Genomic DNA, 72,089 nt, shown 5'->3' with positions numbered 1-72,089 from the left:
ACAGCGGCCAGGTAGTTACCTCCGCCGGTTTACCAAACAGTCCGGTTCGAAAACGCCGCTCCGAGGTCTCCGACCTTTTTATTAATTTATGTCCTAAAGCGGGTTTCATCCGTCAACCTCTTAATCCGTCCAACTCCGATTATCAGGTTACTTCCCATTCTTCCTCTGGTGAATCGTCGGCCACTCAGCTGCCACCACTGAAAACGGTTCTTGGGTAAGCTATACTGAACATATGCTTCTGGTATACCACGTTATAACTTATGCTGTTCCTTGACTCTTTGTTTCTCTTTCAGGGCTAAACCTAAACCGAGCAAGAAAGCCCGCCTGGATAAAGCGGCCGAGGAAGATGTCGCCCCTGAACAGGATAAAACACCAGATCTTGAAATGTTCGTTTATGAGGATATTCCCAATGATCCTCCATTGCAAGATGATGCTATTCCTGAGAAAAGGCCTATCAATACCTCAGTCCCTATTGACCAGACTGCCAGCTCCGTCCGGATTGATAGATCCCGCAGTCCTTCAAAGCCTGCCGATAAACCGACCGTGCCAACGCAAACCGGCGAGTCCAAGGATGATGACGTTGTAATTACCGGCGTAGGTCACTTTGAACCAAGGAATCCTGTCGCTTTGGCCAAGCATACTGTGAAAGAAGATTTTTCTGCCATGAACAAAGGCAAATGGGATGTTGATCTGGAAACATATGCTGCTCTGAGTGCCCAAGATGTTCATTTTGGTTACTTGAACCGGCTATATACTAGTCGTGACTATGAAGCTGGCCTGGTAAAGATAATGAGAGATAAATTTGAGGTAACTTCCTTGTGCTTCTTCTTTCTTTAATTACTGCCACTGTATTAATCCTCCTAGCCCCCAAGGGCCCGTTCAACTTAGTATAGTTAAACCGGGACTCCAATAAAGATTCTAACATCAGAACATAACTGAGCAAATAGCCATTAGCCCCCAAGTGCCAAGTTGAATACCTGTATTGAGCTTGGGACTTTGCGATTTAGTAATAGATGAAAATTGAAGGTGCATTAGCCCCCAAGTATCAAGCGTATAACTTGTTATGTGGTTGGTACTTCAAATTCTTGTACCATTTGTTGAAAGCCGAGCACTGTCTTTATGCAGGCTGAAGTGAGGATCAAAGAGGACCGGATTACTGATCTGCAGGAAATTTTGAAAACCCAACAAGCTGAAACCGACAAGGCAAGGGAAGAAATAACGAGCGCTTTAAGCATCACAGAACAGCTGAAGGAGGACTTCAAGAAGGAGCGGACTGATTGGGCCACTGAGAGGGCCGCTTTAATAAAAAGAGCTGAAAACGCTGAAGCTGCCCTTAAACCGGTGGTAGATGAGCTGACCGCCGTAAAGCGGCAAGTACATTCCATGACCGCTGCTATCTTTGGTAAGCTCCTTTTGGTTTCCTGGACAACTCTGGCCTGCTTATAATAGATCCGGTTTGTGATCTTTCCTGTATTGTTGCAGGTACACGCATTGGTCACTTAGGGTTAGATGTTCGGAAGAAGTTGAAGGCTGCCTACACTTTAATTGAACAGCTGTATACCGGAGCGCAGCGGATCATCACCACTGCATCTCATAACAATCCGGCACCCACTTTAATCCAAGACACTCTTAATAGGTTGTCAATGCTTCCTGCTCGGATTGAAGAACTGAAAAAATTTGCTGCTCGAACCGGAGCCATTAATGCTTTGATCCGGGCAAAAGCATGGGTGCCGGATTTCGATCTTGTTGAGGCAGCTCAAGGCTATCCCAGCTTGAAGGAAGACGGCTCAGAGTTCACTGAAGATGATTTGAGGGCGATAAATCGTGCAGTACGCCCTCTGGCTTGTCAATTGGCTGAAGAGGCAGACTTGTCGCATTATCAAGCTCAGTACAATGATCAGAACAAACGAGTGCCTGCACCAACTCCTGAAGTGGAGAATCTGATTCCTCCAATCCGTAAGCATACTTACGCTCCTGATATTGAACCGTCTTCTCTGATCCACGAAGAGGCTGTCTTTCAAACTTTAATGGGAATCGACTGGACCACTGTTGATTTCTAGCCAATGGATAGAGATGAGGAAGCTGAAACGGTGCGGGCCGACCGACAATCATCAGACCGGGGCGATGAACAGGCTTGAACCGGAAGCCAGTTTAAATAGCTGCTTTATTATGATCCGCCGGAACAACAATGATCTTATTTGGGCACCACGTTGCCTTGTAATAGGATAGTCAATACTTCTGCCTTGAATATGCCTTCGTGCATAAGTACTGATGCTTTTGCTTGAAATCCTCAATTTATATTTCCTGCAATCAGAAAATCTTGAACTTCTGTGGTGGTTATACCGCCAACCGGTTTATGACCTTTATATATATATCATCAATGTATTTAAGACGTATAATCAAATATGTGATACAAAATACCTGCCATCGCTGGGCATGAAGTTGGCTTAGCCAGGCTTGAAACGGAGTATTTATAAACCGTTACCATCAAAGGTGAGAAAACAACTCCCATGTAAACCGTGCTGGGTCATTATGAGCCCCCTGCTACTTCATGATGTTAACAGGAAAGTTAAACTGGGCATATTTCTCCGGAGTACAAATGAACCGATTTCCGTCAGCTGAACCGGTAAAAAAGTGTTGTTGGTTTAAAGGAAACACAACAGAAATTGAAGAATAGTCATAAAAGAAATATGGAAGCAAAGGCAATGATAAAAACCGTTTGCAAAAACATGCTTTACTGAGCTGATCAGATGGTGTTACCACGGTCGGACAGGACCAAGCCCCCAATAGGAGTGACAATGGTTCAAGTCAGCCTGGTCCCCAAATGAAACCGTGGCATTTATGCCGATCAAAAGGCGTGGCAATGGTTCGGGTTCGACCAAGCCCCCAAGTGATTTTGTGGCCTTAGGCCGATCAAGAGGTGTGACTGGTTCAGACTTGACCATGTCCCCAAGTGATCTGGTGGCTTTCACCTATCAAAAGGTGTCGCATTGGTTCAGACAAGACCAAGGCCCCAAGTGATATCACAAAGCTTTTTTGAAAAGAAAATTTCAAGGGGTAAACCGGAGGCCGCTTTAAAACAGAACCACTCCATGTAACCACACATGATATGAAAGGACAGAGACCCCGCTTTAGCTGAGGCTCCAGTTTTATTATATCAATGATAATATATACACTGCCATAATATGTACATAGATAGAGCCGATGGCTCAAGTGTAGTAAGGCCGAAGATGAGCTATATTCCACGGCCTGTTGGTCTCCTCCTCTGATGTGCGTGAGTCTTTATGCTCTCGAATATCAATCATATAATACGACCCGTTGTGCAGATTCTTGCTGACCACGAAAGGTCCCTCCCAAGGTGGGCATAACTTGTGCATATCTGTCTGATCTTGGATGAGCTGAAGCACCAAATCTCCTTCTTGAAAAGTTCTGGTTCTGACCCGGCGACTGTGATAGCGACGAAGATCTTGTTGATAAATCGCCGAGCGGACAGCCGCTATGTCACGCTCCTCATCTAATAGGTCCAAAGCAGCTTGCCGTGCTGTCTCATTGTCCACTTCAACATAAGCCGCCACACGAGGCGAATCCTGCCAGATATCACTAGGGAGAACCGCCTCTGCTCCGTAGACCATAAAAAACGGTGTGTATCCTGTAGATCGGTTGGGCGTAGTGTTGACACTCCATAGCATAGATGGTAGCTCTTCAACCCAACATCCCGGTGTTCTTTGCAATGGAACCATAAGCCAGGGTTTGATGCCTCGCAAGATCTCTTGATTAGCTCGTTCTGCCTGCCCATTGGACTGGGGGTGAGCCACTGATGATACGTCAAGTCTGATGTGCTCATGTTCACAGAATTCCTTCATAGCACCCTTGGATAAATTGGTACCATTGTCCGTAATGATACTGTGTGGAAAGCCAAACCAGAAAATCACCTTTTTAATGAACTGCATCGCTGTAGCTGCATCACACTTGCTGACAGGCTCCGCTTCAACCCACTTGGTAAACTTGTCAACTGCCACCAAAAGGTGGGTTTTCTTATCCTTGGATCTTTTAAAAGGTCCGACCATATCCAGCCCCCATGTTGCAAACGGCCAAGTAATTGGAATCATCCTCAATTCTTGAGCCGGCACATGAGCACGCCTTGAAAATTTCTGACAGCCATCACACCGTTTAACCAAGTCCTCCGCATTAGCATGAGCTGTCAACCAGTAAAACCCGTGACGAAACGCCTTAGCCACCAGAGACTTTGAACCGGCATGGTGACCACAATCCCCTTCATGGATTTCGCATAAAATTTCACAACCTTCCTCAGGAGAGACGCAGCGTTGAAACGCCCCTGATACACTGCAATGATGCAATTCGCCATTGATAATTGTCATAGATTTGGATCGCCGGACTATCTGCCTGGCTAGAGTCTCATCCTCTGGCAACTCTCCCCGGTTCATGTACGCAAGATAAGGAACTGTCCAATCCGGTATAATATGCAGGGCTGCCACCTATTGAGCCTCCGGATCAGGAATAGCCAAATCCGCTTCACCCGGGAGCTTGACTGACGGGTTGTGCAACACATCGAGAAAGACATTAGGCGGGACCGGTTTACGCTGAGAGCCCAACCGGCTTAAAGCATCTGCCGCTTCATTTTTTCGACGATCCACGTGCTCCACCTTATAACCCTTGAAGTGACCCGCAACAATATCCACCTCACGACGATATGCAGCCATAAGAGGGTCCTTAGAATCCCAAGTGCCCGATACCTGTTGAGCCACGAGGTCCGAGTCACCGAAGCACTTAACCCGACTTAGATTCTTCTCTTTAGCCATCCGGGGACCATGGAGCAAAGCTTCATACTCAGCTGCATTATTAGTACAAGGGAACATTAAGCGGAGAACATAACAAAACTTATCACCCCGTGGGGAAGTTAATACGACTCCAGCCCCCGAGCCTTCCAATTGCCTGGATCCATCAAAATGGATAGTCCAATATGTGTGATCCGGCTTTTCCTCTGGTGCTTGCAACTCCGACCAATCATTGATGAAATCAACAAGTACTTGAGACTTCACCGCCGTCCGAGGCACGTACTTCAATCAGTGCGGCCCAAGTTCTATGGCCCACTTGGCAATCCGGCCAGTCGCCTCCCGATTCTGTATGATATCGCCCAAGGGAGCTAAACTGACCACTGTGATGGGGTGCCCTTGGAAATACTGCTTCAACTTCCGGCTTGCCATGAAAACTCCATATACCAGCTTCTGCCAATGCGGATACCTTTGCTTGGATTCAATAAGCACCTCACTGATATAATAAACCGGCCGCTGAACCGAATACTCCTTGCCTGCCTCCTTGCGTTCTACCACAATAGCCACGCTAACTGCACGAGCATTGGCCGCTACGTATAACAATAACGGCTCCTTGTCGACCGGTGCTGCAAGAACGGGTGGATTGGCTAATTGCCGCTTCAAGTCCTCCAACGCTTCATCAGCAGCTGGACTCCAGATGAACTGATCTGTCTTTCTCAACATCTGGTATAAAGGGATGGCCTTCTCTCCGAGGCGGCTGATAAACCGGCTCAGTGCGGCGATCCGACCCGCCAAACGCTGAACATCGTTGATACACTTCGGTTTAGCCAGGGAGGTGATAGCCGTAATCTTCTCCGGATTAGCCTCAATTCCTCTGTTGGACACAAGAAAGCCCAGTAACTTGCCTGCCGGAACACCAAAGACACATTTGGCAGGGTTAAGCATCATCATATAAACCCGCAAGTTGTCAAAGGTTTCCTTCAAATCATCAACCAGCGTCTCCTTCTGCCTTGACTTGACTACAATATCATCCACATAGGTGTGCACATTGCGGCCGATCTGTTTATGCAGGCAATTCTGTACACACCGTTGATAAGTGGCTTGGGCGCTCTTGAGCCCAAAAGGCATAGATACATAGCAGAAGGCTCCAAAGGGAGTAATAAACGTCGTCTTCTCCTGGTCCTTAACCGCCATTTTGATCTGATGATACCCAGAATACGCATCCAAAAAACTCAACAGCTCAGAACCCGCCGTGGCGTCAATAATCTGGTCAATGCGAGGGAGGGCAAAAGGATCCGCTGGACAAGCCTTGTTAAGATCCGTGTAATCCACACACATACGCCAAGTGCCATTTTTCTTAAGTACCAGCACCGGATTAGCGAGCCATTCTGGATGGAACACTTCAATGATAAAACCAGCTGCTAAGAGCCTGGCCACTTCTTCTCCAATAGCTTTGCGCCTTTCTTCATTAAACCGGCGGATAAACTGTTTTACCGGTTTATACTTGGGATCAACATTAAGAGTGTGCTCAGCAAGTTCCCTCGGTACACCTGGCATGTCAGAAGGCTTCCATGCAAAAATGTCCCGATTCTCGCGGATGAACTCGATGAGCGCGCTTTCCTATTTAGGGTCCAAGTTGGCACTGACAGTGAACTGCTTGGATGAATCGTCAGGCACGAAGTCAACAAGCTTGGTCTCAGCCGCCGATTTGAACTTAAGATCTGAATCATGCTCCGTAGTCGGCCACTTCAAAGGGGTCATGTCTGCCGGATCAACATTGTCCCTATAATATTTCAACTCCTCCGTGGCACAAACCGACTCTACATAGGCTGCATCACCTTCCTCACATTCCAAAGAAATCTTGCGACTCCCATGAACCGTTATTGTCCCTTTGTAACCCGGCATCTTGAGCTGCAAATAGATATAACAAGGCTGTGCCATGAATTTGGCATAAGCCGGCCGCCCAAACAAGGCGTGATACGGGCTCCGAATTTTCACTACCTCAAAGGTTAGTGTTTCAGATCGGGAATCATGCTCGTCCCCAAAAGCCACCTCCAAGGTTACCTTACCAACAGGATACGCTGATTTGCCAGGCACCACACCATGGAACACCGTATTAGACGGTCTGAAATCCTTGTCTGTTAGCCCCATGCGGCGGAATGTCTCATAGTACAGGATGTTAATATTGCTCCCTCCATCCATGAGTACCTTGGTGAATTTATAACCTCCCACCTAAGGGTCTACCACTAATGCTAACTGGCCCGGATTGTCAACCCGGGGGGGGGGGGGGATCCTCCCTGCTCCACACGATAGGCTGCTCCGACCAGCGTAAATAACGCGGTACGGCTGGTTCAACAGAGTTCACTGCTCGCTTGTGAAGTTTCCGGTCGCGCTTATCCAAGCTAGTTGTGAAAACGTGATACTGCCCATTGTTCAACTGTTTTGGCTGGCTCTGATAACCCGACCACTGCTGCTGCTGCTGTTGGTTGTAACCCCCTTGACCGCTCTGATTATCCTGGTTATTATTACCGCCCTGATTGAAACCTGAACCGGAAGCTCCACCGTGACCTGGCCCATGGAAACCGGATCCTGAGCCACCACCTGACCCACGGTCATACCGGAAGGCATTAGAGTTTTTAAATTCCTGCATAATGTAACAATCCTTCCAAAGGTGGTTAGCCAGGGCCTCCTTCGTCCCGTGTTTCGGGCAAGGCTGATTCAGCAAATAGTTTAAGCGATCCGGGTTAGGATTTGGAGCCCCATTACGATTCGCCGCTTTACCTCTGCGCTGCTGACCCTTGTCCTGCGCATTAGTGTTAGCCACAAAGTCCATGCTGCCATCCGCTTTACGCTTGCCTCCGTTTCCATGGCCCGCCGCTTTGTATTGATGCCCCTTAGAGTTGCTATTTTTTTTCCTTCCCTGCTTCATCATCGTCGGTCTCGGGATCCTTGGTACTATCAGAATCAGCATACTTCACTAAAGCGGCCATGAGAGTTCCCATGTCATTACAGAACCGCTTCATACACCCCAACTTCAACTTTAGAGGCTTAAACCGGCAGTTGCCCTCCAGGGTTAAGATCGCACAGTCAGCATTGATCCTGTCAGACGAGTGCAAGACTTCAGAAACGCTGCGTACCCAATGGGTTGTTGACTCTCCGTCCTCTTGAACACAAGCCGCCAAGTCTACTATGGATTTAGGCTGCTTACACGTATCTTTGAAATTCTGGATAAACCGGGTCCGCAACTAGGCCCATGAATTGATAGAATTAGGGGGCAGGCTCTTCAACCAAGTACGGGCTGTGCCTTCAAGCATCATGGTGAAGTACTTTGCACACGCGGTCTCATCCACATCCAGCATCTCCATTGCCATCTCATAACTCTCTACCCACGCTTCTGGAGATAAATCAGTGGTGTAATTTGGCACCTTGCGCGGTCCCTTGAAGTCTTTGGGCAGGCGTACATTGCGTAAAGCGGGGACTAAACAGGGCACTCCCAAACTAGATGTGACCCCTAGTCCGGCAGAGGTGGTAGGACGAACCGGTGTAAGCTGATCCGCCTCGTTCTGTGCTGCTAACTCGGCCTCCCTTCGTGCCCGGGCCCGGTCCACTACATCCTGAGCATCGTGAACACCACCGGCCGGGTTATTGCCACGGGCCGCTTCACGGCCCCGCGCATTGCTTGATATGGCCGGTTCATCCAGGCACCTACTATAGCTCCGGCTTGGATGAGGTGTGGAATGAATCCGATCGCGGCTGTATGAATATGCCTCCTGTTGAATCAAAGCGGTCCGGAGAAGTTCCTTAACCCAGCGCGTCTCTATTGCTTGTGGAGAGTCTCCTTCGACCGGGATAGCTTCTAATCGCGCAGCAGCTGCGACAAGATTGCCCATAGGATTAGAATAATGACCCCGAGGTGTATGGACCGGCGGAGGAATCACAATGTTCTGCCGAGGAGGTTCCATCAGGCGGGGTTGGACCGTCGCTCCGGGCCCTGGTGCCTCGACCCGGTTTACCTCCAGGTGCCCCGGCGGATTACTGGTTCCATCTCCCGGAGTGTGAAAGAGATTTCGAGGGTCGAACCCTAACGGCAGGCGTGATCTGTGCTTCTGCTTCAAGACCTCCTGTGATGCGTTCTGGTCGAGCATGAGCTTATAGGCCTGGGCGTCCAAAGCGGCCCGCTCTGCAGCCATCCTGTCCTTCTCTGCTGCCAGCTCGGTTTTGGCCTGTACGATCTGCTCTCTCACCTTTGCAATCTCCGCATCATGGGCCTCCTGATCCGCCGGATTGGCCTCTGCCATAAGTACTGCTACTGCATCAAACCGGTCAGACAGAACTTGCACCGGTGGGGGCACAAGGCCTCCTACCCTTGCTGACGCTGCCGCTGCTGATCTGGAGAGCATTGCTGCCGTGGTCGAAGAGTGATTCGCCGCCTGCATGCCGGCCATGAATATTCCAACCCGGTTGATCTGATATGGGGGGGGGGGTCCGGAACACTGTCGCCATCAGAACAGCCCCTAATCCGGTCGTCTTGCAACTGGTACAATGATTCGGTCTCTCCGGTTGAGGACTCGTCGCCGGAATAGACGACGGTCTCGCTACCGTATTCTGACTCGTCCTCATGCTCTCCTCCGTGGATGACTCCCACGAAGGCACGCCTCACGGCCGGTTTAACCTGGGTAGATCTCGCACGCTAAGCCGTCTCGATGAGGTCGGTGCGGATGTCCGGCTCAGGCCCAGGCTCACCAATCTTGCCGATAAAAACGTGTATGCCACCAAAGGGGACCCGGTACCCGTACTCGATCGAGCCGGCTTCGGGACCCCATCCTGCATCGTCGATGTAGAGCTTGCCGCGACGACTCTTGGTCATCCGGCCCACAGCATAGCCTTCGAGTCCTTTGAGCTTGCCCTCCAAGATCATCAAACCGTCGTGCGATAGCCCCACGATGGGCGCCAACTGTCGTGAATTTGTCACGACAGATGTCCTTGTGAAAGGACTTAGTCGTGGAGCCATCGCTACGGGGTTAACTTGAAGGGGTTAAAGCGGACACAAAGACACAAGGGTTTATACTAGTTCGGCCCCTTCGATGAAGGTAAAAGCCTACGTCTAGTTGTGATGGAATTGATGTGGTTTCGATGGCTAGGGAGCAAACAAGCTTCGCCTAGGCTCGAGTTGTTGTTGTCTGTCCTTGAACCGCCGCCGGGTCGTCCCCTTATATACACGGGTGACGCCCGTCGGTCCACAGAGTCCCACACCGGTTCATACTCGTATCCCGGTTGGTCTCTCTCTATTCCTAACTTACAATGCAAGTTTACATATCAAACCGGTTTACGGCTACAGGTTCTAAACCGACTATAGGCCTTGGGCCTTCATCTGCTTAATCACCTTTAAACTACTAATGAAGCTAACCCGGCCCAGGTAGGCCGGTTCACGCCCAGTGGTAATATCCCCAACACCTAGCTCCCTGTAAACCGGAGGGTTTATTCCGTAGGACAACAACAATCATACCATAGGCTAGCTTCTAGGGTTTAGCCTCTCTGATCTCGTGGTGGATCAACTCTTGTAATACTCATATCATCAAGATCAATCAAGCAGGAAGTAGGGTATTACCTCCATCAAGAGGGCCCGAACCTGGGTAAACATCGTGTCCCCAGCCTCCTGTTACCATTAGCCTTAGACGCACAGTTTGGGACCCCCTACCCGAGATCCGCCGGTTTTGACACCGACATTGGTGCTTTCATTGAGAGTTCCTCTGTGTCGTCGCTGTAAGTCTAGATGGCTTCTCCAACCTTCAACAACACCGTCATGGGTAAGATTTTTCTTCCCGGACAGATCTTCGTGTTCGGAAGCTTCGCACTGCGGGCCAACTCGCTCGGCCATCTGGAGCAGATCGATAGCTACGCCCCTGGCCATCAGGTCAGATTTGGAAACCTAAACTACACTACTGATATCTGCGGAGACTTGATCTTCGACGGATTCGGGCCCGTGGCAGGAGCGCCGAACGATCACGACGTGCATGACCTAGATCTGCAGCCGGATAGTATTCGGAACATCGCACCTACTACAGCTCCGGACTTTGTTCCAGAGTAGGTCGTGCCTTCCGAGGACGGGTGGATGGACCGCGCCCCGGAGGCCGCACACTCCTCGGTGTTGGAGCCGAACATAGACTCCTCACCTAAAGGGATCTGTGTCTCCGGACCCCCGGACTCATCTCTGGTCATGTGTTCCGGACCGCATGCATCCGTACACATCGAATCTAACTGGGCTCCGGTTATGGAATTCACCGCCGCAGATATCTTTCAGCACTCACCCTTCGGAGACGTGCTAGATTCATTAAAGTCTCTCTCTCTGTTAGGAGACTCCTGGCCGAACTATGTCTAGCTCGAGTGGGAAGCTGGTGACGAAGAAATTCGTTACCCACCCACCACCCACTTAATAGCCAGGGTTGACAACTTGACTGACGTGCTTAACTTCGATTCCGAAGACATCGACAGTATAGACGACGATAAGGGAGAAGAACAGGAACCACCGCCCACAGGGCGCTGGACTGCCACCTCTTCATATGATATATATATGGTGGATACTCCCAAGGAAACCAACGGCGATGAGGCAACGGGAGATAATCCCTCGGGAAAAAAATCAAAACATGGGCATCATCGGCGCCGCTCCAAGCCCCGCCACAACAACACCGACACTGGAGAAGAAAATCCAAATGGTGCCGAAGAGGAATACGATCCTGATCAACCCACCTTCGAGCAAGCCGAACAAGAACACGGGCAGGCTAACCCAGACGAACAGGCGACAGACGGATACTTGGAGGACGATAACTATATGCCTCCCTCCGAAGATGAGGTGAGCCTCGGTGACGACGAATTCGGCATACCAGAGGATCCCATAGAGAAGGAGCGCTTCAAGCGTAGGCTTATAGCCACTTTATGAAGCCTTAAAAATAAGCAGCAGCAGCTCCAAGCTGACCAAGATCTGCTCGCTGACAGATGGACCGAAGTCCTGGTTGCCGAGGAATACGGACTCGAGCCCCCAAGCAGGGGATACCCAAAGCACAAACCGCTAGAATAAGAGGCCGAAGAGCCTGAACTTCAAGCACAAGATGAGGCTGACCGGCCACCCCGTGGCCGAGATAAAACGACATACCAGGCCGGACACCAGCACGCACCCTCACGCCGGTTCAATACGGCGTGGGGCAATATGCAGGATCTGCGAGACATATTGGAAAACAACGCAAGACAACCAAGATCGATCTATGGATCACGGGGGCGCGCCACAACTCATGACACCGATTGTCATGCAGGATACAATACTGATAAATCCGTCCGAGCCGGATATAACCGACCAGACCTAATCGGACTACGCTGCTACATAGCCCGGCACAGAGGCGCCGCACACCCCTCTGCTTCACTGATGAAGTAATGGAACATGAATTCCCAGAAGGGTTTAAACCCGTCAACATCCAGTCATACGATGGCACAACAGACCCCGCGGTGTGCATCAAAGATTTTCTTCTCCACATTAACATGGCCCGCAGTGGTGACCTACATGCCATCAAATATCTCCCACTCAATCTTAAAGGGCCAGCTAGACACTGGCTGAATAGCCTGCCAGCAAACTCCATTGGCAGTTGGGAAAATCTTGAGGATGCATTCCTTGATAACTTCTAGGGCACCTATGTGCGACCACCGGATGCTGATGACTTAAGTCACATTACCCAACAACCCGGAGAGTCAGCCAGGAAATTCTAGACTCGGTTCCTAACTAAAAAGAACCAAATTGTCGACTATCTGGACGCCGAGGCCCTGGCGGCCTTTAATCATAATATTTGTGACGAGTGGCTTGCACGACACCTCGGCCAAGAAAAACCGAAGACCATGGCGGCCCTCACGACACTAATGACCCGCTTTTGCGCAGGTGAGGACAGCTGGCTGGCTCGCAGTAACTCCGCGCCAGGAAACCCTGGCACTTCAGATATCCGTGACATTAGCGGAAAGCCACGGCGCAACAGACACAAACGTCAAAACAATGGCGACAATGCAGAGGATACGGCAGTCAATGCCGGATTCAGCAATTCCAAATCCGGTCAACGGAAGAAGCCATTCAAAAGAAACCATCCGGGATCGTCCAGTCTGTACCGCATACTCAACCGCTCGTGCCAGATTCACGGCACCCCCAATAAACCAGCCAACCACACTAACAAAGATTGTTGGGTGTTCAAATAGGCCAGCAAGATAAATGCCGAGAACAAGGACAAGGGGCTGCACATCGATGATCACAAGGAGCCCCGGTGTCCGAACACTGGAGGACAGAAGAAATTTCCCCCAGGTAAAAACGGTGAACATGATCTATGCCACTCATATCCCCAAACGGGAGTGAAAGCGTGCACTTAGGGACGTCTATGCGATGGAGCTCGTCGCCCCAAAGTTCAACCCATAGTCATCCTGCCCGATAACCTTTGATCGTAGGGACCATCCCACCAGCATCCGTCACGCGGCTCACCGCATTGGTCCTTGACCCAATCATCGACGGATTCCACCTCACGCGAGTCCTCATGGACGATGGCATCATCCTGAACCTGCTTTATCAGGACATAGTGTGCAAAATGGGCATCAGTCTGTCACGGATCAAACCCACCAAAACCACCTTCAAAGGTGTAATTCCGGGGGTAGAGGCCCGTTGCACGGGCTCAGTAACACTGGAAGTGGTCTTCGGATCTCCGGATAACTTCCGATGCGAGGAGTTAATCTTTGATATCATCCCTTTCTGTAGTGGGTACCATGCACTACTTGGACGAACCGCGTTTGCTCGATTCAAGGCGGTACCATACTATGCATACCTCAAGCTCAAGATGCCAGGAACTCGCGGGGTCATAACAGTCAATGGAAATACAGACAGCTCCCTCCATATGGAAGAGCACACTACGGCCCTCGCGGCAGAAGTACAAAGCAGCCTCCTCTGACAAACAGCCAATTCGGCAACGACATCCTCGAACACCGTCAAGCGAGTCCGGAGTACCCCGCAACAGGACCGTGAGGCATGCCAGGAGCTCGATTAGCAACCCGGCCTCCACCCCAGCCCCATTCAAGCGGCGTTCGTGCCACGCATACACAACTACGTGCTCAAAATACGATGGGCATAGGTGGAGGCCCGCATACTATTTTTTCTTTTTTCAGAACCCCACTTTCGGGCAGCCCCTTCAGAGAGATCGGATAACCAGACTCATCACAGAAGGCACACCAAGGAGGCAAGAGGCATTGCACACAAGGGAATACTCAGGTGGTCTTCTTCAATGATCGTTATACCTGTCCTTACATACCCGCATGTAGCCTGCCCTTTGATAGGACATGTCAAATAGTCCTATTTCTTTTTGCTTAATGCATTAATTGTACACCTACGCCTTGCCGTATTGTCCAAATAAAATGGAAGTAGTACACAACGTCAGCTTCTTATTACTATCTTCATATTTTTTGTTGAATATTTATTCAATATTGCATCCGTACATCTTGGTATGCTCAGTTTGCTAGGGGCTTCTTATCGAGCCCCATAATATGGCAAGAAAAGTCCGAACACTTTCGACAGTGCGGCAGCCCAAGCTTATAGCATTATATGCATCAGCTCTGAATCATGTCTTGGGTCAATAGTTGGGTTAGCCCGGCTCCCTTGTTTTGGTAACTTACGTTCCGTTATATCGGCTAAGGTAGCACAGGGAGAACTACTGCGATTGTGACCCGGTTCTTCCGGACGAGCACCTCAGTAGAGAAAGCCGAAAACTGACCGTCATGATGCGGCGAGAGCTGGTCACAGTTCGTGAGGAACTAAATTCCTAAAGATTTTTTCTGCTTAAGGCGAGGAATCGGCCTTGCCCAATTTAGGCGTGTATAACGCCCCAGTTCGGGCTTCCGAATACTAGGGGCTTCGCCGGAATTTAAAATTATAGACATCTATGGCCAAGTGAGAGTTATAAAGCCGAATAGTCTGATTGCCTTGTTCGCTGCGCCAAACACCTCCATAAAGGACCAAGAATTTGGAAAAAGAGTGTTTGGGTTTTCCACGAACACCCCAGTACTTGTTACAAGGGGGCGGAAGCCGACGACTGGCCTACTTTCAGATTTTGATAAACGGCCGCAGAGAAGGTAATATTTTAAATCAAACAAAGCATTATATAGCGCAATCAAACTCGTCCTCATATTACACAGATGACATGAGTGTATTTACTCGAAAATAATGTTCTTAGGACATTCATTCACCACAAGCCGAGCGCCTTTCATAACGCCATTATAATACTTTTCGGGGTAGCGATACTCCTTGCCCTTCGGGGGTCCATCCTTCACGAGCTTCTCAACATCCAGTTTGGCCCAATGCATCTTCGCATGGGCAAAGGACCGTCGGGCACCCTCAATACATACAGACTGCTTGATAACTTCTAGCAGTGGACAGGCATGCACCATCCGCTTCACCAGACCAAAGTAGCTGCCGGGCAGGGGCTCGCCAGGCCACATCCGGACAATGAGGTCCTTCATGGCCTATTCAGCCGCATTGTGGAGTTTGACCAGCTGCTTCACTTGGTCACTCAGAGGCATCGGGTGTTCGGCCCCAGTATATTGGGACCAGAACAACTTCTCCGTAGGGCTCCCCTCGTCAGCGCGATAGAACTCCGTGGCATGTAAGTAAAAGAAATGACTCATCCACATGCTTGCTTTGCATACAGAATGCCTTACCCTCTGCTATCTTCTTGGCTACCTGGATTTCCTGGAGGGCCTTTTGGGCTTCGGCCTTGGCGTCGGCCACACTCTGGAGGGCCTTCGCAAGCTCAGACGCTTGCGTCTTGTAGTCATGCTCCAGGGAGTCAAACTTCTTGCCGAGCTCCTGGAGCTCTTGCTGTACTTCTCCCACTCGAGCATCTTGCTTCTCGCGCTTGGTGCGCTCTGTATCCGCCTAGGCTTTGGCTACGGACAGCGCTTCCTTCAGGGCCACCACTTCGGTCGCGGTCCCTATCAAAAGCCATGATGCTTTTTGTTAGCATCACCAACTTTTTATCCTCTGTACGATATATGGACAGGGTTTCACTTACCTTTGTTTTCCTCGAGATGCTTCTTCACGAGGCCGAGCTCTTCTTCGGCCTGCCCCAGTTTGCGCTTGAGTCCGGCAACCTCAGCCGTGCGTGCAGTAGCGGTCAGCAGCAGTGCTTGTTTGTTCATACAGACAAATATTATTAGGTTCCTGCGGTTTTTTTGTTGACCCTCCGTTTGGCTTTTCTTTCCGAACACCAACCAGAGTATCAGGGGCTATTGTCTATCGGGTGATATTTCCTCACACTTTTTTACCTCAAAGCCTGTTAGCAGGCTGGTGCAGGCTTCAGTCAATCCGCTTTTGGCGAACTGAACCTTCTCAATCATCGTACCCATAAGCATATGGTGTTTATCGTCGATGGAAGCACCTCAAAGCACTTCCAACAAATTATCTGATGCCTCCAGCTGGGCGGAGGTCATCGGCACGGCCGGCTCGCCCTCTTTCGCGAGGGACTGCTTACTGGAGCCCAGAATCTTTGTAGGCTCCGGAGCAGTAACCGGCTAAGAGCCAGACTTGTTGTGGCTCCCGTCAGCATAACCCATGGGGGTATCACCCCCCATGTGTCCGGCGCCCGGGATTGTGCCTTGGGGCATCTTCGGAACCATCACCTATTGCTCTGGTATCCTTCGGGACAACACCTTGGTGTCATCCGCAGGTCGCAGGGAGGTGGCTGTCGGGAGTGAATTCATCTCCGACTCTTCCAGAGACTCGTCCGAAGAGGACTCCTCGAGATCGGACCCGGCCAGGCTGCATATAGGTGTTCGGCGTCATTACAAACCATGAGGTCAAAGTTGCACGGAAAATATTATAGAATGCGGATACATACGACGGTAGTGCTTTACCCCTGGGCAGCCACTCCTCGTCGCTGAAAGCGGCGGTAGTGGAGTGATCTGGAAAGGACGCCTTTCCCTTCTTCAGTGTCCTGGCCTCCCCCGACGGGGTGGCCTTACTTTTCTTCTCCTCCCTAGCACGGGGAGGAGGCATCTCTTCATGTTTTCCCCCATCTTCGGGGGGGGGGGGGGATCTTCCTTGTCATCTTCGGATGACGATTCTATCACGGCCTTGCGTCGGAGACCTTTTCTGGTCCCCGCGGCCACCTTCTTGGACCCTTCGGCCCCCTCAGTTGAGGCGGCCTTCCTCTTTCTCTCGTCCCCTTCGTGGGAGGAGTGCGCCTCTTCATCTTCTGGTGGGGCATCTGGTGCGGCCTCGCTCTGGAGACCCTTCCGTGTCCCTGCGGCCTTCTTTTCGGCCTTTTTTCTTCGACACCTTGTAAGGTGCCAGAACCAGAATCTCCGCTAGGAGTGCGCCTACTAGGTCCTCAGGCAATGGAGCCGGATAGTCAATCTGCTCCACTGTCTCTAACCAATCCTGTTCGGTCAGCATGGTGGCTTAAGAATCCTCCCACGAATGTACTAGGAAGGGAACATCTTGTAATAACCAGAGGATTTACCGGACTGGCGAGGCGCCTTGCGCTGAGCCCCCAGTCCTCGAAAAGGGGAGGAGGAACTTTGCCGGTCTTGAACAACACCTTCCCGATTTCTTTGTGCATTGTGTCGAAGAGCTCTAGCAACATCTGGTGTTCCGCCGGGTCGAACTCCCACATATCAAATGCCCGTCTTTGACACGGGAGAATCCGGCGAATGAGCATGACCTGGACAATGTTGACAAGCTTGATCTTCTTGTCCCTCATACTCTTGATGCAGGTCTCGAGTCTGGTCAGTTCCGTGGGTTCGCCCCAGGCTAGGCCCTTCTTTCCCAAGAAGTGAGCCGCATGGGGATTCCAGATCTGAATTTGGGGGCCGCCACCTAGTTGGCGTCACACGGCTCGGTGATGTAGACCCACCCTGATTGCCATCCTTTTATGGTCTCCACGAAGGAGCCATCTAGCCATGTAACATTGGGCATTTTGCCCATCATGGCACCTCCGCACTCCGCCTATTGGCCGCTCATGATCTTCGGCTTCACGCAGAAGGTTTTCAGCCACAAGCCGAAGTGATGATTGATGCGGAGGAAGGCCTCGCACACGACAATGAACACGGAGATGTTGAGGACGCAATTCGGGGCAGGATCGTGAAAATCTAGCCCGTAGTAGTACATGAGCTCGCGGACAAACGGGTGGAGTGGAAATCCTAGTCCTCAGACAAAATGGTGGAGAAATACTACTCTCTCCCGAGACTTCGGAGTGGGGGTAATCTGTCCCTCTGTCGAAAGCCTGTGTGCGATGCTCTCGACCAGGTATCCGGCCACCCGAAGCTTGGTAATGTCCTCCTCTGTGACACAGGAGGCCATCCACTTGCCTCCCGCTCCGGACATGCTGCGGTCCTACGGAGAAGGTGAGAACTTTGGCACAGGAGATCGAGGGTGCGAGAACAAATGAGCAAAGGAGGAAGAAGGCGTGGGTGAAAATGAGAGATCTCTACCCCCTTTATAAAGGCGATGTAGAATGTGCGCCTCCCCACTTGCCTCTCGAAATCTCTTATTTTTCCAAGCGCTTCGATTAAGGGCGCTGGTTGGGTTACCCATACCCGTATTGATGGAGATCCCGTGATAAGGGGACACGATCTCTGCTTTGACAAGAGTGACAAAGAAACCGCCTCGCGATGTGTGCGGAAGTAGGTTGTAGAAAACGGTTTGAATAATTACTGAGCCGTGGCATGATGTCACACTATGAAGGGTTGTCAGCAGATCAGATTCATGGATTATTATTCTCTCTACGGTGGTATATGGAATTTGTCTTGCAGAGCCGGACACGGTCCTTGTGTTCGGAACTTATCTTGGAGTATTCGGACATGGAACCCGCATCGCAATGCTGAAGACAATCTACGTGCCGGACTCATCGTCATTGAAGCCTGGTTCAGGGGCTACTGAGGGAGTCCTGGATAAGGGGGTATCCGGATAGCTGGACTATATACTTTGGTCGGACTGTTGGACTATGAAGATACAAGATAGAAGACTTCGTCCCGTGTCCGGATGGGACTCTCCTTGGCATGGAAGGCAAGCTTGGCAATTCAGATGTAGATCTCCTTCTCTGTAAACCGACCCCGTGTAACCCTAGCCCCCTCCGATGTCTATATAAACCAGAGGGTTTGGTCCGTAGGACAACAACAATCATACCATAGGCTAGCTTCTAGGGTTTAGCCTCTCTGATCTCGTGGTAGATCAACTCTTGTAATACTCATATCATCAAGATCAATCAAGTAGGTAGTAGGGTATTACCTCCATCGAGAGGGCCCGAACCTGGGTAAACATCGTGTCCCCAGCATCCCGTTACCATTAGCCTTAGACGCACAATTCGGGACCCCCTACCCGAGATCCGCTGGTTTTGACACCGACACTAGTCCTTAATCACGAGGCGGTCGCAGGCGGGTTCATGAGGGTGCACGACATTCGTGATGGCGAAGCACGAGACAGGCATGTGATAATATATAGCAGCTCATAAAAGGGCGGAATCAGTTTTGATAGATGCGCAAAATGATACACACTGCGGGACGGACCCCTACAACTTGAGGATAATGCAGCCCGAGGGGTGCCCTCAACTGAGTGAACTAAAAATTCACCTGGCACCATTGGGGTAGAAGTGTTGGAGTAGCTAAAGATGCATGCCGCAGAAGTTACTCCTCATGATCCAGCAGGGTCTTGAGCCTCGGAGGGCTCCGGAGGCTCCGGCTCCTCCTCCGTTAGGACTGCTTGGCGCCTGGCTTCACGAGATGCCATGACGCCACGCATGCATCGCTGGTGTGAGGCTACCGCGTCCGGCAGGCTGAAAGGCATGCAGACATAGCTATGGGGGCGGCCTCCACACCGACCGATGCTGGACGGCTAGAAGAGCTCCTGAGAAGCATCTTTGTTGAGGCCCGAGATGTTGACGCATACATGCAACTCTCCGCTCGTGTCCTGAGCAGCAGCTGCGTTTAGTGGTCCGAACCGTCACTTGCTTCGCATGGCCCGCGCCTCCTGAAGATCTTTGATTGCCATGGTGATGAATTCATGTGCACTTGGTGCTTTGTGCCCTGTGCCTTGCTCCTGGAAGTGTGCGTTGAAGCATGCCTCCACATGGTGCCCGAACGCCTCCCTCACGATGTTGGCCAGGTCAAAGGTCTTCCAGAGGAGAGCCCTCGAGCCCAACCTGAGGGGGGCACCGGGCGCGCCTACCTATGGAGAGGGAAAGGCGCCCTGGCAGAGGGTGTGGGGCCCGAGTCATGACCATCAGGCTTGCCAGCTTCCTGAGTGCCCTTGAGGAGGGCTGCTTCTTCTTCTTGGGGGCAGCCTCAGGGGGAAGGGCGACACCCTCGCCATCCGACTCTTCGACAGCTGAAGCCTGGTAGGCGCGCTCGAGGGAGCACACCGCATCTTTCTCATCTTAGGGGACCGTGATGATGCCGCCGCTTCCTGGCATCTTGAGGATGTTGTAGCTGTGGTGCGTTGCCGCCATGAACTTGGCGACAGCTGGGTACCCGAGGATGGCGTTCTACGGCAGGCGAATGTGAGCGATGTCGAAGTCGATGAGCTTGGTGAGGTAGTTGTTGCGCTTGTCAAAGGTGACGGGGAGGCGAATCTGCCCGATGGGGTGCATGGAGCCGTCAGTCACCCCTGAGAATGGCTTGGTGGGCTGAAGCTGGTCATATGGCACTTGGAGCCTGTCGAATGTCTCAACGGAGAGGACATTGAGCCCAGCGCTGCCACCGACGAGTGTCTTGGTGACGAGAATGTTGCTGATGGTAGGTGAGCTGAGCATGGGGAACGTGCCTAAATTGGCCGCACACTTGAGCTTGTCCAAAGAGTCAAAAGTGATGGCATACTTGGACCACCTGAGCGGACGCGATGCCTCGAGCTTGGGGAGGGTCGTGTTCACCTCATGAGCGAACTGCTTAAAGATGCGATGGAAGGCTGGGGCCTGAGCACCTCCTAGGATGCAGGCGATAGCATGAGGCTCTTGGAAGCCCTCGCCCCGTCGTCCAGGCGGTGGTTGTCGTTCCTTCTTGGTGGCGGCGGCAATAAAGGGCGGCCAGCATTGCCCTGAGGACGGTCCAAGCGAGGCTGATCCCGCCATGGACCGTCGCAAGGTTGGTCCTGCCAGTGGTCCTGGTTGTTGCTTGATGCGTCGCAGGTCGCCAGCTACAACAGCGCGGTCGTGGGTGCCTTGGAAGTTGGCGATGAAGCGCTCGCCTAGCTCGTCCCAGGAGGAGATCTACCCACTGGGATGTTTAGGATCCACGAGCGTGCACCATCGTTCAGAGCCATGGGGAACCAGTTCTCCATGACCTTCTCATCACCACTTGCTGCCTCGATGCTCAGCTCGTAGAGCTGAAGGAACTTGGCCGGGTCGGGGGTGTCGTCGTAGTGCGAAGACAGATCCGGCTTGAACTTGCTGGGCCAGACGATGCGGCGAAGCTCTGGAGTGAACGCTCGGCATACCGTCGTGGCCACGGGGGGTCGCATCGAAGGGAAAGCCAGGTCTTCATGCCCGCGCGCAACCACCTCTGGCTGCATGCGGTCTTAACGCGGAGGTGCAGGGGGAGCTTGGAGCGCACGCGCCTCTCCTTGAGGCCGCTGCACGACCCGATAGCTTTCTTCATTGCGTGCATGCGCCCTGTATGGTGGGTCATGCTGGGGGGCCTCGTGCCTTGGCTCGGGGACGACGTCTTGCCGGAGAGGAGGAGGAGGTGCACCGTGAGCTACATCGCCCGCCTGGGGCTGCGGGGGAGGCAGCGAATGGGTGAAAGAGCAACTAATCCCCGGGTGATTTTAGTAATTCCTAACAACATATAGCTCATTGAACTAATATCCATTCAAGATTAATGTTTCAGAAAGTTCAATGATTGGTATGGCATGGAACTAGAGATGTGGACCCCTCAAAATGCTAAGGACACATATTGGAAAAAGATCAAGACTCTTCATTTTCATTTTAGTGATCCAAGATCACATTGAGTCCATAGGAAAATCCAATACTATTAAAAGGGGATGAGGTGTTACTTAATGGCTTGCTTGCTCAAAATGCTTAGAGATATGCTCCAAAATCCCTCAACCACTTTCTCATTTCCACATATGTCCTAAACCTAAAGTCAAACTCGGCCCCACCAATTTGATCTATCCGGCGCCACCGAGTTAACTTGACATAGCCATAGCCAGAAACCCTAATCAGTTTGGTCTCACCGATAGGGATGAAGGTCTCACTGAGATGGGATTGCAAACTCTCCGTTTCCCTTTGTAACATTTCGATCTAACTGAGATGAGCGATCGGTCCCACCGAGTTGGCAATACAAACTCTTTGTTTCCTTTTCATAACATTTCGGTCTCACCGAAATGAGTAATCGGTCCCATCGAGTTTGCCTGACCAAGTCTCTGTCTTCTTATTACTGAAATCGGTTTCACCGAGTTCATGTGATCGATCTCACCAAGATGAGGTTTTTCCCTAACCCTAATGCATCAGTCTCACCGAGTTGATATTGCCGGTCCCACCGAAAAGCCTAACGTTCACATTTTGAACTAGGTCGGTCTCACCGAGTTTCACTATTCTGTCCCACCGAGTTTGGTTAATTGTGTGTAACGGTTAGATTTTGTGTGGAGGCTATATATACCCCTCCACCCCTTCTCCATTTGTGAGAGAGGCATCAGAATGTGCCTACACTTCCACTACTCATTTTCTGAGAGAGAACCACCTACTCATGTGTTGAGACTAAGACATTCCAATCCAACCACAAGAATCTTGATCTCTAGCCTTCCCCAAGTTGCTTTCCACTCAAATCATCTTTCCACCATATCCAAATCTGTGAGAGAGTGTTGAGAGTTGGGGAGACTATCATTTGAAACACAAGAGCGAGGAGTTCATCATCAACACACCATCTATTACCTTTTGGAGAGTGGTGTCTCCTAGATTGGTTAGGTGTCACTTGGGAGCCTCTGTCAAGATTGTGGAGTTGAAACAAGGAGTTTGTAAGGGCAAGGAGATCGTCTACTTAATGAAGATCTACCCAAGTGAGGCAAGTCCTTCGTGGGCGATGGCCATTGTGGGATAGACAAGTTTGCTTCTTCATGGACCCTTCATGGGTGGAGCCCTCTATGGACTCAGGCAACCGTTACCATTCATGGGTTGAAGTCTCCATCAACGTGTATGTACGATAGCACCACCTATCGGAACAACGCCAAAAATCTCCGTGTCTACATTGTGTTTGCTCCCTCCAAACTCCTCCCCTTTACCTTCATATGCAATGATTTACTTTCATCTGCTATACTCTTAGAATTGCATGCGTAGGTTGATTGCTTGACTTGTGTTAAGTTGCTAAAATCTGCCAAGACTTGAAATTGGGAAAATGCTAGATTTCTATTTGGTCAAGTAGTCTAATCACCCCCCCTCTAGACATACTTTCGATCCTACAAGTGGTATCAGAGTGTTGGTCTCCATTTTCCTTGATTTCCCTAGCTTTGGTGATCATAGCCTTGGTTTCACAACCTAGGAGAGTATGGCGTCTAGCGAGGGAAATTACCACCATAGAGGTCCTTACTTTGATGGTACTAATTTTGCTAGTTGGAAGCATAAGATGAAAATGCATATTCTTGGACATAACCCTGCCGTTTGGGTTATTGTGTGTATTGGTTTGCAACGTGAAATCTTCAATGGGAGAGAACCAAATCACGAAGCAATTGCGGAAGAGTTGAAAATGTTGCAATACAACACTCAAGGTTGCGATATCCTCTTCAATGGATTGTGCCCCAAAGAATTCAACAAAATCATCCGTCTTGAGAATGCAAAGGAAATTTGGGATACCTTGATTGAGATGTGCGAAGGTACCGAGTCCGTCAAAGAATCCAAGTTGTATGTGCTTCAAAGTCAGCTTGACAAGTTCAAAATGAAGGATGGTGAAGGTGTCGCTGAAATGTACTCTAGGCTTACTCTCATCACAAATGAGATTGCCAGCTTAGGAAGTGAAGAGATGACTGACAGAGTCATCATCAAGAAGATCCTAAGAGCTTTGGATGGAAAATATGATATCGTGTGCACATTGATCCAAATGATGCCAAATTACAAAGTTCCCAAGCCAACAGAAGTCATTGGAAGAATTGTTGCTCATGAGATGCCACTCAAGGAGAAAGAAGAGCTTCACAAACGGTCTAGTGGTGCTTCCTCATGCGATGCTCCTGCCACATCAAGTGAAAAACAAGTCTTCAATGAGGAATTGAGCTTAATGGTGAGCATTGGGTGTAGCTAATATTCGAGTGTGTTTCATGAATGGATCAATAATTGAGCATAATGGGCTAGGGATAACTTGATTTAGTGTTGATATTTTGAAAGACATGGTTGCTTGTTGATATGCTTGAGTATTAAAGTCTTCATGTCAAAACTAGACTATTGCTTTGAATCATATAAAAGTCCATATGTCCATGCTATAAAGAAAAGAAATGTGATGAACATGTTGGGTAGCATTCCACATCAAAAAATTTGTTTTTATCATTTACCTACTCGAAGACAAGCAGGAATTAAGCTTGGGGATGTGGATATGTCTACAACGTATCTACAATTTTTGAATGTTCCATGTTGTTATATTATCATTCTTGGATGTTTTGCAATCATTTTATAGTCATTTTCTATAATTGTTTGGTACTAACCTATTGACATAGTGGCTAGTGCCAGTTGCTATTTTCTGCATGTTTTTATATCACGGGAAATCAATATCAAACGGAGTCCAAACGCAGCGAAACTTCTTGAGGATTCTTTTTTGGGCCAGAAGACATCTAGTGGGCCAGGAAAGCACCTGGGGGGTGCTCCGAGGGGAGCACAACCCACCATGACGCGCCTGTGGGCCCAGCCGCGCCCAGGTTGGTTGTGCCCACCTCGGGTGCCCCCTGAACAACCACTTTGCTCTATAAATACCCCAATATTCCAGAAACCCTAGGGGAGTCGGTGAAAATCAATTCCATTCACTGCAGAGTCTAGAACCACCAGATCCAATCTAGACACCATCATGGAGGGGTTCACCACTTCCATTGGTGCCTCTTCGGAGATGCGTGAGTAGTTCTTTGTAGACCTACGGGTCCGTATCTAGTAGCTAGATGGATTCCTCTCTCTCTCTTGATTATCAATACAATGGTCTCTTGGAGATCCATATGATGTAAGTCTTTTTTGTCATGTGTTTGTTGGTATCCTATGTACTTTGAGTTTATGATCAGATCTTTGTTTTTATCCATGAAAGTTATTTGAGTCTTCTTTGATATCTTGTATGTGTGATTGCTTATAGCCTCGTATTTCTTCTCCGATATTTGACTTTTGTTTGGCCAACCTGATCTATTTATCTTGCAATGGGAAGAGGTGCTTTGTGATGGGTTCAATCTTACGGTGCTTGATCCCAGTGACAAAAAGGGAAATGACACATATGTATCGTTGCTATTAAGGATAAAAAGATGGGGTCTATTTCTTCATAAATAGATCTTTTCTACATCATATCTTCATTCTTATTGCATTACTCCGTTTCTCCATGAACTTAATATACTAGATGCATGCTGGATAGCAGTCGATGTGTGGAGTAATAGTAGTAGATGCAGGCAGGAGTTGGTCTACTAATCTTGGACGTGATGCCTATATAATGATCATTTCCTGGATATCATCATGATTATTTGAAGTTCTATCAATTGCCTAACAGTAATTGTTTTCCCACGTTTGCTATATTTCTCGAGAGAAGCCACTAGTGAAACCTAAGGCCCCCAGGTCTCTTTTCATCAGATTTGCCTTTGAGATCTATTTTCCTTTGCATTTATTTCCAGATCTATTAAACCAAAAATACAAAAATACCTTGCTGCAATTTATTTGTTCAACGATCTATATATCCTATCTACCACTTTTACCTCACGTTATTAGCCTATCTTCAGGCGCCGTACCCGAAAGGGATTGACAACCCCTTTAACACGTTGGGTTGCAAGTATTTGTTATTTGTGTGCGGGTACTGTTTACGTGGTGTGAGGAGGTTATCCTACTGGTTCGATAACCTTGGTCTCATCATTGAGGGAAATAGCTACCGTCGCTATACTGCATCATCCCTTCCTCTTTGGGGAAATACTGACGTAGTTCTAGCAGACATCAAAAGGAATTTCTGGCGCCGTTGCCGGGGACGATCTTCAACATCAACCAGGTTCCTACTCACTAATATCATCTCCTTGCAATTTACATATTTTCCATTTGCTTCTTGTTTTCCTCTTCCCCACTTCACAAAAAATTGCCGTTTTATCCGTCCTCTTTCTCGTTCGCCGTTTTCTCGTCAAATCTTTTATTTGGTTGAACATGTCACCATGAGTGACTTTGCTATGGTAGAAACAGATGATGGCCTAACTCCTAAAATGGAGCATACGGATAATCTAGATGCTAAAACTTTTGTCTTGGGGCAAGGGAATTTTATGGGAAAAGAACATATCCAAGATTTTTTCAATTGTGTTGGAAAATTAAGTCTCGATGATATACCTATACTTAAAATGACTAAATCTTATGCGGAAGCTATTTCGGCACTTGTTTTGAAACTTGAAACTAGATTTATTCATACTCATCCTACCTTGCAAAGATTATTCTATGAGTTGCCCGTTATAAAGGATCCTAAAGCTAAAAATTTAGCCACACTTGTTTTGATGAATGAATTTGACTACAAAATACGGGAAGCTAGGGAAATCTTTGAATTATGGCATGAATAGTGAAAACCCCGTGATTGATGAAATTCTTTATAATAGTGATTATGCTTTAAGACATTTTCTAGGAGATAACCAAATATTTTATGAGAATCTTAAAATCAAGTCCCCGTTTTAGATATGATCCAACAAGTTTTTAACGATGTTAATCAACACTATTCTTGGATCACTGCCGGAAATCAAAGGGGTTATGATAAAAAACAACTTGATAGTGCTAAGGTTTCCATGGATAATGTGTTTTATTTATTACTTACAAAACCTCCCGACACAAATACCTCCAAGGAAAACAAGGATAAGGATGACAAAACTTAGATCCTACGCGTTATGCCTAGCCAGGGGCGTAAAACGATAGCGCTTGTTGGCAGGCAACCCAATAAATAAAATTTATTTTTGCTTTTTCTCTTTGTGATCCTGTGTGTTAGCACAATTATGCTACTGTATGATTGTGTTTTTTTATGTTTTAATTAGTGTTTGTGCCATGCAAGGCCTTTGGGATGATTTGGGTGAAAGTTGATTTGATCTTGCTAAAAAACAGAAACTTTTGCACTCACGAGATTATTTTTCATTTTGAACAGAAGAGTGATTTTGAGTTGATTAATTTTGCAGAAGATTAACATACAAATATCTCACGTCAAACAATGTTTTTCAGAATTTTCGGAGTTACAGAAGTATTCGAAATATTCAGATTGCTACAGACTGTTCTGTTTTTGATAGATTCTGTTTTCTTTGCATTGTGTGCTAGTTTTGAAGATTCTATGGTTTTATTTGATGAGTTTTTGCCATAGAAAAGTTGGAATACAATAGATATAATGCAAAAACAAAATAAGAATAGGTTTGCAATAGTACTTATAGTAGTGGTTTGCTTTCTTATACTAACGGAACTCATGAAGGTTTTGTTGAGTTTTGTGTGATTGAAGTTTTCAAGTTTTGGGTGATCTTACGATGGATGAAGGAATAAGGATTAGCAAAAGGCTAAGCTTGGGGATGCCCTAGGCACCCCAAGATAATATTGAAGAAGTAGCAAGCAACTAAGCTTGGGGATGCCCCAAGTAGCATTCCCGCTTTCTTCTAACAACCATCGGTATTTTATTTGAAGCTATATTTTTATTCGTCACATATTATGAGTTTTGCTTGGAGAATCTTGTATGATATGAGTCTTTTCTTGTTTTCCTTTGTGTTTTAAGTGTTGAATACTTGATGAACACACCGTTTTGAGAGAGCCAAAAAATTTGCTATGCTTGCTCCTATGCTTCACATAAATTTTTAGAGCCATGGATTTGCTCTAATGCTTCACTTATATCTTTTTGAGCAAGGTGTTCTTTGTTATTTTTGAAGAAATGCTCTGATGCTTCACTTAAATTTATTTGGGAGTTAGTAAATTTTTTAATGAAAATTCACTCTTGCTTCACTTAGATTATTTTGAGAGAAGAAAATTATGCTCATGTTCTTCACTTATATTTGTTTGAGATTATCAAAAGCAACATATGAAAATAGTCCCAAAGTGATAGATATCCAAGGAGGATATAATAAAAACTTTCATGAAGATCATTGGACAAAATAAACTTGATTCTTAGTAGTGGTTTTGAGATATGATTATATGATATGTGAGTCATGTTGATGAGTAATTGTGCTTTAGTAAGAATATTGATGTTAAGGTTTGTGATTCCCTATGCAAGCACGAAAGGCAATAGTTATGCAATGAAATTTATATCCTACTTATGGTGCATTATTCGGTGTTACTTATGCTTAATGCTTGGGTACGATATTTTTCGCTTTTTGATTGGTCGCTTCTCACTTTTTGCTAGCCTTCATAATGCACTAAGTATGATCACTACTTGTGAATCCAAAACCCTTTAAACCAGTTTTGCCATATGAGTCCATTATATCTACCTATATGCGGTATTTCCATGCTGTTCTATGCAAATTTGCATGTGCCATCTCTAGTTTTCAAAACTTCTCTTTTGTGTGCTCTACCGCTCGCGAGGTTGTGAAGGGTGGCCAATATTTTCATGCTAGATGTGTTATTCTCATGATGAGTGTTTATTAACTTGATATTGCACGAGAGTACGACAAAATTATTCGGGATGCCCAGTCCTGAAATGAAAAATGAATTTACTTTATGTTGTCAAATAATAAATTCCTTGGAAAGTGTTGGTATGGAGGGTAACCGTGGATTCGACTAGCCATGGAAAGTGAAAGTAATGGTGGAAAAAGGAATAAACCTTATTTTTTTTATTTGGGAACCGCCTCTAATGTATCTAGCATGGAAAGTGTTGGGAGCTCTAAGTCATTTTCGTTGGAGGGAAAAGTAGGCCTCTCAAAAATATTTGTTTATACCTTAGTTTAAGCCTTGAGCTCTGGCACCTCTACAAATCCCTACTTCCCTCCGCGAAGGGCCTTCCTTTTACTTATACAATTTTTATTTTGAATTTGAGTCTCCATCTTCTCTTATAAAGCTCCAACTAAGGGGCACTATGATCATATTTGAGCATTGGGTGTAGCTAATATTCGAGTGTGCTTCATGAATGGATCAGTGATTGAGCATAATGGGCTAGGGATAACTTGCTTTAGTGTTGATATTTTGAAAGACATGGTTGCTTCTTGATATGCTTGAGTATTAAAGTCTGCATGTCAAAACTAGACTATTGCTTTGAATCATATAAAAGTCCATATGTCCATGCTATAAAGAAAAGAAATGTGATGAACATGTTAGGCAAAATTCCACATCAAAAATTCTATTTTTATCATTTACCTACTCGAGGATGATCGGGAATTAAGCTTGGGGATGCTGATACGTGTCCAATGTATATATAATTTTTTATTGTTCCATGTTGTTATATTATCATTCTTGGATGTTTTACAACCATTTTATAGTCATTTTATATAATTTTTTGGTACTAACCTATTGACATAGTGTCCAGTGCCAATTGCTATTTTCTGCATGTTTTTATATCACGGGAAATCAATATCAAACGGAGTCCAAACGCAACGAAACTTCTTGAGGATTTTTTTTGGGCCAGAAGACATCGAGTTGGCCAGGAAAGCACCTGGGGGTGCTTTGAGGGGAGCACAACCCACCAGGGCATGCCTGGGGTCCCAGGCGTGCCCAGGTGGGTTGTGCACACCTCGGGTGCCCCCTGAACCTCCTATTTGCTCTATAAATACCCCAATGTTCGAGAAACCCTAGGGGAGTCGACAAAAAATCAATTCCAGCCACCGTAGAGTCCAGAACCACCAGATCCAATCTAGACACCATCACGAAGGGGTTCACCACTTCCATTGGTGCCTCTCCGATGATGTGTGAATAGTTCTTTGTAGATCCACATGTCCGTAATTAGTACCTACATGGCTTTCTCTCTCTCTCTTGATTATCAATACAATGGTCTCGTGGATATCCATATGATGTAAGTCTTTTTGCGGTGTGTTTATTGGGATCCGATGAACTTTGAGTTTATGATCAGATCTATGTTTTTATCCATGAAAGTTATTTGCGTCTTCTTTGATCTCTTATATGTGTGATTGCTTATAGCCTCATATTTCTTCTCCGATATTTGGGTTTTGTTTGGCCAAATTGATCTATTTATCTTGCAATGGGAAGAGGTGCTTTGTGATGGGTTCGATCTTACAGTGCTTGATCCCAGTGACAGAAAGGGAAACGACATGTATGTATTGTTTCTATTAACAATAACAAGATGGATTTCTACATAAATAGATTTTGTCTACATCATGTCATCGTTCTTATTGCATTACTCCATTTCTCCATGAACTTAATACACTAGATGCATGCTGGATAGTGGTTGATATGTGGAGTAATAGTAGTAGATGCAGGCAGGAGTCGGTCTACTAATCTTGGACGTGATGCCTATATAATGATCATTCCCTGGATATCGTCATGATTATTTGAAGTTCTATCAATTGCCAATAGTAATTGTTTTCCCATCATTTGCTATTTTTCTCGAGAGAAGCCACTAGTGAAACCTAAGGCCCCGGGGGTCTCTTTTCATCATATTTGCTTTTGCGATCTATTTTCCTTTGCATTTATTTTTAGATATATTAAACCCAAATTAGAAAAAATACCTTGCTGCAATTTATTTATTCCGTGATCAATTTATCCTATCTACCACTTTTACCTCACGTTATTTGCCTATCTTGAGGCGTCGCACCCGAAAGGGATTAACAACCCCTTTAACACGTCGGGTTGCGAGTATTTGTTATTTGTGTGCAGGTGATGTTTACATGGTGTGAGGAGGTTATCCTACTGGTTTGATAACCTTGGTGTCATCACTGAGGGAAATACCTACCGTCGCTATACTGCATCATCCCTTCCTCTCTGGGGAAATACCGACGTAGTTCTAGCAGACATCAGTGTTTACAAGAGCCTTGCCGGAAGCAAGCAATTTGAGGAGATTGTACGCAAGCAAGGAAGACACCGGAAGAATCAAGGTGTTGGTTTTGAACGAAAGTTCAATGCCAATGGAGTTGAGTGGGAAGAAAATCAATACCCCGGAGTTCGTTACTCAACAAGAGAAGTATGATCCTACTTCCTTCAAGGGGACACAAGCTCAAGATGATCTTCCACCACAAGACCACAAGCTAAAAGGCAAGGACAAGCTTCAAGAGGAGATTTATGCATTTGAAGAAGCTCCAAAGGCCTTGGTCAAGTGGGTTCCCAAGACTACTTCAAGTTCTACTTCATCAAGTACATCTACAACCCAATGATTCATATCAAGATGATGTGGATCCAGAAGAAGATGAACTAGAGAGATCTTGGGGGTGACTCCGCCAGCATACTTCACTCATATTCATATTGGCAAGGACAAGTGTAATCTACTTCCACATCTTGCACTATTTCAAGGAGTCACAAACCCTCTTGTTAGTAAGTCAAGGGACAAGGTAACTTGATGCTTTCATGGACATCATCTTGTGTGTACTTCACTCTATGTCTATGGATATCCGTGTTTGTTCCTTGTGGGACTAACCCATGTAGGTATTGAAAGTGCAACTCACTCCAATGGATTGTTCCAAATGATCTACATCAACATTGAGAATCCACATCTTCAACATCTACATGAAGTCATCATCGACAAAACCCAAGGTTAGTTCATCCCTCTTAAAGGGGATATCACATCTAGTGGGAGATTTACTCTAAGAATTGAGCTAAAGCAACTCTAATGGTGTGAACACAACAATGCTTTATGTAAAAGTGGTAACCCCACTTGTGCTTAAACGATGAGTATGACCTATGATCAAACGTTCTCATTTGACTCCTAACTCAATATACTCATATATAGATGACCTAGTCATCGCCAATTGCTTGATAGATGCTAGAGTGTTTGTGCATGCTTTGCCACATATTTCATTTGCTATCTTATTGTGTGAGCATGTTGGTTGCATATTTTCTTCATTCAAGGACATCCATTTGTTGCTTTGATTGTTTGGTCTTTTATTTAGCCAAATGGATGGAAAAGAATGCCTAAGTACTCCCTCTAGCTATCTATGATTTTCTCATCTCAAACTCTATTCATCTTACATCACAAAGTTTGATCAAGTCAGATTCGAACCCTTTGGGTCAGGAGCACTCGGAGCCACCGATTTGTCATAGACTTAAACTTCCAAAACCTCTTGATGTATTTCTGTCTGACTGATTCATTCCTTTCGATCATACATAATTCATTAAGTTGATCTAGGTTTCAATCTCGGTGCAACCTATTTGAACAATTCGATCTCACCAAGTTGCAGTAACGCTTGTGATTCTGCATCTCAGCGCCACCGAGTTGCTCAACTCGGTCACACCGACAGGGTCTGGATATATATACCCACGGGTCGAATTTTGGAAATTTCTCCAAACCCCATCGCCCGCACCTGTCCAGCTCTGCTGACTCAAGGTCTTTGGATCGTCCCTCCATCGCCAGCGACCTCCTACCGCTGGTCTCCGCCGCCGTCAATGGAATCTTCGCCGCCGTTGTCCCCGTAGCGAGTTCACTGCTGAGATAGGGTATGAAACACGACCCCTTTGTGCAATCTTTACCTCTGATTCTTGCATTTACGTCAATGCCATGAATCTTACCATGTTTCAGATACTTCTATCCAATGAAAATCTCCTTTAGATTAGTTTTGATTCAAAAACTTAAGGTTAGGTTTCCGCCGAATTCATCTCGGCCGACCGAGTTGGAGAAATCGGTCTCACCAATTTGGCCCAGGCCATTGCACTTTTGATTTTCGGTTTGATCGAAACTTACAAATCGGTGTGACCGAGTTCAATTCTCAGTGAAACCCTAGCAATCTCGGAGTCAGCGAACTGTGTCTCGGTCTAATTGATTTCACTAGTTTAGACTCTAATGTTTCTTCGGTGTCACCGAGTTTAACAAATCGGTAGCACCGAAATGACTTTTGTAGAAAACTAAAACTAAGTTTTTGACTCATTTTTTTGCAAAATCTTTGCACTTTGTGATTCTCATCCACTCTGCCTCAACTATATCTACTCACATGGTCAGCCTTCAGATTTCAACCATGTTAGACAACAGTGACGTCCAAAACAGGTCCGAGGGACATGTTCACATGAGTGAGGGCACTAGTCCCTCTGACAGCTATGATGATGGGAGCAGAAGTACTCCTAGAAACTTGCCTAAGGATGCAACCATGTAGAGGAAGAAGAGGACATTTGATTCAGAGGATGAAGATTTTGTGGCTGATGAGGAAGTCACTTCAAGGAAAAAGGTTGTCAAGAAAGAGGTTGGCATGACAGCTTCAACCAGGCCAGGTATGAAAAAGAAAGCACCAGCCAGAAGGATTCCGATGTCCAAAGCCAGAGCCTCGACATAGGAAACCATTGAGTTCACTCTTGAACCAAAGGAGGCTGGTGAGGGCAAGAAGAGGAAGGAAAGGGTCAAGAAGACCATGGCCAGAGTGATTGGCAGACCATCTATGGTGAGGGATTCAGATGAGGAGGAGGAAGAGCAAGATGCACCTCCTACCAAGACTCAGAAGTTGATGGGGGATGCTATCAAGTCAGGGGCTGCTCCATCAAAGCACAAGACTGCCCCCAAGGCTGCTGCTGCTCAAGCTTCTAAGCCTGCGGCACCAAAGAGATCAACTAGGAACATACCCGCTGCTGAGAAGAACAAGGCCCCAGTGCCTGAAGTGGAAGAAGAAGAAGCCCAAGTGCTTAGAAGACGGAAGCCCAAGATCCTAGATCATGATGATACACATCCTGTGGCTGAAAACATGAAGCTAAGGCAGGATGCAGGTCTCAGGCTATGGAGGTAGACAGACCCATATGCCACCAGGAGGAGGACTACTATGGACTATAGGTTCCATACAAAGGAGCAGCAGGATTTCTATGAGACTGTGCGCCTGGACAAGAAGCCCATTGTCAGTGATATGAGTTGGATGGACTGTACTTACATTGATAACAATGCAAATCACTTCCCAAGAGTTCATGGCAGCTTCATACTGACTGGAGTTGACAAATTGTTGGCCAGAAACTCACCAAGTGGAATGATGAGATGGTGATGCAGTTCTACTCCACAACACATTCTTACCCAAATGGTAAAATTGTTTGGATGACTGAGGGCACAAGATACCAGTCTACAGTTGCTAAGCAGGACAAGCTTATCAATGCCGAGGATGACACAGATGGGTATGCCAAGCCAAGGAAATGACACAACTCCATGGCACACATGTACAAGGAGATTCCTGATGCTACCTTGGATACTCACAAGTATGGCTCTATGTACTATCTGTTGTCTGGATAGCCCACAATCAACACTATCCTCAAGCACACATTGTTTCCCAACTCTGGAGATCACATGATGATTAGAGGGCATTCCATCAATTTTCTGTACATGTTTGACATTCCAGAGAAGTTCAAAGTGATGACATTGATTGTAGAGACAATCAAGAGGACTGCTGCTGATCAGAAGAGATCATGTGGATATGCTCCACACATTCAGATGCTCATCAACTCCAAGATGGGCAAAGGCACATACCTCTTGGACAAGGAGCACCTTCCCCTGTTGCCTGAATTTGAAGACAATGAAGTTGTCATGGATGCTACACATCCTACTTTAGTAGAGGCTGAGTAGAAGAGGGTGAAAGCTAAAGCAGAGAAGGAAGCACAAACTTCACAAGTTCCAGATGCTTCAACTACTCATCTCAAGATCAAGCAGGATCAGCTTTGCTATCTGCTTGAGGCCACTATGGGAATTAAGAAAGGATTGACAATCCTGACTCGAAATCAAGAGTTTTGAGAGGATCATCGAGACAAAGTTTTATGATCTAGATTTGAAGGTCACAAAGATCCAGACTGCAGTTGAGCAACTCCGGGATGAAGCTGAAGAGAGAAGAGGGAGAGCTACCACTGAAGCTTTTCAGAGAGTGCCAAGGGCACAAAGGTCTGCAGCTGTGGCAGCTAGTGACACAAGGGCTACTACATTAGCACCAGCAGCTACAACCCGTGTTGTTCCTCTAGTTGCTACTCCACAAGCTCCAAAGACCTCTTTGGATGCATTCATTGCAGGACTCCTCTCCACGCCACCTTGGCACTCTGGAGCTCCCGGAGATCGTGCTTAGAGACATAGCACTATGCATTTTCAAGCTTTTTGGTAACTTGTTGCCAAAGGGGGAGAAAGTGTATAGACCATAGGCTTCGAGAGAGTGTGTGTTTTGCTTATTTTGCCTCTCTTGCTACTTCATTTGCTTGCTTGATTTGGTTGATACACTATTTGTGCTTGTGTGTGAGATATTCCCATGATCATGTGTTTGATCATATCATACTTTAATGTTTGTGCTTGAATGTTGATATTCTATCTCTCATGTATGATCATTCATATCTTGTCTTGGTAATGAGTGCATATTTCATATTCTATCATTTTGAGCACTCCACCAAGATGTATGTGACATGGAAGAGTAACCCATGATCCTAGTCAATTGTGCATTTGCATTCAAAAACAAATTTTAAATAATGCACAATTTAGGGGGAGCTCTTGCTTATCACATACTTCTCAAAGCAATGATGTACTTCATTTATATTATCATTTGTCGAAGCTTTGATCTATATGTTGTCATCAATTACCAAGAAGGGGGATATTGAAAGTGCAACTAATCCCCGGGTGGTTTTGGTAATTCATAACAACATATAGCTCATTGAACTAATATCCATTCAAGAATAATGTTTCAGAAAGTTCAGTGATTGGTATGGCATGGACTAGAGATGTGGACCCCTCAAAATGCTAAGGACACATATTGGAAAAAGCTCAAGACTCTTCATTTTCATTTTAGTGATCCAAGATCGCATTGAGTCCATAAGAACAACCAATACTATTAAAAGGGGATGAGGTGTTGCTTAATGGCTTGCTTGCTGAAAATGCTTAGTGATATGCCCCAAAAGCACTCAACTACTTTCTCATTTCCACATATGTCCTTAACCTAAAGTCAAACTCGGCCCCGCCGATTTGATCTATCCGGCGCCACCGAGTTCATTTGACATAGCCATAGCCAGAAACCCTAATCAGTTCGGTCTCATCGATAGGGATCAAGGTCTCGCCGAGATGGGATTGCAAACTCTCTATTTCCCTTCATAATGTTTCGGTCTAACCGAGATGAGCGATCGGTCCCACCGAATTGGAAATGCAAACTCTTTGTTTCCTTTTCATAACATTATGGTCTCACTGAAATGAGCAATGGTCCCACCGAGTTTACCTGACCAAGTCTCTGTTTGCTTATTACTGAAATTGGTCTCACCAAGTTCATGTGATCGGTCCCACCTCCGAAGCATTTGAGAGAGAGATCCTTGCGAGGACAAAGCCCAGAACACCCAGGGCCAAAGAGTTTTAGGCATCACTGAAGTCTTTCTGTCTATGTGATCTGAAGACTTGTTACACTTGAGGATTGTGAATCCTCCAGCCGGTTAGGCGTTGCGTTCTGAGCATCCAAGAGTCATTGTGGATCGCTGGTGAACAAAGTCTGTGAATGTTTGGAAGTCTACCTTGACGACTTACCAGAGTGATTGGGCGAGGACTGGGTGTCCTTAGCTCAAGGTGAATAAGATGAAGACGCGGTCTTCTGAGTTCAATCTCAGCCTCCCTAACCATACGTATAGTTGTCACAGCAACTGGAACTGGTCTACCAAATCCTTATCTTCACCAAGCAACTGGTTCTATCCCTTACTCTTCTTACTTTTCAGTTTGTCTTCATGAAGTCATTGCTTGCCTTCTCAATTCATTTGTCTTCACTGTGTGAAGACTTATATCTGTTTGGCTTCATACTGTCTTCCTTTCTGATCATGACTACCTAGTTGTAGTTAGTCTTCGTGCTTCCACTGTATTTTATGCTTGACTAATGTTTGCCTAGTGTAGTTTACATTCCACTGCTTACTATATATGTTCAGATTACTTGTTTGTCTTCAAAGCTACCATTTCAGCAAGTCTTCAAGATCCAACTCAAAGAACGACGAGGCTTCATCACGTGACTACAAGAAGAGAACTTGCCACAAATGCAAGAAGACAGGCCACTATATCTCTGAGTGTCCTAAGTGGGATAAGGAATCAAAGAAGAAGAAGAAGAATAAGAAGAAGAAGAAAAAGAAGAAGAAGAAGAAGAGCAAGGAATATGATTCTGATGACAAGAAAAAGAAGAAATCGTCAAAATCTTCTTCAAAGTCTTCGTCAAAGTCTTCATCTCACAAAAAGACCTCATCAAGCAAGGCTCGTGCATTTATTGGCAAGGATATGGATTGAGAGGAGGAGTCTGCTTCTGAGGAGGCGGAGGTAGAGTCTCAGGAGGAGTCTAATTCAGGAGTGGCAAGCCTGGCTCTGGCTTCAGCTTTCGTTGGCAAGTCCATCTTTAACACTAAAGACAATGGTCACGACGTCGAAGCTGAAGTTGATGATGCAGACGACTCTGCTCCAACCTGCTGCTTCATGGCATGTCGTGCCAAGGTAAACTCATGCGATGCCTATTCCCAAACCTCTAGTGAAGATGAATCTGAATGTGAATCCAAACCTAGTGTCGGTGTCAAAACCGGCGGATCTCGGGTAGGGGGTCCCGAACTGTGCGTCTAGGCGGATGGTAACAGGAGACAAGGGACACGATGTTTTACCCAGGTTCGGGCCCTCTTGATGGAGGTAAAACCCTACGTCCTGCTTGATTGATATTGATGATGTGGGTATTACAAGAGTAGATCTACCACGAGATCAAGGAGGCTAAAACCTAGAAGCTAGCCTATGGTATCATTGTTGTTCGTCCTATGGACTAAAGCCATCCGGTTTATATAGACACCGGAGAGGGCTAGGGTTACACAGAGTCGGTTACAATGGTAGGAGATCTACATATCCGTATCGCCAAGCTTGCCTTCGACGCCAAGGAAAGTCCCATCTGGACACGGGACGAGGACGGGTGGCTAGACACCGCCTCGGCGGCTGCAACCTCTACGGCGATGGAGCCGAATACTGACCTTGTCCCTCGTGAAGCTCGTGACTCCGAGGTGTCGGACTCCTCGCCAGGCTCCGAACCTCCCGCGCCCCCTCCAATAGAATCCAATTGGGCGCCAATCATGGAGTTCACCACTGCGGACATCTTTCAACACTCACCTTTTGGCGACATCTTGAGTTCGCTAAAGTATCTCTCGTTATCAGGAGAGCCCTCGCTAGACTGCGGTCAGGACGGTTGGGATGCGGACGACGAAGAAATTCAAAGCCCACCCACCACCCACTTAGTAGCCACTGTCGACGATCTAACCGACATGCTAGACTTCGACTCCACAGACATCGACGGTATGGACGATGATGCCGGAGACGACCAAGAACCAGCGCCTACTGGGCACTGGAAAGCCACCTCATCATATGACATATACATGGTGGATATCCCAAAGGATGGGCATGGGGAAGGAACAGCGGAGGATGACCCCTCCAAGAAACAGCCCAAGCGCCGTCGTCAGCGGCGCCGCTCTAAATCCCGCCACAGCAAGAATGGAGATTCCGGCGCTGGAGATAATAACACCCAGACAGTGCCGAAGACAACCCCCTCCAGCAAGATTCAGCACAGGAGGACGGAGACGCCAGCCCTCATGAGAGAGCGGCAGACAAAAAGGTAGAGGATTACATGCCTCCCTCCGGAGACGAGGCAAGCCTTGACGATGACGAATTCGTCATACCTGAGGATCCCGTCGAACAAGAGCGTTTTAAACACAGGCTTATGGCCACGACAAACAGCCTCAAGAAAAAGCAGCAACAGCTTAGAGCTAATCAAGATCTGCTAGCCGACAGATGGACTGAAGTCCTTGCGGCCAAAGAGCATGAGCTCGAACGCCCCTCCAAAAGCTACCCTAAACACAAGATGCTCCCACGATTAGAGGAGGAGGCATATGAACCTGCATCACCAGCGGACAATACGGCTGACCGACCACCCCGTGGCCGCGACAAAGAGGCCTCTAGGCCCTCCACTAGAACCGTACCCCAGCATCGCTCGAAAAGCACAAGGCCACAGGGGAACGCTCTGGACTTGCGAGATATATTGGAGGATAAGCCAAGACAATCAAGATCGATCTACGGATGGCGTGGGCGCCCCATGATACGTGACAACAACCGTCACGCCGGACACAGCAAGTCCGGCCGGGCCGAACACAGTAGACAAAGCTCTTTTGAGCTTCGTCGTGATATAGCCCAATACAGAGGCGCCGCACACCCACTATGCTTCACAGATGAAGTAATGGATCATCAAATCCCCGAAGGGTTTAAACCCATGAATATTGAATCTTATGATGGCACAACAGACCCCGCGGTTTGGATTGAAGACTATCTCCTTCATATCCACATGGCCCGCGGTGATGATCTTCACGCCATCAAATACCTCCCACTCAAGCTTAAAGGACCAGCTCGGCATTGGCTTAACAGCTTGCCAGCAGAATCAATTGGGTGTTGGGAGGACCTGGAAGCCGCATTCCTTGATAAATTCCAGGGCACGTATGTGCGACCACCAGACGCTGACGACCTAAGCCATATAATTCAGCAGCCAGACGAATCGGCCAGACAATTCTGGACACGGTTCTTAACTAAGAAAAATCAAATTGTCGACTGTCCGGATGCGGAGGCCCTCGCGGCCTTCAAACATAACATCCGCGACGAGTGGCTTGCCCGGCACCTGGGATAGGAAAAGCCGAAATCCATGGCAGCCCTCACATCACTCATGACCCGCTTCTGCGCGGGAGAGGACAGCTGGCTAGCCCGCAACAACAACCTCAACAAAAATTCTGGTAGTCCAGATATCAAGGACCGCAATGGCAGGTCGCGTCGCAACAAGAACAAACACCGCATTAACGGCGACAATAGTGAGGATACGGCAGTCAATGACGGATTCAGAGGCTCTAAACCCAGTCAGCGGAAAAAGCCATTCAAAAGAACTACTCCGGGTCCGTCCAATTTGGACCGAATACTCGATCGCTCGTGCCAGATACACGACACCCCCGAAAAGCCAGCTAACCACATCAACAAGGACTGTTGGGTATTCAAGCAGGCAGGCAAGCTAATTGCTGAAAACAACGACAAGGGGCTGCATAGCAATGACGAGGAAGAGACCCGACCACCGAACAATAGAGGACAGAAGGGTTTCCCCCCACAAGTGCGGACGGTGAACATGATATACGCAACCCACATACCCAAAAGGGAGCGGAAGCGTGAACTCAGGGATGTATACGCGATGGAGCCAGTCACCCCGAAGTTCAACCCATGGTCCTCCTGCCCGATCACTTTTGATTGAAGGGACCACCCCACCAGCATCCGCCACGGCGGATTCGCCGCATTGGTTTTAGACCCAATCGTCGATGGATTTCACCTCACCAGAGTCCTGATGGACGGCGGCAGCAGCCTGAACCTGCTTTATCATGATATAGTGCGCAAAATGGGCATAGACCCCTCAAGGATTAAACCTACAAAGACGACCTTTAAAGGCATCATACCAGGTGTAGAGGCCAATTGTACAGGCTCAATTACACTGGAAGTGGTCTTCGGATCCCCGGATAACTTCCGAAGCGAGGAGTTAATCTTCGACATAGTTCCATTCCGCAGCGGCTATCATGCTCTACTTGGACGTACCACGTTTGCAAAGTTCAACGCGGTGCCGCACTACGCATACCTCAAGCTCAAGATGCCAGGCCCTCAAGGAGTCATCACGGTCAACGGAAACACTGAACGCTCTCTCCGAACGGAGGAACATACAGCGGCTCTAGCGGCAGAAGTACAGTGCAGCCTCTTAAGGCAATTCTCGAGTCCGGCCGTTAAGCGACCGGACACGGCTAAACGCGCCCGGAGTAACCTACAACAAGACCACCTGGCACGTTCCGAGCACGCGTAGCAATGCGGCCCCAACCCGAGCCCCTGCAAAATTGCAAGACTGGTCCTTTGCGTACATCATTACACTCTGGAAATACCATGGGCATAGGGGGAGGGGCACGACCACGATAGGCCCAGAATGCGGCTTAACCACACCAGGGGCTCTTAAGTGTGTCGTTCTTTTTTTCTCTTTTTATTTTTTTTTACCCACAGGACTCCGTTCATCAGAGGCCCTATCCGGCAGTAGACCCGCCGAACTCACGATGCAACAACCAGGGAAGGAGAAAGGCTACGACGAATATCCAGGTGGTCTCCATTACGAGCATTAAATCTGTTTTATACACCATTCCGCAGCCTACCCCTGGAGGGGGACATGTTTAATAGTCCCATCCCTTGCTTATCGCACTATTTGTATCGTTCTGCATTCACAGTAGTATTTCTTGAATAAACACTGCAGCACCATTTTGCTTATAATTGCATTTCTTTCTTGTACATATGTTCATCTATGACATGTTGCATCCGTACACTTTGGTACGGCTAAATACACCAGGGGCTTATGTTTCCCGCATCATGGTGTGATAAGTCCGAACACTTTCACAAGTGCGGCACCCCGAACTTATAGCATTATATGCATCGGCTCGGAATCATGTCTTGGGTCAATAGTTGGGTTTGCCCGGCTCCCATGTTTTGGTACCTTACGTTCCGTTGTATCGGCTAAGGTAGCACTGGGAGAACCACTGCGATTGCGCCCCAGTTGAGCTGGGCGAGCGCCTCAGTGGAGAAAGCTAAAACTGACCGTCATGATGAGGCGAGAGCCAGTCGCTGTTCGAGAGGTTTTTTTCGAGTCCCTAAAGACTTATGCCGCTTAGAGCGAGGAACCGGCTTTGTCCGGCCCAGGCGTGGATAGCGCCCCAAATTCGGCCTTCCGAACACTAGGGGCTTCGCCGAAATTTAAAATTATAGAATTCTATGGCTAAGTGAGAGTGTTCAAGCATTATAAGTCCGGTTGCCTTGTTCGTTGTGTTGAGCGCCTCCCTAGATGGACCCAAAAATGGGAACAAGAGTGCTCAAATTTATCCCGAACACCCCAGCACTCGTGGCATGGGGGCTGAAGCCGATGACTTGCCATCTCTCAGATCTGATAAACGGCCGCATAGAAGGCAATATTTTAAATTAACAAGCGTTGCTTAGCGCATATGAACAAAATTTTCAGCGCACAGGATAACAAAATGCGAGTCTACTCAAATATTACATCTTTGGAGCACTCACCCACAATAATGCGGGCACCCTTCAGGACACTCTTATAATACATCTCGGGCGTGCGATACTCCTTGCCCGGCGGTGGCGTGTCCGTCACAAGCTTCTCAGCATCCATCTTGCCCCATTGCACCTTTGCGCGGGCAAGGGCCCGACGGGCACCTTCAATACAGGCGGAGTGCTTGATGACTTCAACCCATGGAGACGCATCCACTAGCCGCCGCACCAGGCCGAAGTAGCTCCCAGGCATGGCCTCCTTGGGCCACAGCCGAACTATGAGGCCCTTCATGGCCTGTTCGGCCACCTTGTGGAGCTCGACCAGCTGCTCCAGCTGGTCGCTAAGGGGCATTGGATGTCCAGCCTAAGCATACTGAGACCAGAAGACCTTCTCCGTCGAGCTCCCCTCCTCAGCCCTATAGAAAGCGGCAGCATCGGACACACTGCGGGGCAGATCTGCGAACGCTCCTGGAGAGCTTCGAATTCGGGTAAGTGATAGGTAATTCACACTCACATGCTTACTTTGCATGAAAAATGCCTTACCCGCCGCCATTTTCTTCAATGCCTCGATTTCCTGGAGGGCCTCGTAGGCTTCGGCCTTAGCGGCTTTGGCACTCTCAAGAGCCGATGCAAGCTCTGACTCTCGAGTCTTCGAGTCGCACTCCAAACTCTAATGTTTTTCCACGAGAGCCTGGAGCTCTTGCTGTACCTCCGCCACCCGCGCCTCCTGCTTCTCTCGCTCGGTGCGCTCCGTGGCCGCATTACGTTTGGCCGCGGACACCGCCTCCTTCAGGGTCGCCACCTCGTTCGTGGCCCCTGCAATACCCACGTTATCCTTGTCATTCTTCTTGCAACCAAATCCTTTTCTGTAAGGTACAATTTTAATAAGGTGTTACTCACCTTCCTTGTCCTCGAGCTGCTTCTTGGCACGGCCGAGCTCGTTCTCGGACCGCTCGAGGCTTTGCTTCAAAGTATTGACCTCCGCAGTCAGTGCGATAGAGGTCAGCAACACAGCCTGCAATCCCATATTGACATATTTTTTATGACTCCTGCGTATATCTTTTTAAGATCCTCAGTCCGCCTTTTCTTTCTGAACACCGAACCAAGCATCAGGGGCTACTGTCTATGCGGTACTATTTTACATATATCAAAATTCTTACCTCAAAGCCTGTTGAAGGCTGCTATAGGCTTCGGTCAGCCCGCTCTTGGCAAGCTGAACCTTCTGAATCACCGCACTCATGATGGTGCGGTGTTCCTCTTTGATGGAAGCGCCGTTGAGCGCCTCCAGCAAGCTATCCGGCGCCTCCGGTTGGACGGAGGCCGCCGGCGTCACGGTCTTGCCCTTCTTACAAAGAGGCCGCCCGCCAGACTCCGTAGCCACTACAGGTTCCGGTGCGGAGTCCGGTGCAAAGTCCGGGAGGTTGCCCTGTGGCACCTTCGGGGCCTCCTCCTCCTGGCGGGTCCCTTCCCGGGATCCCACCTCGGCATCATCTGCATCACGGGGGGTGAAGGCGGTCGGAAGGGAATCCATATCCTTGGGCGGACTGCAGGGTTGTAATCGGCATTAGAAAGACACCATGTGGCAAAAAGAAAAATCATGAAGTTATTCGGGAGTCCGGATACTTACGATCTCGCCAGGGGCTTGGCCCTTGGAGGCCAATCCTCGTCGTCGTCGCCGGCGTTGGCAGACCAGTCCGGGGGAAGAGTCCTTTCCTTCTTGGACCCTCTGGCCTCCCTCGTTGGGGAGGCCTTCCTTTTCTTCCCTGCCCCCACTGGGGGAGAGGCCTCTTTCTTCTCCTCCTCTCCTTTGTGGGAGGAGTCCGCCTCGGAGTCATCGTCCGATGACACCTAAAAACGGGAACTCTTTCGAGTGCCCGTGGCCTTCTTCTTGGCCTTATTCTCCGGCACCACGTGGGGTGCCGGAACCAGCAGCCCCGTTAAGCGGGCGTCCGCTGGGTCTTCTGGCAAAGGGGCCGGATAGTTAGTCTGCTCGGCCTTCTTCAGCCAGTCCTGTCAAAGGATAGGGAGTTTAGATCCCGCATAGAGTCAAACTATGGAAAACAAGTGTCCCGTAAAGGGAAAAATCGCTTACCTCGCTAGCCGGATGTTGTGAGCTGAATCCGCGATCTTCGGTAGCGGATGCGGGAGCCTCGGAGCCCTTAAACAGCACCCTCCAGGACTCTTCGTACGTAGTGTCGAAGAGCCCTCTGACTGGTGCTGCGCCGGATCGAACTCCCACATATTGAAGTCCCGTTGTTGGCACGGGAGAATCCGGCGGATGAGCATGACCTGGACTACATTGACAAGCTTGAGCTTCTTGTTCACTAGCTTTTGGATGCAGGCTTGAAGTCCGGTCAGCTCCTCCGAATCACCCTATGTCCGGCCACTCTCTTTCCAGGAGGTGAGCCATATGGGGATGCCAGATCTGAATTCGGGGGCCGCTGCCCATTCAGGGTCACGCGGCTCGGTGATGTAGAACCACCCCGATTGCCACCCCTTAATGGTTTCCACGAAGGTGCCCTCGAGCCAAGTAACGTTGGGCATCTTGCCCACCATGGCGCCTCCGCACTCCGCTTGGCTGCCCTTCACAACCTTCGGCTTGACACTGAAGGTCTTGAGCCACAAGCCGAAGTGGGGCTGGATGCAGAGGAAGGCCTCACACACGACGATAAACGCCGAGATGTTGAGGATGAAATTCGGGGCCAGATCATGGAAATCCAGGCCGTAGTAGAACATGAGCCCTCGGACAAAGGGATGGAGTGGGAAGCCCAGTCCGCGGAGGAAATGGGAAAGGAATACTACCCTCTCATGGGGCCTGGGGGTGGGGATGAGCTCCCCCTCGTCGGGGAGCCGGTGCGCGATGTCGCTGGACAGATATTTGACACTGCGCAGCTTCTGGATGTGCCCCTCCATAACGGAGGAGGCCATCCACTTGCCTCCCGCTCTGGACATAGTTGGAGAAGGTTGAGGTGAGGTGTGCAGACTTGGGCGCTGGAGCTCGAGTTCGCGGAGATGGATAAGCAAAGGAGGAAGAAGGCGTAGGTAAAAGGGTGGATCTTTATCCCCTTATATGGGCGGAAGAAACCATGCGTCCCCACCGGCCTGATAAAACTCGCTTATCTCCCAAGCACCGCAATCAATGGCGCGGTTGGGTTACCCATGTCCGTATTGATGGGAATCCCGGAATAAGGGGAACACGATCTCTGCTTCGACAAGACGTGCCAAGGAAACCGCTTCGCTAAACGCACTGAGGTGGTACAATAAAAACAATTCGAGTAACAGCTTGGTGGTGGTGTGACGTCACGCCACAAAATACGTCAGCAGATTGAACTTGTGTAAATATTATTCTCTCTCGGTGGTATGTGGAATTTATTTTGCAGAGCCGGACACTATCCTGGTGTTCACAATCTTCTATAAATTATTCGGAGGAGGAACCCGCCTTGCAATGCCGAAGACAATATGCGCGCCGGACTCGTCGTCATTGAAGCCTGGTTCAGGGGCTACTGAGGGAGTCCTAGACTAGGGGGTCTCCAGATAGCCGAACTATCATCATCGGCCAGACTCCAAGACTATGAAGATACAAGATTGAAGACTTCGTCCCGTGTCCGGATGGGACTTTCCTTGGCGTGGAAGGCAAGCTTGGCAATATGGATATGTAGATCTCCTACCATTGTAACCGACTCTGTGTAACCCTAGCCCTCTCCGGTGTCTATATAAACTGGATGGCTTTAGTCCATAGGACGAACAACAATCATACCATAGGCTAGCTTCTAGGGTTTAGCCTCCTTGATCTCGTGGTAGATCTACTCTTGTAATACCCATATCATCAATATCAATCAAGCAGGACGTAGGGTTTTAGCTCCATCAAGAGGGCCCGAACCTGGGTAAAACATCGTGTCCCTTGTCTCCTGTTACCATCCGCCTAGAGGCACAGTTCGGGACCCCCTACCCGAGATCCGCCAGTCCGAACCCAAAAGACAGGCAATGGGAGAGGAGCTAGCCAAACTCTTAGAAGCCGGATTCATCAGAGATATAAAACATCCGGACTGGCTAGCAAACCTAGTAATGGTACCAAAAAAGGACAAATCCTAGCGCCTTTGTGTCGATTTCAAAGACCTTAACAAGGCCTGTCTAAAGGATCCTTTCCCCCTCCCCCGCATCGACCAAATCATCGATGCTACCGTAGGGCATGATTCATTGTGCTTCGTCGACGCATACTCCGGATACCATCAAATCAACATGGCAGAAAAAAGACCAGGCCGCAACGGCATTCATTACTCCATACGGACCATTCTGCTTCAACACAATGCCCTTCGGACTCAAAACCGCCAGCGCAACATATCAGCGCATGATTCAGACATGTCTGGCTACCCAGATAGGCAAAACAGTGGAGGCATACGTAGACGATGTGGTCGTTAAGACCAAACACGTCGAAACTCTAGTAGACGATTTGAGGCTTACATTCGACAACCTCCGAGCATACGACATTAAGCTCAACCCGGAAAAATGTGTTTTCGGCGTACCAGCCAGAAAGCTCTTGGGCTTCATTGTATCCGGTAGACGAACTGAAGCAAACCCAGCCAAGATTCGAGCTCTGTCACAATTGGATATCCCAAAAGAACTCAAACAAATACAAAAACTAACTGGATGCGTGGCGGCTCTAAGCCGCTTCATCTCCTGTTTGGGAGAAAAGGCACTGCCCCTCTATCGCCTCCTCTGGCGCACGAAACACTTGGAATGGACCGATGCTGCCACGGCCGGACTCGAAGAAATTAAGGCCATATTGGCAACAAATCCGGGTCTGGCCGCGCCCAACCTGGGCGAACCAATGTTATTAAATATCGCGGCAACACATCAAGTTGTCAGCGCGGTACTCGTCGTCGAACGAGAAATAGAAGGGCACCGATTCCCTCTTCAAAAACCAGTGTACCACGTATCCACTGTCTTAACTCCATGCAAGTCCCGGTACCCACATTATCAAAAGATAGCATACGCGGTGTTCATGGCATCCCGGAAGCTGCGACACTACTTTCAAGAGTGTTCCATAACGGTGGCCTCCGAAGTACCTCTCAACGACATTATAAACAATCACGATGCGATGGGAAGGATTGCAAAATGGGCCACTGAGCTCTTACCATTTGACATAACCTACAAACCACGGCGAGCTATAAAGTCGCAAGTTTTGGCTGACTTCATCGCCGAATGGACCGAAGCCGAACTCCCTAAATAGTACAGCGCATACTCCAATTGGATCATGCATTTCGACGGCTCCAAAATGTTGGCTGGCTTGGGGGCTGGCGTCGTCTTGACGTCCCCAACCGGAGACACAGTCCAATACGTACATCAAATAATGTACACGGACTCCAACAACGCAGCCGAATACGAGGCCCTTCTACATGGTCTCCGGATGGCAATCTCCATGGGTATTCAACGCCTAGAGGTGCGCGGGGATTCAAACCTCGCAATATCCCAAGTAAATGGAGACTTTGACGCCAAGGATCCGAAAATGGCAGCCTACCGTAACGCCGTCCTAAAAATGTCAGCTCGGTTCGAAGGACTCAAATTCCACCATGTAGCCCGGGATAATAACCAGGCAGCAGACGTGTTGGCACACATCAGCGCAAAACGCGATGCCGTCCCTCCAAACATCTTCCTAGAGCTGCTCTTTAAGCCATCCGTATTATGGGAAGAGGAGTCCAGAAATAACAACCCGGAACCAACTGCACCACCCAACACGGAACATTCTGACACAATCGGTGGCTCAGCCAATGAAATAACACCTTCAGCCCACGAAATAATGGCAGTAATTGCCCCGTGGACGGAAGCAATCCTAGCCTAATTAATTAGGCAGGAACTTCCCGAAGACCAAAATGAGGCCCGCTGAATAGTTCGGCGATCTAAAGCCTACAAGGTCCATGAGGGAGAACTTTATAAGAAAAGCACAACCGGAGTCCTTCAAAGGTGTATCTCTGAAGAGGAAGGGCGAAATCTCCTGGCTGAAATTCATGCCGGACTCGGCGGGCACCACGCCACAGCCCGGGCCCTTGTAGGCAAGGCCTTCCGTGTAGGATTTTATTGGCCGACAGCCCGGGCAGATGCTCAGGACTTAGTCCAATGATGCGTCGGTTGCCAGCTCTTTGCTAATCAAAGACACATGCCACCCACCGCCCTCAAAACTATACCCATCACTTGGCCGTTCACGGTCTGGGGGCTTGACATGGTTGGACCCCTTAAAGGGGGAACCCACAAGCAAAAATACTTATTGGTCATGGTGGACAAATTCACCAAATGGATAGAGGCCAAGCCGGTTAAAACAGAAGAATCCGGACCTGTGATAGACTTCATATCCGGGGTAGTACACCATTTTGGCGTCCCCCACAGCATCATCACTGATAACGGCACGAATTTCATGGCTGACGAGGTTAAACTCTGGTGCAAAAACATGGGCATCAAGCTCGACTACGCTTAAGTCTATCACCCTCAAACTAACGGTCAAGTCGAACGAGCAAATGGTCTAATCATGAGCGGCATTAAACCCAGATTAGTGCGGTCCCTCACGGAATCTAACACGCACTGGGTAGAGGAGCTCGACTCCGTACTCTGGGGGCTGCGGACCACGCCAAACTGCACTACCGGATTCACACCATTTTTTATGGTATATAGTGCTGAGGCAGTTTTGCCCTGCGATATAATTCATGACTCACCTCGCGTGCGCATGTACGAAGAAAGAGAAGCCGAGTTGGATCGGCAGGACAATTTGGACGCCTTAGAGGAGGAGCGCGACGTAGCAACATCCCGTTCCGCATTCTATCAGCAGCAGGCTCGAAGATATCAAAGCAGAGAAGTACGGGCCAAAACTTACAATGTTGGCGAGCTAGTTCTACGCCTGCCGGACAAGAAAAAGGACAAACTTAAGCCCAAATGGGAAGGTCCCTTCATCATCGACCAAGTCCTTACCGGCGGTGCATACCATCTATGCAACGCATCTAACAACCGACTCGAGCCGAACCCATGGAACGCAGCCCGTCTCCGAAGATTCTATGCCTAGCGCCGGACTCAGAGTTTGTCTCCTTCCTCCGTCCACCTTTCATATTTTTTCGCTGTCTTTGGTTTCCCTCCTTTTTCCTCCCTCTTTCAGTAAAAGCCTTTGAGGACTGATCTGCGCATTGTTCGCACACACTTGATGTGCTACTCGCACTCGTAATACCTGGGGGCTTCTTTAACAGAAGCTTATTTATACGGGCTTCATGCCCAACACATGTGTCATACTTCCGCATGTACCTTTTACTCACCATTATATGCATCGATATGACTTAAGTTTTGGCCAAGCTGGGTTGCCTGGCTCCTGTGCTTAGCCCTACGTTCCCGATTGTTCGGCTAGGAGGTAAAGGGAGCACCTCTGCGATTGTTACTGCCGGGTCAGCCGGATGTGTACCTCAGACTGGGTGAAGCCGAAGGCTAGCGTTCTTAAGGGAATATTCGGTCAGTGAATTGAAAGATGATTTATTACTTATTTATTTATCTGCCCCCAGATGCTTTTTCTACTCTTTTCACAGTTCGGACATGCACTTTAGGGCATGCCTCCCAGGGAAAGGAACCCCTAACGGAACTATTCTCCCTGGAAGATGTTTCTTACTAACCATGTAATATAACATAGCTAGTTGGGCACTTGTCTGATAAAGCACTTATGACCCCTACGCCTGGTCTCCATGCATGCCCCGGTTTTTGTATAACCGTGAGGGTATTCGGACACACTCCGGACTGTTGGGTCCCGAGGTTGAAGCGAAAAGGTCCTCAAAGACAAACGATCTACAATCCGGCTAGAAGGCATTTTACATGTCATTTTCAATTACAGCGTCAAACTGACTGATTGTACTCCTCTTCAATCCCATCTAACAGGCTGTCTAGTTTATAGTCCCGTTGGGAATATTTCGCGGCCAACTCTACTTGGCTGTACATCAGGCTCACAGGGTCTCCTTCCCATCGGGCCCCACAGGTCCGACCTCGGCCATGTGGTTTGAATCAGCCTTCGTGTACCGCGTCTTCACCATGGCCCAGGCCTCCCTGGCGCCTTGACGGCAGGCCGATATCTTCCACAGACGGAAGCGCTGCCGTACTCCCTGAAGCTTCTCAGCAAGCCCTCCAAGACCCTCGGGTAGGGAGACGGAAGGCCATAAGGCCTGAACGAAGCCGCTCATCGCCTACCGGACATGTTCGTGCAGTTGCAGCAGCTCGGGAAGAAGGTCACCCGTGGAACCAGGCATTTCCTCCGCCATACGACCCGTGAGCACACCTACAGACACATTTCTGTCAATCGACTTCCTCGCCGAACTCTTCTTTTCAAAAGAGTTTGCTCAAGCACTTACTGTAAATGCCGCGACGAAGCCGCCGATTCTCCTTTACGGAGTTAGACAGCTGGACCCGAACATCTTTTAGTTCTTCGCCCAGCTGGGTGTTGGCATCTTGGAGTTTGTTCCTCTCCTGCTGCACCCTCATAAGCACCTTCTCGCCGGCCTTCAGCTGGCGCAGCAGATGTTGCTTGTCCGGATCTAGTCCGGCACCCTCTGCAATATTATTGTCAGACTAAACGCACATGCCACACTTCATAAACTACTTATCTTTTTGAAATATGTATTACTAGAGGGGGTCTCTGTGGCTCCCCCGGCGGCGGCTAGTGCGGCCTCAAGTTGGCCCTTGCATTCTTGGAGCTCCTGGGACAGGTGGGTATTCTTCTCCCTAAGATCCTGCATAACAAATGATCCTTAAATCAATTAGTTTAACTATTTTAAGTCTCGGGGGCTACTGGCATATATAACTATTAAAATTCCTCACCCGTATGTCTTTCACATACTGCTCCGTGGCTCTGGTTAAACCATCTTGAGCAGCACGGAGGTGCGCGTCTCCCACATTAAAGGCATTCAACGCCTCTGGGGAGAAACACGCGTCACGAAGAACTGTCCGACGAAGCCTGTGATTCATGGCGCTCTCCACCTCAGACCTGGTGGCGGACAACCTGTCGGCATCCTTCGTTGGAGGAGCATCCGGCTCGCGCCTTGTGCTCGCCTCCCCCGCCGGACTAGGTGTTGGAGCCTGGCTGGCGGAGGCTTGGTTGGCAACCTCTCCGGGCACAGTCCGGCAAGTGCTCTTTCTCCTAGAAGAATCATGAGCATTAATATACCTCCCAGGAGTCTTTCCCTTAAAGATAATGGTGCGCCATACCTTTGCGGTGATGTTTCGATTCGCGCCGCACTCCTCTTCCGCCTGCTGGGCCGCACTGACCCTGGTTGGTCAGTCGCCGCGGGCTCGGCTTCCCGCCGTAAAGGCAGCTCCTGCGAAGCACCGTTGGTACACGATGGTCAGAAATAAGCATTAAAAAAGTAATGGTGTCAGGACTTCGGTCGTACTCACCTGGGAAGCCGGAGATAAACCGGGGTAGTCAGCCGTAATGGCGACTAGAGCATTGTCTATGCTGAGTTGGTGGAACACCCAGTCAATCAGTTCCAACATTATGTCCGGATCCTCCCCGGAGGCCGGATCAAGGGATCTTCCCGGACCCTCGGGTTGTGGAGTCGGGCTTTCTATGCCCTCCACATCCTGGCGCAGTTCCTGCGTCAAAATCATAAAGTAAGACACTTATCTTTGAAAACACGGATCGGATATATAAACGTCCGCTTACCCAGCTCCGAGGGTTATTCATGGAGAATCCATTCAATGGACTCGTGCGGAGGAAGTCCTCCTTCTCCCCCTTGTACAAGCCGGACAGGATCTTCACTAGATCGGCGGCCGATCCCGGCCCCTTGCGGCCATGACGGGTGGCGTCATTCTCCCCGTTGAAATCCCACATGGGGTGGCCCCTATATTGGAGCGGCTGCACCCCTCGCATAATGCATGTGGCCATGACTCCAATCATGGTCAATCCGGAATGGGCCAGTAACCTTATCCGGCCCATCAGATATTGGACGCTCCTATCATCTTCCCGTTGAGGTCTCCGCGGGCGCCAACTCAGGCGTTTCTTCAGAGGAGCGTTGCTAAACTCCGGGAGGCCGATCCGAACTGGATCCGGCAGCGGGGCGTCTTCCATATAAAACCACTCCGAAGGCCAGTCTTCGGACGCCTTCTTCGGGGTTCCGGATAGATATCCGGTCCCGGCGATGCGCCATATTTTGGCTCCGCCCACTTGATATATCGACCCCTCATGAGAACGGGGTACGAGGCAAAACAATCTCTTCCATAGCGCAAAATGGGGCTCGATGCCCAAGAATAGCTCGCAAAGAGCTACAAAGCCCGCGATGTGCAAGATGGAGGTAGGTGTGAGGTGGTGAAGTTGGAGTCCATAGAACTCCAGGAGCCCCCAGAGAAACGGATGTATGGGAAATCTGAGTCCCCTTATTAGGTAGGGGACGAAGCATACCCGCTCTCCTTTGGAGGGATTGGGGACGCTCTCCGCCTGCTTCCCACCCTTGTAGGTGGCCAGTCCGACTTGAACCGGAACCATAAAGGCTGGGGGAAGGTATCCCTCTTCTTGGAGCGTCACTAACTCGCTATGCGGGACTGAACATCTCCTCCAATCTCCTGGCTGAGGACTGGGAGCGCGAGAGGAGGAGCCGCATCGACTGTCCATGGTGGAATGGATTTTTGTCATATGCGCTTCGATGAGTACTTGCAGAAGGAGGATGATGTGATTCAGATCTGGATCCTCGCCTCTCTTATAGGCGGCTTATTTGCGCAGCTAGGGGGGTAAAATATAAAAATACCCTGGCTTTTCGCATTCATACAACACGTGGAAGAGGGCCATTATTGGACATGGAAGCCAAGGAGCGCAACATTTATAAGGAAACCGGACACTATTCGGCAAACACATGGAATATGGAGGGGAACCCGCCTTGCAAACGCCGAAGACAATATACGCGCCGGACTCGTCATCATTGAAGCCTGGTTCGGGGGCTACTGAGGGAGTCCTGGACTAGGGGGTGTCATAGCCGAACTATCATCATCAGTCGGACTCCAAGACTATGAAGATACAAGATTGAAGACTTCGTCCCGTGTCCGGATGGGACTTTCCTTGGCGTGGAAGGCAAGCTTGGCAATACGGATATGTAGATCTCCTACCATTGTAACCGACTCTGTGTAACCCTAGCCCTCTCCGGTGTCTATATAAACCGGATGGCTTTAGTCCATAGGACGAACAACAATCATACCATAGGCTAGCTTCTAGGGTTTAGCCTCCTTGATCTCATGGTAGATCTACTCTTGTAATACCCACATCATCAATATCAATCAAGTAGGACGTAGGGTTTTACCTCTATCAAGAGGGCCCGAACCTGGGTAAAACATCGTGTCCCTTGTCTCCTATTACCATCCGCCTAGACGCATAGTTCGGGAACCCCTACCCAAGATCCGCTGGTTTTGACACCGACACCTAGCTATATAAGACACTTGCTAAAATTGCAACTGAGCAACAAAGTGCTATGGAACATATTCAAAAGCTGCTAGACAAAAGCAATGACCTGTTGGACGCGGAAATGAATCAAACTCAGTCCTTAATCAAAGATATTAAAAGTCTTCACGTTAAGTATGAAGAACTTGAAAGTCGTCATGAAGCTCTCTCAGCCTCTCATGAGAAGCTTTCCTACGATTATCTTCAAAGGAAGCAAGACCTTGAGAAACTGAGAGTGTCTCATGAAGATCTTCAAAAGGAGAACGATGCACTACTCGCCCAACAGATCAGTTCCGCTCAGGAAGAATTTGTTCCACCATATTTAAAATGTCTTGAGCATGATAATGATGTCTCTGTTGCTAGATGTTCTACTACTTCTTATGTTGCAATATCTTCAACTGTTGATGTGGTAACTAACCCCTCTACTGAGGATGCCACTACTATTGCTGATGAGAATGCTAGGTTGAAGACATTGCTTGAGGCAAGCATGTACAAAAGTCTGAAAGGGCATCTTACTTTGTATGATGTCCTCAAGAAACAGATTCTGAACCGAAACCCTAGGAAAGAGGGTATTGGGTTCAAGAGGAAAATGAACATTGATGGTTCATACTAGACGCCTGAGCCATACCCCAAAACTACCCGGGTTGCTGCTAAGGATCCTTTAGTGGACCCATCTACTTTATCTAGCTTCACTTGTGCTAACCCAATTGTCATTGATGAATCCTTTGATGCAAATTATAAATTGTTTAAGAATCAAAATGGTGAAGTGTTTGCTAGGTACATTTGTACTAACTGCAGGAACGGGCCACCCATGAAGAAGATCTGGGTGCCCAAAAGTTGTCTTGAGAAGCTTCCCATGAATGTCGTCATGACACCACCTAGGAAGAAGACAAACCCTAGGCCAAAGGCATCATATGGCCCAAAGGCTTCATGCAGACAGAGGACCACTCATGGATATGAGCATGTTTCCTCTAACCGCTATGTTCACAAAACTAAGAACTTTTCTGCATATTCATATGCGTATTATACTCCTCCTGCGAAGCTATTTGCTAGGGCTCCCAAGCCAAAGTTCTCAGATGTTGTACTTAGACTCATTGATTCTAAGCGACCCCTGAAGATGTGGGTGGTTAAGAAGAATTAACTTCTCTTGCAGGGAAAGGCCTCCAACCGGAAATCAAAGACTTCTGACGCCAATGTTGGAGACCTAAAACATCTTGTGGGACGCAAGATAAAATGCCTCAATAGTCTTACCATGTATTTCGTCCCAGGGTTCCTTGAAGAGCATCCTATCATGACTAACCAGAATCTAAACTTTGATAATATGCTTGTTCGCTACATGTTTCTGCTTCACAATACTCTTGGTGAAGCCTATCCCGCTAACTGCACTATAGGGTACAACTCCGAAATCCACTGAATGGATCATGGACAGCGGCTACACCAACCACATGACTGGTGATCAAAGTATTCTCATGGATTCAACCCTACATCCATCTACTAAGAGCCACATCACATTCGATGACACTGGTAAAAGCAAGGTATTGGGTCTTGGTAGAGTTGATATCTCAAAGGATCAGCACATGGATAAAGTGATGCTTGTTGAATCCCTTGGATACAACTTAATGTCTATGTCAATGCTCTGTGATCTGAATATGATTGTGATATTTTGAAAATATCGTTGTCTTGTGCTAATGGAATCTGAGAAATCTCTAATCTTTGAAGGCTATCAAAGAGGTGACCTGTATATGGTAGATTTCTCAACAGGACCACAGCTTGCCGTATGTCTTCTAGCAAAGGCTTCAGAATGCTGCCTATGGCATCAACGGCTAGGACATGCGGGCATGAGGAACTTGCACACTTTCGTGAAGAAGAAGCACATCATTGGCATCAAGGGAGTCAAGTTCAAGAAGGATCATCTATGTGGTGCTTGTGAAGTTGGGAAGATGACTAGAGCCAAGAATCCCTCGAAGACAATCATGACTACCTCACTTCCCTTCGAGTTGCTTCACATGGACTTATTTGGCCCTACTCACTACTCTACCCTTACTACCACTGCACATCTCTATGGCTTCGTTATTGTTGATGATTATTCGAGATACCCTGGGTACACATAATTCTCTATAAGAATGAGGTGCAGGATGTCTTCAGATGCTTCGCAAACTGAGCCATGATGAATTATGGCATGAAGATCAAGCACATCCGGAGTGACAATGGCATTGAGTTCAAGAACGCTAGCCTCGACACTTACCTTGATACCTTGGGCATCACACATGAGTTCTCTGCTCCATACACACCTCAGCAGAATGGCATCATGGAGCGCAAGAACAAAATGCTCATTGAGATGGCACGCACGATGCTCGATGAATACAAGACTCCAAGAAAATTCTGGCCTGAAGCTATTGATACTGCATACCACATCATCAATAGAGTTTATCTTCACAAGTTCTTCAAGAAGACATCTTATGACCTTCTGACTAGTAAGAAGCCAAATATCAGTTACTTCAAAGTCTTTGGTGCTAGGTGCTGTATCAAGGATCCACATCACACTTCTAAATTCACACCGAAAGCACGTGAAAGTTTTATGCTTGGTTACGGAAAGGATCCACACACCTACACGGTCTTCAACCTCTTTCACTACAAAGTGTCTGAAACTGTAGATGTGCGGTTCGATGAGACTAATGGCTCGCAAAGAGAGCACCTGCCAAATGTGCTAGATGAAGCTACACCAGGTGAAGCTATCAGGCTAATGGGTACTGGAGAAATCATACCCACCGAGGAACATGCTGAGGATGAGATCATCATTTCTGCACCTAATGAAAGTGCTAGTATTTGACTAGAGGGGGGTGAATAGGCGATTTTTATGAAATTCTTCAAAACACGAATGCTTTGAAGACAAACAATAGAAATGAACCTATTGGTATGCAGCGGAAGGTAGACTACACTAGACAAGCCATAGTCTAGTAAGCAATGAAGTGAAAGCACAAAGACTATCAGCAGCTAGGTAGTAAGGATCAGGATGGAAGATAGTATGAAGACAAATAGTAAGCAGTCTTCATTCAGTGAAGTCAATCAGATCAAAAAAATGGGAAATGACTTCACGAAGACAAACTATAAGTAAAGAGAGCTGAAAGATGGAACCAGTTGCTCAGAGAGGACAGAGAGTTGTTGGACGAGTTCCAGTTACTGTGACAATTGTATGTCTGGTTAGGGAGGCTGAGATTCAACTCAGAAGACTGCGTCTTCACCTTATTCCCCTTGAGCAAAGAACACTTAGTCCTCGCCCAATCACTCTGGTAAGTCTTCAAGGGAGACTTCCAAACCTTCACATACTTCATTCACCAGCAATCCACAATGACTCTTGGATGCTCAGAACACGACACCTAACCGGCTGGAGGATTCACAATCCTCAAGTGTAATAAGTCTTTAGATCACGCGGACAGAAAGACTTCAGTGTTGCCTAACACTCTTTGGCTCTGGGTGTTTTGGTCTTTGTCCTTGCAAGGATTACTCTGTCAAAGGTTTTTGAGGTGGGTTGCTCTCAAATGACAAAAGCCATGCACAAACTCTGAGCAGCCACTAGGTGTAGGGGGTGGGCTATTTATAGCCAGGAGGCAACCCGACCTGATTTGTCCAAAATGACCCTGGGTCACTAAGGAACAGACATGTGTCCAATGGTCATATTTCAAACACACGCGTCCGCTTGACTTGGGCTACAAGTAAAGATGACTCATCCAGCTCTGGATAAGATTTGCTCTCATTGTCTTCACTTGAAGACACAGGATTTGGTTGAGCATCACCTCAGTCACTCTAACTTTGTTCACTTGGACCCCACTTAACAGTACGGTGGTTCCTATGACTCAACAAGGAAGAAAAGGAAACTACGAAACAACTATGTCTTTGCACTCCATAGTCTTCATGCGATATCTTCTCATGTCATAGTTTTCAATGTGAATATCTTCATAGACAACCATTGTCTTCAATGTCTTCACACAGTTTTAGGGGTCATCTCTGGTAGGTAAACTGAATCAATATGGGACTACTACCTGTGTTATCTTGCAATTCTCACAAACACATTAGTCCCTCAACCAAGTTTGTCGTCAATACTCCAAAACCAACTAGGGGTGGCACGAGATGCACTTACAATCTCCCCCTTTTTGGTGACTGATGACAAAGTGGTTGAAGTTTTCAACGGGGATAAAAGTATGTGAATGTTCAGTGTTGTGAGTATTGTCTTCATACATATGACAAGGCTCCCCCTGAAGATGTGCATATAAATGATTTTCTTTTGAATGCAAATGCACATGGCAGGTTTTGCTTTGTGGAGGCCATCTTCAAAGTGTTAAGACAATACATTATGCATATAAGTAGATAATGAAGGTAATGATATGCATAATGGAAAATGGACGTCTGTAGAATGACTTCATGCAGAATTTATCATTGCAACACAGAGTAGCAGAAGTAGTAGCAGACGACCATTGAGTTTAAGTGTTACAACTCAAAGAACCAAATGTATCAAAATATGAGAGTTGTAAATACTTGGCAAAATAATGCAAGCACCCATAGGGACCCGGTTGAAGACTATCAACTCATATGCTTCTCCCCCTTTTGTCAATAGTGACCAAAAAGGTTTGAAGACATAGAGAATCTACTCGTTCCCAGAAGGAGCAGATGCAGGAGCAGGGTCGACATTGGAGTTTGGTGGTGCAGAAGGGCCTGATGGAGGGTCGAGATGCAGTGTAGCCATGGTTGGTGAAGTGGCGTCGTCTTCTTCACCGATGACATTTGAGACAACAGTTGCAGTCGAAGATGAATATTCAGAATCTTCAAGTGAGGAATGCGGCGCCAGCTTGCATTTTCTGGAGGCCTGGAATCAAACTTGAAACCCTCGGTGAAGCCATCTGCATGAAGAACGTGTTTAGAACACAGCAGGGTGAGGCTCTTCCAGGACCGTCATGAGTTTTCATGGGCAACAAATGAGTTCTTGGTGGCCAGGTTGTGGATGCGATTGACATCCACCAAGAGACTATGCATCTGATGCTTTATCCAGTCGTGATGCTTGTCCTGCTTTTGATGTAAGGCCACAAGCAGCTCTCGGTCATTGAGTACACGAGAATGCTTCCGAGGCCTTTGGGCAATCGTACTAGCAGTGGCTTCAGTATTTGCACGATGAGGCATACGCACATTGCCAGCCAGAGGATAAGCAGGAATAGCAGCATTGGGGACATGAACTCCTTCTATTGGTTGTGTGAAGCTTTGATGATCAATATTATGACGATATAGAGGCTCCTTGGCAGGCTCGGGGTAGATGGCTTCAACTGACAGATCAACCTCAGGTTGAAAGACAAGATGGTTGCGTGCTGAAGGCTGATAATTGACAGAAGAATGGAGTTTGATCAGGCGCATCACCCATGGAGCATAGAACTTCAGGCCAAATAGATCAATCCCAGATGCAGCAAGTTGTCTGATGAAGAAATCCTAGGAGTTGAATCTGATTCCACTAACAATATAAAACACCAAAGTCTTCATTGTTCCTTCAAGTTTGGCTTTGGAAGAATGTCCCTTGATTGGCCATAGAGTATGCCTCAGTATATGATAGATTGTGCGGGGCAAGTACTCGAGGTCCTTGACGAAGAATTCCTTGGGATATTCTGCATCTTGAGGCAATGGCTTCATCATGCTGAGCATCTGACTCATATTGGGTTCAGGCCTTTGAAAAATACTTTGTAGTTCTTCTCTATGACGCTGACAACCAGGCTCATACAATTCACATGGAGTGGGTAGGGAGGTAAGCTCAATGATGTCATGAGCTTTGGCTTCATGGTGCACATCTCCTGTCATCCACTCGAGGATCCATGTCTTCATATCCCTGTTGTAGCCACGAATGTGAAGAGTAGCATAGAACTGCAGTAGAAGCTCTTCATTCCAGTGCTATTTGACAGTGACAAATTGTAGAAGACCAGCATCCCGAAAGCAGTCAACAGCTTCTTCAAGGCAGGGCAGCCAAGCAATAGCTTCACAATCAAGACGCATGTGAGGAAAGATTCTCTCTTGGTTGTAGAGGATACAAGAGTAGTAACTGCACTGTTGATGGCTCCAAAAGCGATCTGAAGAGATCTTTGGCTTCGAGTATGGGTTCTTGTCTTTGTCAAAGAAGGTATTATGTGCCCTGAAGCTGTTTACACTGAATGATCCTGGCGATGTAGCAGCACCTGGAAGCCTTGGCAGCCTCGGCTTTGGCTTCTGAACTTGTGGTCGCTGCTCCACATGATAATCATATTGTGGCCTGGAGCAGTGGGAGGAACAATGATTGGCCAGCAAAGTGTGACCAACTCCCCATCACGATTGTAAGCCGTTTCCATAGTGTGAGGCCTTGGAGGAGGAATAGCACCGTTAGTGGGGACTGGCATCACAGAAGCTTCAGGGTTCACATTGGCTTCAGGCACAACATTAGCTTCAGGCTCCACATGGTCTTCGGCCAAGATAGGGTCATTGGCTTCAGCAGTGTTTGTGGCAGCCTCATTGTTTTCAACCTCCATTTGGGCAACGACCGGAGGATCTAGCATGATCACATTCTCCTCGAGAATGACTTGGTCTGTAGCAGGGGCTGTGGCAGCTCTCTCTTCTCTTCTTTCTTCTTCTTCAGCTGATGCATCCGGAATTTCTTCAGCAGCTTTGGCTTCAGACTCTGGAACCGTCAGAGAAGGATTCTCTTCAGGGAACACTTGACGTGCCACTGAGCTAGATTGTTGTGAATCTTCTTCTGGTATGGTTGATATGGAGACAGATGGCCTGAGACCTTTGTGAAGCCATTGAAACACGGGTGACGCCTTTGATGATGGAGTGGTTGTCGGTGTCAAAACCGGCGGATCTCGGGTAGGGGGTCCCGAACTGTGCGTCTAAGGCTAATGGTAACAGGAGGCTGGGAACATGATGTTTACCCAGGTTCGGGCCCTCTCCATGGAGGTAATACCCTACTTCCTGCTTGATTGATCTTGATGATATGAGTATTACAAGAGTTGATCTACCACGAGATCAGAGAGGCTAAACCCTAGAAGCTAGCCTATGGTATGATTGTTGTTGTCCTATGGACTAAACCCTCCGGTTTATATAGACACCGGAGGGGGCTAGGGTTACACGGGGTCAGTTTATAGAGAAGGAGATCTACATCCGAATCGCCAAGCTTGCCTTCCACGCCAAGGAGAGTCCCATCCGGACACGAGACGAAGTCTTCTATCTTGTATCATCATAGTCCAATAGTCCGACCAGAGTATATAGTCTGGTTGTCCGGATACCCCCTTATCCAGGAATCCCTCAATAGCCCCTGAACCAGGCTTCAATGACGATAAGTCCGGCGCGTAGATTGTCTTCGGCATTGCGAGGCGGGTTCCATCTCCGAATACTCCAAGATAAGTTCCGAACACAAGGACCGTGTCCGGCTCTGCAAGACAAATTCCATATACCACCGTAGAGAGAATAATAATCCACGAATCTAATATGCTGACAACCCTTCATAGTGTGACATCACGCCACGGCTCGGTAATTATTCGAACCGTTTTCTACAACCTGCTTCCGCACACATCGCGAGGCGGTTTCTTTGGCACGTCTTATCAAAGCAGAGATCGTGTCCCCTTATCACGGGATCTCCATCAATATGGGTATGGGTAACCCAACCAGTGCCATTAATCGAGGCGCTTGGAAAAATAAGAGATTTCAAGAGGCAAGTGGGGAGGCGCACATTCTACATCGCCTTTATAAAGGGGCAGAGATCTCCCGTTTTCACCCACGCCTTCTTCCTCGTTTGCTCATCCATTCTCGCACCCTCGAGCTCTAGCGCCCAAGTTCTCACCTTCTCTGTAGGACCGCAGCATGTCCGGAGCAGGAGGCAAGTGGATGGCCTCCTCTGTCACAGAGGAGAACATTACCAAGCTTCGGGAGGCCGGATACCTAGCCGAGAGCATCGCGCATGGGCTTCCGGCAGAGGGACATATTACCCCCACTCCAAAGTCTCGGGAGAGAGTAGTATTTCTCCCCCATTTCGTCCGAGGACTAGGATTTCCACTCCACCCATTTGTCCGCGGGCTCATGTACTACTACGGGCTAGATTTTCACGATCTGGCCCCGAATTTCGTCCTCAACATCTCAGCGTTCATCATCGTGTGCGAGGCCTTCCTCCGCATCAAGCCTCACTTCGGCCTGTGGCTGAAAATCTTCTGCGTGAAGCCGAAGATCATGAGCGGCCAACAGGCGGAGCGCGGAGGTGCCATGGTAGGAAAAATGCCCAATGTTACATGGTTAGATGGCTCCTTCGTGGAGACCATAAAAGGATGGCAATCAGGGTGGTTCTACATCACTGAGACGCGCGATGCCAACTGGGTGGCGGCCCCCAAATTCAGATCCAGAATCCCCATGCGGCTCACTTCTTGGGAAAAGAAGGGCCTGACCTGGGGCAAACCCACGGAACTGACCGGACTCAAGACCTGCATCAAGAGTATGAGGGACAAGAAGATCAAGCTTGTCAACATTGTCCAGGTCATGCTCATTCGCCGGATTCTCCCGTGTCAAAGATGAGCATTTGATATGTGGGAGTTCAACCCGGCCGAACACCAGATGCTGCTAGAGCTCTTCGACACAACGCACAAAGAATTCTGGAAGGTGCTGTTCAAGGCTGGCGAAGTTCCTCCCCCCCTTTCCGAGAACCGGGGGCTCAGCGCAAGGCGCCTCACCAGTCCGGCAAGTCCTCTGCTTATTACAAGATGTTTCCTTCCTAGTACATTCATGGGAGGATTCTTCAGCCACCATGCTGACCAAACATGATTGGGTAGAGATGGCGGAGCGGATTGACTGTCCGGCTCCATTGCCCGAGGACCCAGTAGGTGCGCTCCTAGCGGAGATGCTGGTTCCGGCGCCTTACAAGGTGCCGGAGAAAAAGGCCGAAAAGAAGGCCGCAAGGACCCGGAAGGGTCTCCGGCGTGAGGCCACACCAGACGCCTCGCCAGAAGGTGACCAGGCGCACTCCTCCCATGAAGGGGAGGAGAGAAAGAGGAAGGCTGCCTCAACTGAGGGGGCGAAGAGTCAAAAAAGGTGGCCGCGGGGACCAGAAAAGGTCTCCGACGCAAGGCCGTGATAGAATCGTCATCCGAAGACGACGAGGAAGATCTCCCCGGGCGAGGTCGTAAGTATCTGCATTACATAATATTTTCCGTGCGACTATGTCCTCATGGTTTGTAATGACGCCGAACACGTATATGCAGTCTGGCCGGGTCCGATCTCGAGGAGTCCACTTCGGAGGAGTCTCTGGACGAGTTGGAGATGAATTCACTCCCGACGGCCACCTCCCCGCGACCGGTGGATGACACCGAGGTGTTGTCCCAAAGGATACTAGAGTAGGAGGCGATGGTTCCGGAGATGCCCCAAGGCGCAATCCCGGGCGCCGGACACATGGGGGGTCAGACCCCCATGGGTTATGCTGACGGGAGCCACAGCAAGTCTGGCTCCTAGCCGGTTACTGCGCCAGAGCCTACAAAGGTTCTGGGCTCTAGTAAGCAGTCCCTCACGAAGGAGGGTGAGCCGGCCTTGCCGATGACCTCCGCCCAGCCGGAGGCATCGGATAATTTGTTAGAAGTGCTTCAAGGCGCTTCCATCGACGATAAACACCGTACGCTTATGGGTATGGTGATTGAGAAGGTTCGGTTCGCCAAAAGCGGATTGACCGAAGCCTGCACCAGCCTGCTAACAGGCTTTGAGGTAAATAAGTGTGAGGAAATATCACCCGATAGACAGTAGCCCCTGATACTCTGGTTGGTGTTCGGAAAGAAAAGCCAAACGGAGGGTCAATTAAAAAACCACAGGAAGCTAATAATATTTGTTTGTATGAACAAACAGGCACTGCTGCTGACCGCCACTGTGCGCATGGCTGAGGTTGCCGGACTCAAGCGCAAACTGGGGCAGGCCGAAGAAGAGCTTGGCCTCATGAAGAAGCAGCTCGAGGAGAACAAAGGTAACTGAAACCCTGTCTATATATCGTATAGAGGATAAAAAGTTGGTGATGCTAACAAAAAGCATCATGGCCTTTGATAGGGACCGTGACCGAAGTGGCGGCCCTGAAGGAAGCATTGTCCGCAGCCGAAGCCAAGGCGGATACGGAGCGCACCGAGCGCGAGAATCAAGATGCTCGGGTGGGAGAGGTACAGCAAGAGCTCCAGGAGCTCGGCAAGAAGTTCGACTCCCTGGAGCATGACTACAAGACGCAAGCGTCTGAGCTTGTGAAGGCCCTCCAGAGCGCGGCCGATGCCAAGGCCGAAGCCCAAAATGCCCTCCAGGAAATCCAGGCGGCCAAGTAGATAGCGGAGGCTAAGGCATTCTTTATGCAAAGCAAGCATGTGGAGGAGTCATTTCTTTTACTTACACGAGTCCGGAGCTCTCTAGGGGCATTTGCAGATCTGCCACGCAGCATTTCGGATGCCGCGGAGTTCTATCGTGCTGAAGGGGGGAGCTCTATGGAGAAGTTGTTATGGTCCCAATATACTGGGGCCGAACACCCGATGCCTCTGGGTGACCAACTAAAGCAGCTGGTCGAACTCCACAATGCGGCCAAACAGGCCATGAAGGACCTCATAGTCCGGATGTGGCCTGGCGAGCCCCTGCCCGGCAGCTACTTTGGCCTGGTGAAGCGGATGGTGCATGCCTGTCCACGGCTAGAAGTTATCAAGCAGTCCATATGTATTGAGGGTCCCCGACGGCCCTTTGCCCGCGCGAAGATGCATTGGGACAAACTGGATGCTGAGAAGCTCGTGAAGGATGGACCCCCAAAGGGCAAGGAGCATCGCTACCCTGAAAAGTATTATAATGGCATTATGAAAGGCGCTCGGCTTGTGGTGAATGAATGTCCTAAGAACATTATTTTCGAGTAAATGTACTCATGTCGTCTGTGTAATATGAGGACAAGTTTGATTGCGCTATATAACGCTTTGTTTGATTTAAAATATTACCTTCTCTACGGCCGTTTATCAAAATCTGAAAGTAGGCCAGTCGTCGGCTTCCTCCCCCTTGTAACAAGTACTAGGGTGTTCGTGGAAAACCCAAACACTCTTTTTTCCAAATTCTTGGTCCTTTAAGAAGGTGTTTGGTGCAGCGAACAAGGCAATCGGACTATTCGGCTTTATAACTCTCACTTGGCCATAGAAGTCTATAATTTTAAATTTCGGCGAAGCCCCTAGTATTTGGAAGGCCGAACTGGGGCGTTATACACGCCTAACTCGGGCAAGGCCGATTCCTCGCCTTAAGCAGAAAAAATCTTTAGGGATTTAGTACCTCTCGAACAGCGACCAGCTCTCGCCGCATCATGTCGGTCAGTTTTCGGCTTTCTCTACTGAGGTGCTCGTCCGGAAGAACCGGGACACAATCGCAGTAGTTCTCCCTGCGCTACCTTAGCCGATATAATGGAACGTAAGGTACCAAAACAAGGGAGCCGGGCTAGCCCATCTATGGACCCAAGACATGATTTGGAGCTAATGCATATAATGCTATAAGTTCGAGTGCCGCACTGTCGAAAGTGTTTGGACTTTTCTTGCCATATTATGGGGCTCGATAAGAAGCCCCTGGCAAACTGAGCGTACCAAGATGTAAGGATGCAATATTGAATAAATATTCAACGAAAATATGAAGATAGTAATAAGAAGCCGACGCTGTGTACTACTTCCAATTTATTTGGACAATACGGCAAGGCGTAGGTGTACAATTAATGCATTAAGCAGAAAGAAATAGGACTATTTGACATGTCCTATCCAAGGGCAGGCTACATGCGGGTATGTAAGGACAGGTATAACGATCATTGAAGAAGACCACCTGAGTATTCCCTTGTGTGCAATGCCTCTTGCCTCCTTGGTGTGCCTTCTGTGATGAGTCCGGTTATCCGATCTCTCTGAAGGGGCTGCCCAAAAGTGGGGTTCTGAAAAAAGAAAAAATAGTATGCGGGCCTCATGGCAGCTGAACCGCACTCTGGCCACATTGTCATCTCGCCTCCACCTATGCCCATGGTATTTTGAGCATGTAGTTGTGTACGCGTGGCACGAACGCCGCTTGAATGGGGCTAGGGTGGAGGCCGGGTTGCTAATCAAGTTCCTGGCATGCCTGATGGTCCTGTTGCGGGGTACTCCGGACTCACTTGACGGTGTTCGAGGATGTCGTTGCCGAATTGGTTGTTTGTCGGAGGAGGCTGCTTTGTACTTCTGCCGCGAGGGCCGCAGTTTGCTCTTCCGTACGGAGGGAGCGGTGTGTATTTCCATTGACTGTTATGACCCCGCAAGGTCTTGGCATCTTGAGCTTGAGGTATGCATAGTGTGGTACCGCATTGAATCGAGCAAATGCGGTTCATCCAAGTAGTGCATGGTAGCCACTACGGAAAGGGACGATATCGAAGATTAACTCCTTGCTTCGGAAGTTATCCAGAGATCCGAAGACCACTTCCAGTGTTATTGAGCCCGTGCAGCGGGCCTCTACCCCTGGAATTACACCTTTGAAGGTGGTTTTGGTGGGTTTGATCCGTGACGGATCGATGCCCATTTTGCACACTATGTCCTGATAAAGCAGGTTCAGGCTGCTGCCACCGTCCATGAGGACTCGCCCGAGGTGGAATCCGTTGATGATTGGGTCAAGGACCAATGCGGCTGAGCTACCATGACAGATGCTGGTGGGATGGTCCCTACGATCAAAGCTTATCGGGCAGGATGACCATGGGTTGAACTTTGGGGCGACGGGCTCCATCGCATAGACGTCCCTAAGTGCACGCTTTCTCTCCCGTTTGGGGATGTGAGTGGCATAGATCATGTTCACCGTTTTTACCTTGGGGGGGGGGATTTCTTCTGTCCTCCTGTGTTCGGACGCTGGGGCTCCTCATCATCATTGCTGTGAAGCCCCTTGTCCTTGTTCTCAGCATTTATCTTGCCGGCCTGTTTGAACACCCAGCAATCTCTGTTAGTGTGGTTGGCTGGTTTATCGGGGGTGCCATGAATCTGGCACGAGTGGTCGAGTATGTGGTCCAGACTGGACGATCCCAGATTGTTTCTTTTGAACGGCTTCTTCCGCTGACCGAATTTGGAGTTGCTGAATCCGGCATTGACTATCGTATCCTCCATGTTGTCGCCATTGTTTCGATGTTTGTGTCTGTTGCGCCGTGGCTTTCCGCTACTGTCACGGATATCTGAAGTGCCAGGGTTTCTTGGCGCGGAGTTACTGCGAGCCAGCCTGCTGTCCTCACCCGCGCAAAGGCGGGTAGTGTCGTGAGGGCCGCCATGGTCTTCGGTTTTTCTTGGCCGACGTGTCGGGCAAGCCACTCGTCACGGATATTATGCTTAAAGGCCTCCAGGGCCTCGGCGTCCGGACAGTCGACAATTTGGTTCTTTTTAGTTAGGAACCGAGTCCAGAATTTCCTGGCTGACTCTTGGGTTGTTGGGTAATGTGACTTAAGTCATTAGCATCCGGTGGTCGCACATATATAGGTGCCCTAGAAGTTATCGAGGAATGCGTCCTCAAGATTTCCCCAACTGCCAATGGAGTTTGCTGGCAGGCTATTCAGCCAGTGTCTAGCTGGCCCTTTAATCTTGAGTGGGAGATATTTGATGGCATGTAGGTCATCACCGCGGCCATGTGAATGTGGAGAAGACAATCTTCGATCCACACCGCGGGGTCTGTTGTGCCATCTTATGACTCCATGTTGACGGGTTTAAACCCTTCTGGGAATTCATGTTACATTACTTCATCAGTGAAGCAGAGGGGATGTGCGGCGCCTCTGTGCTGGGCTATGTCGCGGCGTAGTCCGATTAGGTCTGGTCGGTTATATCCGGCCCGGCCGGATTTATCAATATTGTATCCGGCATGACGATCGGTGTCATGAGCTGTGGCGCGCCCCCGTGATCCGTAGATCGATCTTGGTTGTCCTGCGTTGTTTTCCAGTATGTCTCACAGATCTTGCGTATTGCCCCGGGCCGTAGTGAACCGGCGTGGGGGTGCGGGCTGTGGTCCGACCTGGTATGTCGTTTTATCCCGGCCACGGGGTGGCCGGTCAGCCTCATCTTGTGCTGGAAGTTCAGGCACTTCGGCCTCTTCTTCTAGCGGTTTGTGCTTTGGGTATCCCCTGCTGGGGGGATCGAGTCCGTATTCCTCGGCCGCCAGGACTTTGGTCCATCTGTCAGTGAGCATATCTTGGTCAGCTTGGAGCTGATGTTGCTTCTTTTTCGGGCTTCTTGCAGTGGCTATAAGCCTGCGCTTGAAGCGCTCCTGCTCGATGGGATCCTCTGGTACGCCGAATTCGTCGTCGCCGTGGCTCACCTCGTCTTTGGAGGGAGGCATATAGTTATCGTCCTCCAAGTATCCGTTTGTCGCCTGTTCGTCTAGGCTAGCCTGCCCATGTTCTTGTTCGGCTTGCTCGAAGGTGGGTTGATCAGGATCATATTCCTCTTCGGCACCATTTGGATTTTCTTCTCCAGTGTTGGTGTTGTTGTGGCGGGGCTTGGAGCGGCGCTGATGACGCCCATGTTTTGATTTTTTTCCCCGAGGGGTTATCTCCTGTTGCCTCATCGCCGTTGGTTTCCTTGGGAGTATCCACCATATATATATCATATGAGGAGGTGGCAGTCTAGCGCCCTATGGGCGGTGGTTCCTGTTCTTCTCCCTTATCATTGTCTATACTATCAATGTCTTCTGAATCAAAGTTAAGCACGTCGGTCAAGTCGTCGACCGTGGCTATTAAGTGGGTGGTGGGTGGGTAACAAATTTCTTCGTCGCCAGCTTCCCACTCGAGCCGGACATAGTTTGGCCAGGAGTGTCCTGATAGAGAGAGAGACTTTAATGAATCTAGCAAGTCTCCGAAGGGTGAGTGCTGAAAGATATCCGCGGCGGTGAATTCCATAACTGGAGCCTAGTTAAATTCGATGGGTATGGATGCGCGCGGTCCGGAACACATGACCGGAGATGAGTCCGGGGGTCCAGAGACACAGATCCCTTTAGGAGAGGAGTCTATGTTCGGCTCCAACACCAAGGAGTGTGCGGCCTCTGGGGCAGGGTCCATCCACCCGGCCTCGAAAGGCACGACCTGCTCTGGAACAAAGTCCGGAGCTGTAGCAGGTGCGATGTTCCAAATACTGTCTGACTGCCTCCACACGTTTGGAGGCTGAATCGTCTAAGAAGGGGAAAGCCTCCTTTCCACATGAATCCATCCCAGCCACCGATAGCGGCCCAGAGTGGGATCCCAGGATTAAGCCCTTGGCCAAATCGTGAGTACAAAGAAACCCGGACACATTCATATATCCAATCTCACTATTTCATAGCATTAATGTATTGAGTGACGCATTTTGTAGTCCGGCCAGGTCCAACATTGAGCAATCTTCATCGGAAGACTCGCTGGGCCCGGACGCGATGGACAGCGGGACTCTCCCGAATTCCTCCCCCAAACACATGGACAACACCGAAGTGTCGTCCCAAAGGGGCCTAGGCCGGGAAGGAGCTCAGTAGACCATCGAGGCAGCGCCAGAGGGTCAAACCTCGGCAGCCGGACACATGGGGGAGCAGACCCCCATGGATACTGATGGCGGGGGTCATCTTGAATTAGGCCCCCATCCGGACATAGTTCCGGAGACCAATACGACTCCGGATTCAGGCAAGCAACCTCCTTCAACAGAAGGGGGTGCGCCTATTCAACCGGCAACATCTGTCCAGCCATAGGTGCCGGATACCTTATCGGTAGCGCTGAAGAACGCTTCCATCATTGAAGAACACCGTACCCTTATGGGTGCGGTGATTGAGAAGATTCAGTCTTCCAAAAGCGGGATGACCGAAGCCTGCACCAGCCTACTAATAGGCTTTGAGGTAAGTAGTGTGGTTAAAAGATTGTCATAGTATAGATAGTAGCCCCTGATGCACTGTTCGGTGTTCGAAAAGAAAAGCCGGATAGAGGATCAAATTCATTTTACACGAGTATTACCATGCAATACCTATTTGAATAAGCAGGCATCTTTATTGACTGCCACCTCTCATACTGCGGAAGTCTCCGGATTGAAGCAGAGTCTGGAGTGGGCCAAAAAAGAGCTCAGCAAAGTGAAGAAGCAATTGGAGGATAACCAAGGTAGGCGAAACCTTGTTTGTATTCAATACGAATGAATGATTGAATGTGACTAAAAAATGTCATAATATGTATTAGGAGCAGCGACCGAAGTTGAGACTCTTAAGAAGGCGGTAGCTGAGGCCGAGAAGAAGGAAGCCAAGGAGCAGGCCACTCGTGAAAAACACGAGGCCATGGTCATTTAAGTTCAGCAAGAGCTCCAAGAGGCCATGAAGAGGTGGGAGACCTTGGAAGAGAGTATGGAGGATAAAGAATCCGAACTCACCAAGGCTCGCCAAGTCGCACGCGATGCTCGGGGTGAAGCCCAAGGTGTCCTCCAGGAAATCCAGAAGGCCAGGAAGATCGCGGTGGGTAAGGCTTTTACTATGCAAAGCAAATATGTGAAGGAGATATTCCTTTTGCTAACCCGAAATCAGAGTTCTCCAGGGGTGTTTGCGGATCTGCCACACAGCGTGTCTGATACCGCACAATTCTACTAAGCCGAAGAGGGGAGCTCTACGGAGAAGCTGTTCTGGTTGCAATATCTTGTGCCAGAACATCCAGTGCCCTTTATCGATCAACTGAAACAGCTGGTCGAGCTGCATAGGGTGGCTGAAATAGCCATGAAGGATTTGATTATCCGGCTATGGCCTGCGGAGGCGATTCGAAGTAGCTACTTCGGTCTCGTGAAGCGGTTGGTTAGTGTCTGCCCTCAGCTTGACGCCATCAAGTGGTCGGTCCACATCGAAGGGGCGTGTCGGTGTCAAAACCGGTGGATCTCGGGTAGGGGGTCCCGAACTGTGCGTCTAGGCGGATGGTAACAGGAGACGAGGAACACGATGTTTTTACCCAGGTTCGGGCCCTCTTGATGGAGGTAAAACCCGACGTCCTGCTCGATTAATATTGATGATGTGGGTTACAAGAGTAGATCTACCATGAGATCAAGGAGGCTAAACCCTAGAAGCTAGCCTATGGTATGATTGTTGTTCGTCCTATGGACTAAAGCCATCCGATTTATATAGACACCGGAGAGGGCTAGGGTTACACAAAGTCGGTTACAATGGTAGGAGATCTACATATCCGTATCGCCAAGCTTGCCTTCCACGCCAAGGAAAGTCCCATCCGGACACAGGACGAAGTCTTCAATCTTGTATCTTCATAGTCTTGGAGTCCGGCCGATGATGGTAGTTCGGCTATCCGGACACCCCCTAGTCTGGGACTCCTTCAGTAGCCCCTGAACCAGGCTTCAATGACGACGAGTCCGGCGTGCATGTTGTCTTCGGCATTGCAAGGCGGGTTCCTCCTCCGAATAATTTATAGAAGATTGTGAACACCAGGATAGTGTCCGGCTCTGCAAAATAAATTCCACATACAACCGTAGAGAGAATAATATTACACAAGTTCAATCTGCTGACGTATTTGGCGGCGTAACGTCACACCACTACCAAGCCTTCAAATTGTTTTTATTGTTCCATCTCAGCGTGTTTAGCAAGGCGGTTTCCTTGGCACGTCTTTTCGAAGCAGAGATCATGTTCCCCTTATTCCGGGATTCCCATCAATACGTACGTGGGTAACCCAACCGCGCCATTGATTGCGGCGCTGGGGAGATAAGCGAGTTTTATCAGGCTGGTGGGGATGCATGTTTCCGTCCGCCCATATAAGGGGATAAAGATCCAACCTTTATACCTGCGCCTTCTTCCTCCTTGGCGTATCCATCTTCGTGAACTCGAGCTCTAGCGCCCAAGCCCACACATCTCACCTCAACCTTCTCCAAATATGTCCAGAGCGGGAGGCAAGTGGATGGCCTCCTCCGTCACGGAGGGGCATATCCAGAAGCTGCGCAGCACCGGATACTTGTCCAGCGACATCGCGCATCGGCTCCCCGACGAGGGAGAGCTCATCCCCACCCCTAGGCCCCATGAGAGGGTAGTATTCCTTCCCCATTTCCTCCGCGGACTAGGCTTCCCACTTCATCCCTTTGTCCGGGGGCTCATGTTCTACTACGGCCTAGATTTCCATGATCTAGCCCCGAATTTTATCCTCAACATCTCAGTGTTTATCATCGTGTGTGAGGCCTTCCTCTGCATCCAGCCCCACTTCGGCTTGTGGCTCAAGACCTTCAGTGTCAAGCCGAAGGTTGTGAAGGGTAGCCAAGCGGAGTGCGGAGGCGCCATGGTGGGCAGGATGTCCCACATTACGTGGCTAGAGGGCACCTTTGTGGAAACCATCAAGGGGTGGCAATCGGGGTGGTTCTACATCACCGAGCCACGTGATCCCGAATGGGCAGCGGCCCCCGAATTCAGATCCGGCATCCCCACACAGCTCACCTCCTGGAAAGAGAGCGGCCGGATTTGGGGCGATCCGGAGGAGCTGACCGGACTCCAAGCCTGCGTCCAAAAGCTGGTGGACAAGAAGCTCAAGCTTGTCAATGTAGTCTAGGTCATGCTCA

The sequence above is a fragment of the Triticum aestivum genome, chromosome 1B (genome assembly GCF_018294505.1).
Source record: "Triticum aestivum cultivar Chinese Spring chromosome 1B, IWGSC CS RefSeq v2.1, whole genome shotgun sequence".
In the NCBI taxonomy this organism is placed as follows: Eukaryota; Viridiplantae; Streptophyta; class Magnoliopsida; order Poales; family Poaceae; genus Triticum; species Triticum aestivum.
Note: the sequence above shows the minus strand (reverse complement) of the source record.